This window comes from Rhipicephalus sanguineus, chromosome 8 (genome assembly GCF_013339695.2).
Source record: "Rhipicephalus sanguineus isolate Rsan-2018 chromosome 8, BIME_Rsan_1.4, whole genome shotgun sequence".
In the NCBI taxonomy this organism is placed as follows: Eukaryota; Metazoa; Arthropoda; class Arachnida; order Ixodida; family Ixodidae; genus Rhipicephalus; species Rhipicephalus sanguineus.
Genome location: NC_051183.1, coordinates 29,514,951 through 29,587,039, shown reverse-complemented (window position 1 = coordinate 29,587,039; position 72,089 = coordinate 29,514,951). Strand labels below are relative to the sequence as shown.

Sequence of the window (72,089 nt, the reverse complement as noted above, 5' to 3'; positions counted from 1 at the left end):
TCTCGTTTCGATCCTCTTTTTCGGATGATCGTCAACTGCGGCATCCGTTTCGTCTGCACAGTTCGACCTACCTAGTTACCGGAGCTCCCCAGTGCAGCTGCGGACACTGTGAGTCCATCTCTAATTGATTCGCAAGCCTTCAACATCCCGAGGTGGCGAACGCCCCATTAAGCCTAACGGAGCCGGCGTCTGTACCACCGAGGCGCGGCGACGTCGGTACATGCCGCTCGAGGTGGGCAGCGTTGCATCTCATGCCGTTCTTGACGACAACAACCACGATCCCCAGCGAAGGCAGCGTCTAGGTTCATTGCCGCTATTATGCACCGTTTCTAATAGCGAGAACCAGCAAACGACGCCGACGATGTTAAGCGACACCGAGGAGACGCTCACAGCAACCGACAAGGCAGCCACTATTGGGTCATCGACCGACCACAACACTGCCAGTATTCCTACCGCAGAACGCACGAATGACCCGCAACTTGGGGAAGGCATGGACGAAGATTCCGCGGCTTTCAACACCGTCACAGACGCGACAGAAGACGACGCGTACAATGGTGCCTGCTGGAAGGTAGTCCGCAATAAGCGACGCGCACGCAACGCCGCTGCTCTCGAAGCAGCCTCGCTCCTCAAAACTGACTCGGAAAACCCTCTCACCAAGCCCAGGCCGAGCGGGACAACGCGCCTGCCTCCTCTTCCATTCCAAGATGAAAAGGTTGTCCTGCGTCCACTCGGAGGACTCCGATTGGATAAATGGCCCAAACCAACCTTGGCCACCGCGCTTTGGGCCGCCGCCGGAGTGAGCCCAAGTGACCGAAAAAACGTCATCCTAAGAACCCGGCCAGAGCAAAACCTGGCCGTAATAAGCACTCCGTCGTCACACGTCGCAGACGCCCTGCTGCAGGTCCAAGAGCTGTCACTCGGCCAACGCACCTACCCGGTATCCTCATATCTGGCAGCCCCCGACGATTCGTGCAAAGGCATTGTCCCGGGACTGGAACCAGGTACCACCTCGCATACGCTGGTAGAGGAAATGCAAGCGACTGGCATCCAGATACTACAGGCTCGGATGATGGGTCACACGAACATTGCACTGGTCACCTTCGAAGGGCTTCGCGTGCCACGCTTCGTCCGCTTTCTAGGAGCAGAGCTACGCTGCTACCCCCACCGCCCCAGACATCCGGTCTGCAAAACGTGCCTCAAATTGGGACACCGAGCCGACCACTGCCCCACACCGGACCTCATCATTTGTGAGCAGTGCGGCATCGATAATCCCATGCCGTCGCATCCATGCTCTCCACGGTGCAAATCCTGTGGTGGAGATCATGCCACCACTGACCCAAAGTGCCCGCGACGCCAGCGACAATCCTTCAACAGATCCTGGGTTAAAAAAGCCATCGACGATGAACGGCGGCAAATGACGGCATCCACCGATGCGGCTCCTTCATCAGCGACCACTCATGCTCCTGAAACATCGAAGAAGAGTGGGCGATCTCGTTCGAAGACACGGTCCAGAGCCCGCTCCAAGACACGGACAAAATCCAAGTCCCGTTCCCGATCCCGCTCCCAGTCGACTTCAGCGCGCATCCAGGAGAAGCGCCCTACTACCCCGGCATCACAAGCATCCCCATCGCCGTACAAGAAGGCACTACTAAGCAAACCGGCAACTTCAACAGCTACCCCGGAGCATCAGCAGCCACGGGCCTCGGATAACAGCAATGCCATGGCGGCACCTCGGGAGGTAAGTTTTGAGCAGGGTCCCGCACAGCTCACTCCCCCCCATCCTCCACACCATAACACATTTCGCCCCTCTCCTCCACCGAACACCAGCACCGATCCTTTCCCCGAAATTGCGCGGCTACGCCGTGACATGGAGGCGCGTCACGCTCAGATGCATGCGCAGCTGGACGCTGCAATAGAGAGTACAAACGCTAGAATTCAGGCAGCTATAGACAATGTGCGGCAGGAATCTCTAGCGCTTCGGAAGGAGATCATCGCTGTAATACAGGCATCAGAAGAGCGCACACACTCCCTCTTCGCTGAGTTAGTCTCCCGTTTTGACTCCGTCGCTCCCCTACCCAATACCCAAGCCATGCGGCCCCAGCCGCCACTAACGGGTGCAAGAAGGACGCACCCATACTCACGCCCAACCACTTCCTCTCACGATGATGATGGCGTCCCTTAGCCAGAACAGATCGTGGTCTGGCAATGGAACTGCCGGGGATACCGTCAAAAAGGGGATCTCTGCAACAGTACGTTGCTATGACCACGAGCCCTCCAGATGTTATCCTCCTACAGGAGCCGAACTGCTCGCCTACTTTATCCGGCTTCAACACTTTTACGGGTAACTCTCCACTCGTGGGAGCCCTAGTATCAAAAAACATCACATGCAACACTCACACTACAAGCATCGATATCCCGCATCAAATTCTCGAAATAATTACTCAGGGCAATAAAAGTCATAGCCTATACATACTAAACGTTTACAGTTCTCCCCGCTCGCGCACAGACTCATTTCATCGCCTCCTAATTGAATTTGGGCGTCTTGGGCGCACCCTTTTCGTGTGCGGAGACTTCAACGCTCCGCACACAGTGTGGGGGTACCGCAAATCTGCAGCCAAGGGAACTCGGCTCTGGGATGATATATGCAACTTGCGATACACCTTACATACAAACCCAGGACACCCCACGCGTTTAGGGAACAGTGTCTCACGAGACACGTGCCCCGACCTTACTTTTTCCAGAAACACAGGACCAGTAATTGCGCATGGTCCTCTCGACGAACATCTAGGCAGTGACCACTATATCGTGGCCACTACTCTAACACTACACAATGCACGTTGCCCCGAGCGGAGGGTACGTATCACGGACTGGGTGCGGTTCAGGGAGCGTCGACAGAACCCTACCGAAGTATCAGTGTACGAGCAATGGCTAGAGTCTTTTACAGATGACCTAGATGCGTGTACGCGCACAATCGTTACCACAACTGCAAACCCGGACGTGGACCCGCATCTTTTGCATCTGTGGGAGGCGCGCAGAGGGCTCACGCGGCGTTGGAAGCGCCAACGCCTCAATCGCAGGCTTCGCCGGCGTATCGACCAACTTTCGCAGGAGGCACAAGAATACGCGCAGACCCTCGTCCGGAACAACTGGCGGCGTTTCTGCGAGCGTCTTTCAGGCACCCTGGGCACAGCGAAAACATGGTCGATACTTCGCGCCCTCATAGATCCATCCGGAACCAAGACACAAACATTTCACCAACTACAGAGACTAACACATATGTACAAAGACGATCCATCCGGCCTTCTCAAAGAGCTTGAACAACGTTTCATCCCTACCGGGCCCCTTCCAAAGTATCCCGACTACCCACACGAGGAAGAATCTAACGAGGAACTCGACGCGGACATCACAGTCGACGAGGTTCGCGTAGTACTTCAAGACCTCCGTCGAAACACGGCACCAGGCGCAGATCACATTAGATTCTCCGCACTGCGAAACCTCAGTGACTCGGATCTAAATCATCTCACGAACCTGTTCAATGACTATTGGCATAAGGGTACACTACCACAGGCATGGCGTCATGCCGACATTTCCCTAATACCTAAACCAGGCAAGCCCATAGCCATAGCAAATTTACGGCCGATATCTCTTACCTCATGCGTCGGAAAATTAATGGAGCACGTGCTTTTACGGCGTCTGCAACCTTTCCTTGAGCGACAGTCATTCTTCTCCCACTCACAGTTCGGATTTCGGGCACATCTCTCTACGCAGGACGTGCTTCTACAACTCAAGGAGGAGGTTATGGGCCCTCCGTCGCGTGCCCAGACGAGGGCCATCCTCGCCCTTGATCTAAAAGGGGCATTTGATAATGTGGCACACGATTTGATCCTGCAGAATCTCGCGGAATCGCATTGCGGCGGCCGCATGTATAACTACATCCGTTCTTTTCTGCGCGACAGAACAGCCACCATCGGGATAGGGCCTCACCGTTCCGACACGATTCGCCTTACAGGTCGCGGCACACCTCAGGGATCAGTTCTGTCTCCCATCCTGTTTAATATTGCCCTTGCAAGACTACCTCAGCTGCTCGATCAGATCCCTGATGTCGCCCATGCGATTTACGCAGACGACATCACGATCTGGACGACGCGAGGGTCAGACGGGGCCATTCAGGATCGACTGCAGCAGGCAGCTGACATCGTTACCACATACGCACGACAGTGCAGCTTGACCTGTGCCCCTCAAAAGTCCGAGCTGGTTCTCATCCGGGCGCGTAGCATTACCCCTCCACCCAAGATCGTGGTGCACGTGGATGGCGTTCCCGTCCCTCATGTGGAGCGTGCTCGCATACTTGGGCTACACGTTCAAGCAAACGGGAAAGCAAACTACACTGTCTCTCTCCTGTCCCGACAAACCGAACAGATTCTCGCCATGATGCGACGGGTTTCAAACAGGCGCTCGGGACTGCAAGAGCGGGACCTGCTGCGATTGGTACAAGCCTGTGTGATCAGTCGCATCACCTACCATCTCCCCTTCCACAGACTTACCCAGTCCGAGCAGATGCGGATTGACGTAATGCTGCGAAAGGCGACCAAGCTCGCTCACGGACTCCCACACTACACCGCCACGACACGTTTGCTAGCCCTAGGGACGCATAACACGCTCAGTGAGCTACTGGAAGCTCAGTGGACCAGCCAAAGACAACGCCTTCTGCTCACACCCACTGGGCGGCACCTCCTCTCGAGACTGGGATATCCAGTCTTGCCCAATGACGTCGAGGACACCACCATCGCTCTCCCTCCCTGGGTCCGTAGAACTTTAAAGGTGCACCCGCTACCCCGGAACATGAGTCCTGAGCATGACGCGGGACGCCGGCGCGCTCGTGTTCGGTACCTGGTGCGCATGCTCGGTGACATCCCTGAAACAAATACGCTATACACCGATGCCGCACGTTGCTGCAACGGGTATTCTGCGGTAGTGTTGGACGGCGGTGAAACTTTACTTACGGCCGCCTCTCTGCGGAGTGCTACACCTACAGACGGCGAAGTCCTTGGTGTCGCGCTTGCTGTACAACAAGCTCTTCAGATTCCTGGAGAGGTGTACATATTAACCGATTCCCAGCAAGCATGCCGAGCCTTTTTGATGGGACGCGGAATCCCCAAGGCGGCTCACTACATCCTACACAAGTCGTCAAACATAAACATAGACACATCCAGCCCACAACGTATCCACTTGCTCTGGACTCCTGGCCATGCCTCATTGCCGGGTAATGACCACGCTCACGCGGTCGCTCGAGAAATTGCCCACCGAGCTGCCCGGCATGGCGAGGCCGAGAGTCCAGATCAAGTGGGTCCTCCACTCACATACCGAGACATATTAACATACTACACCAGAGCTAGACAAACCATGTCCCCGCCACCACCGTCGTTCTCGCGAGAGGAAGAGGTGGCACTCCGCCAACTTCAAACGAATACTTTCCCCAACCTCCTCTCCATGCATAAATTCTACCCTGACCGCTACGCAGACTCTTGCCCGGGCTGTGGCAGCTCCCCAACGGCGTTCCATGTCACGGTGGAGTGCACCGCAAAATTATTCCCTCCCCTTCCAGTCATCCTGTGCCCCTTCCGCACCAAAGAGCTGTGGGACGATGCCCTCTGCGACGGGCCTCCCGAGGTCCGCCAGGCATTGGTTGGACGGGCCCGTGTCGTCGCTGCGATCATCATAGGGACCCCGGACTAGGGTTCCCTCCCACATGCTTGGTTTATATATTTTAATAAAATGTTTTCTCTCTCTCTTTGCCTGGCGTCTTACTTCCACTGCTTCTTCAGTCACTTCGCTGTCATTGCGTAACCTCAGGACAAGCTGCTGATGTCGTGCACCGCGTTCACATGTACAGGCTACTGCGTCGAGTGTTTTATAAGCCCTCAAGCATGCCTTCGCATTAGACGCGGTCCTGTCCCTTCGATGAGAATGCGCCTATTTTCGTGCACACCGATGCTGTCGGTAATCGGAACGTCGTTGTCCTTACAGCGTCATGGCACTTCTCAAGAGATAGTCGTTTATTGTGGCATTCGTGCACAAACTGCTGGGGAACATTACTCGTTAACAGGGTAGGGACATGTCCCATTAGTTTGGGCCACAGTAAAATTTCTACACCTTCATGGACCCTACTTCAATGTAAATTAACGACCATCATGCCTTATGCTGGTTGTCTCATTGAAGAACTTATCTGGATGCATTCGGCGCTCGGGTGCTCCGTTTGCAATAATACATTTCAGCGTTGTTTACAACTCTGGTACAGCCACAAACAAGATGCGTGCTCTCTCTTGCCGCCTCTGCCGCCTTGATCCTCGAGCACGTTCACTGAATTCTCGTCAGGTGATCATGACAGCACATGGTCACTTACGTTATCACCACTTGCGGTTACTGACACTGCGTTGCAATCGACGCATTCTGTTCTCCTCGTGTCGACGTGATGATGTATACTGCAACAGTAGGTTACAACGCTTATGTGGAATTAATTGCCTAATGTCAGATTCAATGTCTCACTAAAGTAGTTTAGGCTAAAAAATGTTCTACACCACTATGTTTACGATACTTTGACGTGGGTGGGTTTCAGTTCTTCCGCTTTCGCTGCTTATGCAAGTCCTGGGAGCCCTTCACAGCCAGGCATTTGCTCGCCACTTGTTCTTTCACAAAACATACAACCACGCAAGAAGGCTTTTCTTCGGGCCTGGCCTCTCTAGCTTTGTGGCCGAGTACGTCGCTTCTTACACACCCTTACCTCCTTTGGGAACGTTACAGCCCACTAGATTTCCGGAGACATCTCTTAACTTCCTTGGTATTGACCTTGTCGGACCTCTGCTCATAACTCTAGCAGGTCATTGATGGTCTATGACAGGTGTCGTTCACATTGCACAATAAGCAGAGAGCGCTCCGCTATGTTCTAGGCTGCGTTAGACGCTGTCTTGTTTCTAGAAGCCATTGCATTGCGCCATGAAGCACCTCACGTACTGTTGTGATCACGTCCAAAAACTGTCCTCATCAAAATAATCATTAGGAACTTATGGCGCCGTTCATGGAACATCAACCTGCCACTCTCAAATGTACCTGCCACTCTCTCGTCGCGTACAAGCACAAACGAGAGTGAGAACTACGACACAGCAAAAATTCTTGACGTTTGCTCACAACAGCACTGTTAACGTAATTAGTATTCACCTTTCGACCCCGTTTACGGCCGTTCGCCGACGTGCGAGCATCGACGCTGTTCTTAATTGCCCCAGCCAACACCACGACAACTATATCGGAGCACTTATCTCAACTTGACAATTGTCGACAACGGGCTCGCCTCAGTACCGAAGTCATTCAACAATACCGCAAGAAGCGTTACGACAGCTCTCATGCCGACTTCACCTTTTGTCCTGGAGATGGAGGGGTCCTCTGGAAGACTTTTCATACTCGTGGATTGTTTTACAAGGTCTAATCGCACTTCCTTGGCATGTACATCATTACTGAGAACCTCGTCAGGGAATTATCTCACTCCCGTTAAGTTTTATTCTGACCGTCCCGCCGTGGGGCAGAGGTACTTGACGTTCAGCGCCTCAAACCACTCATGCGCTGTTCTTTCCAGTTTGTCAGGGCTAGGCCGACTGGTAATATTATTCAGCATTATTTGTATGCCTCACGTTCTCATCTGTACATACCCATAATCACCCCTTGAGGCCACGGTGATGGCACTCTCTGGCTGGACTTGGGGCCTGGACGCTGTTTTATGTTATATATTGAGCCAAGGTAAATCGCGGCATGTGGCGAAGAATGTAAAGGTGCTCGACATTGGCCTGGTGATTCTCCATAACCATTCTGCATTATAATCGCCCTAAGGGACGACACTAGAATGAAATTCGATTCGTTGTCAACACGCTTATACAAGGAAAAAATGGCAACGCATATTCGTACATCCAGAAGCAATGCACTCTCGTGTCCACACAATCATTGCACGTCAAGCTCTCGTCCGGTTTATTCTACACAAGAACGTGCAGAAACATATTCTCACACTCATTGCATTTTCACGCCTTTTCTGCTGTCCCTCTTTTTCGTCAGCTTTGTGTATGTCGGATCTCCACAATACGCCAACCATGGTGAGGAACTCCTCGGTTGATCCGGCAGCGCAACTTGACGGACAATTTTTTATTCTCTTCTTATTATTTTATTTACACCTGTCTTATTTTGTCAACTAGCGTTTCTTGTATGTAACTTTTAGACTTTATAGGCTATTTCACAAGATACTGCGCAGATGCGCACGCAGGTGTTGCTGGGCAGGAATATTGACCTTTCATTGTATACATCGCGCACGGTTTATCCGGTCCGCCGCGTGGACTGCGTAGTTCCGAGCTTCAGGAATCACATACCCTCATCTCATTGGGGTGAAATACAGGTTACTTAACTTACACACAGCATGATGAAAAAACGCTCGATGAAACAGAAAAGCGTGCGTCATGAATGAAGGCGATGCCTCTTACTGGCACATTGTGTATTTGTGCTACAATATAAATTGCTTAAACTTAGGAGTGAAAGAGGTCGGCGACTGATAAGCAAAGAGGGATACAGTAGGCAGTCTGACACATCGCTAATCCGCACCAGGTGACAAGCAAAATTGTGCCATCTTTTGGGAGACTATAGCTCGGTTCCATTCTGTGCGTCGGGGCAGGCCAAGATATTCCTTGTCAAATCAATTCGAGATCGACGAAACTTTAGCCAGTCAGGGGTTTACGCTCAATGACTGCCAACATGTGGTCGAGTGGAAGCGAAAGGCTTCAACAATTCAGTTGTTACATAATCATTTGGGGCATCAGATCCCTCGAGACGCTGATGGGTAATGATACATTCTTATTTTTCTAAATAAGGAAGGCAGCCCATATATTGAGATGCTTGAGCATGTTCTGCACTGTGTCATAAAGTTGTATTTAATAAAACAAATAGTTTAATAAAATCTCTCAAGCTACATCTCTGAGCGATGTTCTATGCACCGTACCGCTAAGCGAGGTGAGTGACCAGTGCCCCCTTTTATATATCACGCGACTCTTGGACACTTTAAGTCCGAGTCACATGAGCCCGTCAGCGTCACTCTCTCAACATACCATCCGACGCTTGGGAATCGTAAGGCTTCTTAGTGGCCATCCACTGTTGCCCGAAAAGCATTAGAAAAGGGCGCTCTTAAATACGTCCAAACACAGTTGTCACGGGTTCGTGACACGGACGAAGGCAGTATTCCGCTTGTCCAAGACAAAGCTTTTTATTTGGGTGAACTTGTGCCCGGTAATCAAGAAGGCAAACTACAAGCGATGCATGCTTACACTGATAGCGGCGAGCAGAGCGACGGCCGTCGATAATCTGAAAAGCGCTAAAACGCGTCGGCTTCTACACATGTGCTATGGAACATTCCAGCGTTGCTCGTGGCCGCATAAGCTCTCGAATACACTAAACGTTTCGCTTCCTGCGCCATATCTTCACGGAATGATCTTTAAAAATTGCGAAGCTTCTGAAAAATTGCGGCGCGGTCTGCGCTGAGCGTTGCGAACAGTCTTTCCGGATTTAATCCCAATACACCAATATAACATACGTGGCAACGCCCCCTCTGAAAAAAGCATCGCTCCGATGCCTAAAAAATAACATGGAATTGAAAACATGCATCCAATACGAAAACATTACACCGTCTCCCGCTAAAGGGGATCATGAGGCTATGCGAAGCAGCACAGGGGGTGCACACAGTGTTTGCATCGGTTTGCTCGACGCGCTTCGGCGCGCCGAGCCTTCCGCTGCTCGACCCGCTGCTCCGCGATCTCGGCAGGCGTTAAGGTATTACTGCAACTAACGCCGACGTTGACGTTGGAACTCATGACACCGGCGCAGTGACTGAGCGTGTGTACGACCTAATGCGATCCTTTTATCTAAACGAGGAGGGGGAGTGGAGAGGATGTGTGTAGAGAGGAGGCCGGAAGGTGCGGCGAAGGCCGACGTCGAGTCCGAGTGATCTGAGTCCGTACGTCGCTATTGACGAGGCGTTCGTAGCACGAAGTGACTGACCATGGTGACTTTAAACAATCACCCTTAGTCGGAGGCACAACGCTAATCTCTGCGCCCGAACCTATAAAGAACCTGGCGCCGGATAACTGGTCTATTAGCATGAAAAGTGGCTGGAGCGCCAAGCGAGACCACACGCCAGTGTCAGTGATCCCGGCGGGCGTTTCTATGCCACGAACAGGGAGGTGTGCACTTCGTGGCTCTGTGTCCGAAACGCCGGTGGTACCAGCAGAGAGGTGGACGGCTGGGACTCCGAGCTTGTCGTGTGCGTGGAAGAGCGTGATGACGAGCGCGAGCAAAACAGGTCTCCCCGAAGGGACTCCGTATGTGGAAATTGAGGCGGCGAGCTCGTCGATGCGGGCCTCAAGGCGCGAAATCGCCGTGTCTACAGGCAATAAGACAGCTGTTACGGATGAGCAGGCCGCTTCGTGAACTTGATCGGCGAGCTCCGCCAGGTGATCGAGGTTGTCGCCGCCGGCCGCCGCAAGGATGAGGTGGTTGGGCTGGGAAAGGCGTTGGAGGAAGAGCTCGCGAAGCAACGTCGAGTGGGTAGAGACGACGTGCTCACCGAGAAGTTATCGCATTCGGCGCAGCAGTTGAGAGGGGCGCCGGTCGCCCATGTCCCGCTCTGCAAGGAGCTGCTGGAGGCGGGCGCGTTCGGACGGCATGAATCGCTGCAGCGCCTTCGTCTGGAGGTGCTGATGCGGTGAAGTGTCCAAAGGGCTGTAGAGGACATCGCAGAGCTCGCTGGCAACATCAGGAGGAAAGCCTGAGACGACATGGCAGTAGCGTGTTGTTTCCGAGATAATGCGGTACGGAGAGAATTGCGCCTCGACCTGATGAAACCAAAATTTCGGGTTCTGCGGCCAGAAAGATGGGATACGCAGCTGCACCGTCGAGACGTCCTACAGACGTGAGGCTTGTTCAGTTGAGGGTGCGTTCAGATCGGTCATTGTCTTTGTCCTGGGTCTCCACTTGTAGGCTTTTGCCACAGGAGCGAAAGAGATGGCTAAACAATAATCGACGCCAGCAGGGAACACGAGCCGCGGCTTCACGTGCTATTTTTTGTTCTTGCGGTCGTGCGCTGTCCGATTTGCTCGCAGCCTAAAGGAGGGAGCTACAATAGTACCATTATACGCGAACTGCACTCCCTCGGAAGGTATGTAAGGAACTATGGCTCAACCTAACAACCACACGTGCGGCACTGTGCTTTTCACAAGCCTTCACGACACTGGCTCGTGCTAAGGCAGTTGTTGGACCAGACATGATCAATTCGAAGTAGCCTTCAAGTGCTTGCAGATTGCAGTGTGTGCTGCATATTGCTTCGTACTCTAAATCTCGGTGTACAAGACAGCGTTTCATGGGTGCCTCACGTCTGTGTGTGATTTGTGCTTACCCTTGGCAATAGTGTTTCGTGCACAAGGGGCTCCGGTATAGTGACGGAAGCAGATGCGCACCACCTAGTATGCGGATGTGAAGTCTTGTAGTCACAATGCTTTCTTACCCTTCTGCAAGCCGGCCTCCGCCGGAGGACCACGACTGTCGGTCGTTGTTGAATATGTGACAACAGGTACCGCAATACACTCCTTCAATTCCTACACAACACAAGCCTTTCAGCACATGCGCACCCAATATATTTGGCCTCATGGGAAGTCATCACAATGTCAGCTTGCATTCCGATCTTTCATTGTGGGCTTAAATCCACTGAAATTTCGCGCTAAATTTCAGCTTAAATTTTTCGACAGTCTCCTTAGGCTCGTCACGATGTAATTGCTGCAAAGCTGACTTACAACAAGAAGCATTTGCCGACAGCGAGAATTATTTCGCCGCACAAATACGAATTAAAAATTATTGTAGTAATTTACGTGGACGTGGATGACAACCGTCCAGCCAAACGGAACATGACACGTCGAGAGGAGTTATTTAGGAGACAGTTTTTACTGTCTGCGGTGCTTTGCACTCCAGCAATTGTTCAGGACCCGGGATCAAGTGAAACAAAAAAAAATATTTATTCAGAATGTTCTCGTAGAGACATACAGAAAACATGGAATTGAACATCCACAATTGTACCGAAGTGGAACTGTCGAATGGACGCAAATAACGGGCGCTCAATGTGCACAAATTTTCATGGTTTTCCAGTAAACCATTGTGCACATTTTAATCTGGTTTAGTTGAATTTTTATAGAGCGATCGTTTATAGACACTCTATAGAAAATTGTAGCAATCCCTATTCTCCAGGAAAATGACACCTCAACAACGCAATACTTCAGACATTGCTTGTCATCCACCTGTTGGACATTCATTTAAGTAGCTTGTACCACCCCCTATTTCTAATGAAGTCGTGGCATGACGTGCAAATCATTCACGGATTCCTAAAATATTCTTTTGTCTATAGTTATGCATATATGCTGAAATCTGCGTTCACTTTATCAAACTACACTGAGTTCTGACAGCAGCAAGCGCCTTGCAACCTGTCACTAATTATGCCGATACGCCTGGCCAGCACGTAATGGTCAACATTCAAATATTCCCTGGAGGGGTGATGAGCGTCCGCTAACTATGGCTGTTTGATTTCTAATATAGCTCTTCCTCTATACGTTATTTCACGTTTTGGTGCGATTTTATACGCATCTTTACTCACGTATACTGCTAGTGGCCCGTGTGCATGACTTTGGGCGCAGGTTAAACAACCCCAGATGGTCGAAATTGCGGAAGCGCTCCACTACGACGTCAGAGATGAGGGCTTTGGGACGTGAAACCCCAACAGATATATATTATACCAGCGTATACTTTGACCTGGGCATTCATCATCTGGCACGTAGTCTCTGTTTGGCGGAATGGAACATGCCAAGTATACGACGTACGATACTCCACCAAATAAACCCTACGCTGGAACTCCGACCTCCATCCGGACTTCGTCGATGTGAAGCTTCACTTCTTTGTCGGCTTTGGTTGGGAGTTGCCTTCACGAAGGCATACACAACATTAATTGGAATCACCGACAGTGCGGCATGCGAGGTCTGCAGTACTGAGGAAGACATTGATCATCTGCAATGCCGCTGTCCTCGATTTGCCTCCGAAAGACGAACTCTTTCTGATGCGATGCGACGATTGGACGATCGGCCGCTCTCCGTGCAGATGCTTCCGGAGCACCGTCACCATCGCTCGTCGGCCCACAATGCAGTTAAAGCACTTTTGTGCTTCTTAAGGACTACGGGCCTGTGTGAACGCTTGTGAGCGCTTGTGACAATTTTTACAGTGCCACCGCCACATACGTGTCAGTGCATCTATTGATGATTTCCTTTCTTTTCGCTCCCCCCTCTCTCTCTCCCATCTTTCCATTCCCCTTCCCTTTCCCCCGGCGTAGGGTAGCCAACTGGACTGCTGTCTGGTTAACCTCCCTGCCTTCTCCTTTTCGTATTCCTTCCTTCCTTCCATGTAAAATACATTCGAATGCCACAGCGCCTTCCCAGACCCAGTTTTTGTTACATTTATGTAATGTCATCTATTTTTACGATTTAGCGAAGTTGCTGCCTCGCTGCATTCCATTGACTTCAGCGGGATTCGCTTTGTCATTCGTCATTAGCCGACCAGCGAACGCTCAGTGAGCGCTTTTTATTCACCGAACACCGCAGCCACACGCAGCTCCACATTTCATCAAAATTACAGCGCAATTGGCAGTACAAAATTTCGTTTTCAGTGCGCTTCAGTGCTTTCGTAGCAGACGACGCTACCGCTTTTCCTGCCAAGCACGTCACGCCGACGGTGGCGCCAGCTCTTCCAGTGGTGGCCCTCGCGCCCATTAATTCAAGCATGAACGCAAGCTTGTAGCTTACGTGACGTAGCAGCTGCGGACAACAGCCTGCACAGCCATGTGCTCCACCGCTCTATATAAGGGTGATTCCGTTCGCACGCACGTTAAGTTACCAATTTAACGTGCTTACCCAAGGAACGCTAACGCTACCGACCCTATTCGAAACTTCCCTAACGTCACTTGTCTAGAATGTTCAAGCGGCCGGCTGCGGACTGCGCCTCGCAACGTGTTATAGCACATGTGCAGTAAACCACAAAAGTTTACTGACCACGCGAGCGTGTGCCAAACTAGTTAGTGCATATGCCACCTTTAGGTAGCAGTTGCGCATCTGTCTTCCAAACGCCGCTAGCAACCATGCATTGCGGAGAAGCTGACGTTCGGGCCAAGTTTTTTATTTCTCGACGCCGCCGCTGCAGCGAAGTGAATTAACACTAGTCACCGATAGTCAAGGTTTATTTCCGGTCTTCGGCACGCCAGCCATGTTAATCGGCGACACGGTAGGCATGTCACCTTCAAAAACGGAGCGCGACTTCACCGAATAGCTCGGGTTGCTAGCCAGACCTATGCGCAACCCTGCTACCTAAAGGTAGCATATACAGTGACTCTATGCCAAACCGTCTGACCGCGCCATCTAGAGGTGCGCCATATACCGCCGACCGCAGCTCTGGGCCGGAAACGGTTTTTATTGTTATTCACTGGTGTGTCAATTTACTACTGCAAGACGGAACATTGTTAGTTTGTTGCCTTCACGCAAAGTGCTTATCTGCGCTATGAGCGTCCCATTTCTACCTTGATAGCAGAATCAAAGCTACAACAGCGTGCTTCCAACGGCGTGCCGTTAGGCAGATATCACTTTGTGAGAAACTGCGACTGATAACTGTAATGCTGACAGACTGCTGTCGAGAAAGAACACGTAGCCGCAGCTGCCGTAGAGCGCGTTGCGTGTAAAAGTGAAAGGTGGAAAATAATCGTGAACAGCGAGAAAATTGCCAGGCCATCGATGAATGTGTCTTGGGCGTAGCGCTGCTGTCGATCACCACCTACGCAGCGGAAATGTCGCGAAGAGGCACGCGCTAGTGTGGTCCTAAATTTTTTGTGGTTCACTGCACCTAGCGTAGTATGACAATCAGTAGTGCATTACGGCATCGTTCTTCGCGTTTTTTTTTGCAAAGGCGGTGGCACATTGGCCTTCCTAAAGAAGTTATTCAACAGTGCCAACCGGTATCCGAAAAAATTACCACCACATTCTAGAACGTTCCTACACACAATGCTCTTTATAAAGGCGGCAGAGCCACTGCTTGTGAACGATAATTGGCAGCAACTCTTGAGAAGCGCTGCGTCATTTTCAGTCGAGCGTCGGTGCTCTACTAATCTGGGTCGAGTGGAGGACGCACTTAGTCCATGCTTGTTTGGGAGTGTGGGAGTTAGCCTTTTGCTAACGCGAAAGCACTGGCGTAGCTAGGGAGGGGGGAGCTCAAAACCCCGAAAATTTTCAATCTTGCATGTGCATGTGTACACGCACATAACGAACGCACATTTACAAACGCACACATACGAACATGCATGCTAACATAAAGTATGGTTGAACCCCAGCCTCTGAAATAAATTTCTGGCTACGCACCTACGAGGAGAGGTCAGAAAAAAATCTTTGCTCTGACAACACTCATTTATTACCTTCGACGTTCTCAGTCGATATCAGTGATAATTACCAGTACTTCTTCCCTTTCGGTCACCTAGACGCCCCCAGTTTTAAGTGCAAATTATTTCTTGGCGAACGAGCGCCACTTCCACTGTATCTTGTCAGCCAGCCACGTCGTTGCGCACTCGTGGTATCTCCGTCAACCGGATATATATATATACCAAAATTTGCGTGACATGACAGGAGCGTTTCAGGAACGCTAATACAAGGTCGTTATAAAAATGTCGTGACACGCATGTAATGCAAGTCATGATCTAACCACCTACATCATTGTGCTGTCGTGGTCTCCGATATGTTAATTCAAATAAGATTCACCTTTTCTCCACTATATTATCTAGTTCAATGTTACTTACGTTTCATTCACTTGTATAAACTAATTCACAAATAAAAATTTGATTCACCTTTGACATAATTTAGCATGTGATTCACCAGTCATTCACCTTAATTCACCCTTACAGCATTACATCTGCCACCCCCCTTTCCTGAAGTTTTCCGCACATCGCTAGGTATTTTAAACCTCCGAGATCGATCCACCTGACTTGTGGTATCATTTGCGTTCACACCACCGGATGCCGCATTTTAAATTTTTTTCTACTCGTGAGCCATATGAGGCGTTTACCTTAGGAAAGCTTTCGAGTTTCAGCGCAGCGGCGAGTTAGCGCCGCGAACGCGATGTTTCCGCCGAGCGACACTGAAGAGGAGCCACAGGACGGCTTGATCACTCAGGCAAGTATTTTTTTCTGTTTTCCCTACTTACCCGTGAAAAAAATCGGTTGGGGTAACGCGTGAACAGGGTTTGCGTTAAATATGTGCCTGTCTTTCTAGCTCTTGTCATGTCCTCACCCGCCATGGTAGTTTAGCAGGTAACGTGCCGCGCTGCTGAGCTCTAGGGCGCCGGTTCGGTTCCTGTTCATAGCGGCCACATTTCGGTAGGAACAAAGTGCCAGGAAACAGTGTCGTTGAAGTTACGTGCATGTTAAATCACCCCGAGTGGACAAAGATAATCTAGAGTCCCCCACTACGGACCACCTGATAATCGTGTCGCACATTTGCATGTAAATCCCCAGAATTGAATTTTTATTTATTGGTCTTCAGACGTGCCACAGCAGTCGTTAAGATTACTGAAAGGCGTACGCCCAAGGCTACCAGCGTGCTTGACCCCAAAACGAGACTTCGTGATAGATGCGGAAATTAAATTGCACTGCTGAGTTGACTTCACGCTAGTTCGCGGGGCCACATGAGGATTTGTCACTGCTTTCATACATAGGAACAATGAAGACATTGCCTGAGAGGCGTCGCCACAGTAAACGAATCCTTATAGCATAGAATGACGTTTCTTTCCTTGTCCTTTGCGTTGCTTATTCGTTATATAGAATGCTGGCTTAAACTTCTGTGTCGTTGTGCACATTTTCTTTCTTTGCAGGCTTTCGACACTAAGCTTGGGGTTGTACACGTCGATCCACAATTGCAAGGCATTCGCCAAGGGGCGTATGCAGGAAAAACCAACCTGCAGCCTCTTTGCCACTGATTCTTAGTCTACTTAACTCCTTTGCTTTTAACCGGGTCTTTTAGTCTGGGGTTATCAGCGCTGCTAGTTACCGATTGGTAAGCATAGGGACCGCAATTGCCTCCTAGAGCGTGAAAACGTTTCGGGCGCTAGGCAGGCGGGTAGGGAATGGATCAGGCCAGGAGACCAAAAGCCTACCGGACATCTGGGTGGAAGAGCTTCATCATGGTGCAACGATGACAAAATGGAATTGTAATACTGGAAGATGACGCAAAAACCACAGCGGGCACCCTCCGCTTTTACTAATGAATAGAAAACACAAGTGTACCCGTAGAGATCCTGAAGACGTGCCGACTTGCAGGATGGAGTGTTATTGCCGTGTATAGTTCAAATTGAGGTAGGAGACGAAGCTGCTACAGCCTCCCCCGTCGCTCCTCTCCCCTATATGTTGTGAAATAAAGGGAGAAGAAAGAGCTTAGCCAATGGGGACGTTAGTCGTGTGGACAGCTAACGCGTTTTCGTAGTGATGGTTCTGGTGCCGCCTTAAATGTACAGCTAATATTGCCATACCATAATGGTGAAAGCACTGTGTTCGATGTAAATTCGGCTCAGTGTTGAGTGCCGCAGCGCCATGACATGACCTCTGTCAACGGGCGTGCTCCAAGTGTTCCTACTCGGTGGAGAACAATAAATGCGCTGCCATAGCGGCGGGCGGCCGAATGCTTCCACAACGGACGACGCCGTTTCATGACATTGTCATGTCCTTGCGCACAAGGACTTCGGTGTAGATCGTGTCCGAGCAGGCACCAGCTGCATGTCTGCAAAAGCAGTTTGAACTGCCCCGCATAATCTTGGTGGTTAAGTGGTGCTGAATAGAGTTGGGGGGGAATTCATCGGGGTTGTCGCAGAGTCGTACTGTGAAGCATGTAAACCGCCATGTACCTGATGAGTTCCTTTAATGCGGAGGGGATGGCCAGGAGCACGAGGGGAAGTTGCTCGAATGAGCTCGCACTGGCATCACTGGCTGTTAAAGCAGCCTCGAGCTGACGATGCCAACGCTCCCGCACACTATAGTTTTATGGTTCACATAGGCAGTCTTCGTGGTGTACATCAAGGTTTGTCAGTTCGCGTAATAGTTGACATTCGAAACGATGATGCACTGATGACCACGGTAAATACAGCCGCCGACAAAGTGGACGCCAAATAAATGTAGCGTTGTCCTGTAGCTTTAACGCTTTTGGACGTGAGCGTGGAATGGTCCACCCAACCGAGAATGCATCGAGCACTATGGGTAGGGGGGGAGCATGTGGATACGAGGACAAGTGAACTCCGTATTCATGTGGTCAAAATTCGCGTCCGGAAGCCACATACATTGTACCAGTGAAACAATGAGACGGGAAATCTCCTCGCGTTGGTACAGGAAGCATTCACTTGCCCACTGGGAGACATAAAATTCATGCTGGGCAACGCGCCAAGAATTTGAAAGAAGCCAGGGTGACTCTCTTCATGAAATTTTTCGTTGAAGCGGCGACGGCAAACGTTGGCACGAATAAGCGTGAATTGTCAGTCGAAAGGTAAGACGATGGTGCCTGATGAGTAGGATAACGGCATTAGAGAGACGTTGTCGTGGTGTGTAGTTTAGCCAGCGCACACTGTTGCATCGCACGTTCTCCTCGTAGATTGCAAAATGCTTGTGCACATGGCGACTCTGCGGTGAAAGGCATCAATGGCAGTAGTGGCTGGACGTTCGATGTACTGAAGCCAACCGTGTCTTGTGGAGAATCTAACTCGTCGGTCGTGTGGTTTTCATGAAAAATGAGGAGCCTACGATGTGTAAGGGGGGGGGGGGGATTGTGCTTAATCGGAGTCATCTTAAACGCTCCCCTGAATGGTACAAAGCCAGAACTTCGTGACCGAATGCGTGGGGAACGTGTGTCCCAGGGGAGGAGCTCTGTGAAGATAACAGGAATTGGCACCTAGATCCGCGATGTCATTGTTTGGTAGGCGCCAACCGTAGAAGAGGAATCCTAAAAGACGATACGCTTCGGTGCTTGGGTTAGTCAGTTCGGCGAGAACTGGTTCAGCCAGGGCTTTCTTGGCAGCTGTGAATGTGCTGTCGGTAGTAAGTAGTAGGTGTAGTAGGTCTAATACAGCGAATCATCATGGTGCTGCACGCTCCAGAAGCCTACTTAAACGAAATGTGAGGTGTACAATCGTGAGCAAAAAAGGACGAAATTTCAAAGGCCACAAAGCTCCCGCAGCTTTTATGTAGACGTTGAGCATGAGAACCCTCCCAGAGCTTGTACTTCGACTGACAAATGAACTCGGTCATTAACCGGTGGTCGGGGAATTCGATGTCATGAAAACCTAAAATGTATCTCCCTACGTTGACGACGAGCCGTGCAAATGTCATGCGTAAGTGGGAACGCTGCTGGAGATAAAATTCCAATGAGCCGGTCAGCTACAATGTCAAGCACAAAACCGAACCTGCGAGAAGCATGCTGACAAATCCCTCAACCGTTCGAGCCATGCTTTTCAGCCCAAAATGACATGGACACCTCTACTGCTGACCCGAAAGTCGCGGGTTCGATAGTGGCCGCTGTGGTCGCATTTCCATGGAGGCGAAATACTAGACGCCCGTTTACTCTGCGATGTCAGTGCACGCTAACGAACACCAAATGGTCAAAATTTCCAAAGCCTTCCACGGGGGCGTGCCTCATAATCATATCGTGGTACGTAAACACCCAGGTATTGACATGGCATCGCACGTACCTGGAGAGGCAGAATGGTGACAGTTGAAGCCCTTGAAATATCAGTGGGCGCTTACAGGGTTTTATGATACGCATTATCAATATCATCTCTGTTGTTAGTGCCAGCGAGGGAGACCGACCTCTATATTTGTTTGGGCCTGTGGATAACTACGGGTGACAATACTGGTATTAAGTGCGGTAGTCAAAGCACGGACAATAGTCTCCATGACCGAGTTTTGTAACCAGTTGCAGACTAGATGACCAGTAGCTCAATGATGGACGAATTATTCCTAAGTGAAGCACTTTGTGAAATCTCTGCGACTGAGGCAAGTCTTTCACAAGCAGAGTCTTGAGGCCGGCAGAAAACTGGGAATGCCGTGATAGTCACGATGTTGCGGAGTCACGTTGTGGCCAATCCCGAGGACGAGATTAGGGCTCGAGTTCCAGGTTTTCAAGAAACTAAGATTCGGCTGCATGATTTCGTGGACCTCGACGAGAACTGAAGCGAAAGTCATCAGGCGGAAAACTACCAGCAATGGCAGTGCCGGCGGAGTCGGCACCAAGAGCTCGCAAAGGGCGCTGGCGTTCACATATGAGGTTGTTGACTTGGTTCCTTATTTTCCTATAGTGCAACTCGTCTTAGGTGACCTGACATGAGTCGACTGGTACATGGGTCTAGGTAGTGCCCCAGTCCTGCTTGCTTCTTCCTTGCACTGAATGATAGTAACTCGTGCCGGCATCTGGATGACCCTCTCCCTCGCCTTTCCTTTTCCTCTCTCTCTTTTCCGCTGCATAGTTCACCTTGTTTTTCTGTGGCGTCGTGTGCTGAAGTCCTTGGACGTCGAAAGGTGAACCTGGCACACACCTGCTTCGAGGACACTTATTAACCCTTTCAGCCCTGGATTTTTTATTTTGGTCGGGGACTTTTTTTCTGCGTGTTTTCCTAATAGTTATGGCCTCAGAAGACCACAAACGAAAAATTGAGCCAGTGGTGCAAGTAATAATGGATTTACAGGCATGACATCAAATTAGGTCATCAGGGCCCAGCGGTTGTGAAATGAGGAAAATAGCATCTTTTTTCCGGCTATTCACTAGAGTACACAAAATGTGAACCACGTCTCATTTTTCAGTGTGATACTCATTGAAACAGCTTCGGTACGTCGATCTGAAAATGGCGCTCAGCCGCCTCAGCTGACCCGCCTCGGCGTCACCCATGACTTCGGTCAAGCTTCTTCTTCTTTGCGGCTCCCAGCTCCGCAAGCATGTCACCATTTTGCTGTCATGGCAGTGGGGATCATTGAAGAAGTATTCCCACAAGAATGGGCAGTTTTGGTTTCATTCCCGAGGTGCCATGGGAAATGTTTTGTGATGGTGTCAATTGACACCGCCAGGGCCGAAAGGGTTAAGGTAAGTTTAGCAGACACAATCGGCGAAAGTGAATTTGCTTAGCCAAAATGTAAAAACACTGCGTTGCTTTGCATTCTTTGCTGATCCTAGATTACTGTGACTTACGTGTTGCAGGTCGATCCTCAACGTGACAAGAATGAAAACATGACAGAGAGAAGGGAAGCGAAGGACAAAGGTACAGCGTGTATGATTAAATAGGTAACAGTTCTGTTTTGAATGCAAAGAATTTCTTAGCGAACTCCAGGCACTTTAGAGTTCCCCTTGGCCTGGAGCAAACTCCAGGCCAAGGCGAAAGCCGACGACTTTCGTTAGAGCACTCCATGCGGCTGAAGCGACTCCCGCAACAAACAGCATGAACAGACAACTGTGCCACAGTGTCTGCGATGTGTAGACGCTGACACCGGAAGCGCTGAGGATGTTGTGGTGTCGCGGTGAGGCCGTGAGGTAGCCGCACGCGCTAACAAAGGCGGCTGGCACCCGGCAACCACGAAAAAGCCTCAGCCATAAGCGCGGAGCGAGACGTAACACTTATTGTGGAAGATTATAAAGAAAATAAATCTGTTTCTATGACAGCCACGAAATCTGGCTCATGTTGTCGTTAGGACCGGTGGCTACGTCAGAATGAGTTTCAAGCCCATGAGAAATATATATTTGTTCTTAGACTTGTAAGACATTTTAGAGTGCAAACATGATGCACGTAAGGTGTTCCGTTTAACTTCCCGCTGGGGTTTAGGGCGGCAATTCTTAGTTGAAAATTACGTAATTGGTTTCAGGACCTCTCTTTCCGCCTAATTTCATTCGACTGCTAGAAGAGTGAAGTGAATTCGCCAGTACCCGTTTTTCACAGGGTGGTAGCATCACAAAACAAATCGTGCACGTAGCATATGGACCAAACGTATCTGCCGCCGTTCCCGAAATTTCCTCGATGTTTAAAAAGTTGCGTTCATCTACAAATTCGCAAATGTCACGTCCAGTTTTCACTAAAGCGTGTCCAAGAAAGCTTCGCTTGTACGTATGTCATCGCATTTTTTTAGGTTCTCGGAGGACGTAAGACGAAGCTCCGGCGAGAAAGTTTATTCAGGAAAGTTCTGGAAGTTACGACATAGCGTACTTGGGAAGTCATAGAGAGTGAAAATGTTTTGCTTGTCTCTTTGCAGATTTAAGGTTGCTGCGGCATCTGTGCGCCAGGTGGCGCCAAAGGTCGACGACGAGGAAGGCGAGACAGCCTAGAAGGGCAGACTCACTAGGTGCAATGGCCGAAGATGCAGCGAATATGACGCCAGAATAAAGTATCGATGACGCGTTGATTTGTTGTTTTCTTTACAGTAGAGCGTCTGAATCCCAAAGGAGGGCTCAGAGTAAGACACAGCAAAATAATGTCCTGCTTTAATTCTCCCCCCTTCCCCAGACGGTAATGGTTTTACTTCATTTTGTTAACACCTCCTCCCTAATACGTACCGGAATACTACGTTCGATGTCGGTGGCATCGACTTTGTCTCAAAGAAACAAGCGAACAAAATATTGCTCGTCGCTATTTTTACTTACCAAAAAACAAACTGACGGTGCAGTCACTTAAGCTCAGCTATAAGCTTAGCTATAAGTGAACGTTAAGGAGCCGCAGATGCTCCAAGTTCAGCGTCTGTCTTCTCCTGTCTCGTGTGTTGCTTGGCATGAACCCCAACATGATCATTTAATCGAGGATGCCCCGCTCCCCCCCCCCCCCACACACACAGTGCAACGTGCCTCATAATCGTTGCTTTCGCACCAGTGCGGATGCATAAATAAAAACACATGCGTTTAATGAACCATAAGTAGTTCGAAGTCACCACTTTTCTTCTTCGCTGCCTTCGTCCTCGCCAATATCCTGACTGTTCTGAAAGCACGTCTCAAAACGACCTAAGGTCACACTCTAGAGAACACGTGCTTTCCTCTTCCGACAGCGATTGCACATATATAGTTTGGATACGCAGACATGGGCTGAAAAGGGTTACAGGAAATAGCACGCAAATCACTATGAAAAACACCCTCCCCACCTGGTACTTGTTTTACGCGACAGTTAGTGAACTGAAAGACACAGCTGTTTCCGCAGCAGCGAATACCTGAATCTCGCACCCACGTGCTCATCTATTCGTTCGCACTGTCATGCTTCATCCGGCGTGCAATAGGTTGCTTCCTGGAAGATATAACATCCGCGTACACAGCTTACTCAGTAGATGGTGAAGACCTATTCAAATTAAACCTCGTTTGTTTTTGAAAGATAATTCCTGCCCCTCCTTGAGTCTCATAGCATTTTCTTTTTCTGCTTCAAGGATATTCTTATATCACAGGGTTTGTTATTAGGTTCGTGTAAATATGACACAACGCCACAGTGAGAAACGAAAGCTGGCCATCAATCGTATTCCAATAGTAACTCTACACTCACTCGTTTGACGAGGGGATGAAAGTGGAAAAGTGAAGGTGTCAAGGAACTGCTGCTGTAAATTCTGGAACGTTTCACTGCTCTGTTACGGAGGGTTACAGGCACTTGCTTTCGATTAACGCGACGTGCAACCTCCACGCGATAAGTAACTTAGGCAATTGATCCGCCTTTTGGCTGTACCTTGAGCATTTGGGCGACGTTGTGACATGGATACTTTCACATGGCCGTCGCGTTGAAGAAGGCAGCAGTCGGCGTGTTCAAGACGAAGCTCTTTATACGGGCGAACTTTTGCCCAGAAAATGAAAATTTAAAGCACAAGAAATTCACGCTACACGCTCATAGTGACAAGCGCTGTCGTCGGTCGTAGTAATCTGATCTGCAGTAAAGCGCGTCGGCATTTGCTGCCTTCTAATGCTAGACTTCAGCTCAACATTTTGCGAGCCATTTTGCGATTTTCCGAGCGAGAACGTCTGTTTTAGGCCACCTTGTCAGTAAAGATGGTGTCCGCCCATCTCCCGATCAGATTGCTGTTGTGATTCGCTTTCTTCGCCCAGAAAATTGGAAACGCTTGCGAAGTTTTCTTCGCCTGGTGTCTTGCACTGCCTCATAGGTCTTTTGCTGCCATTGCGTCACCACTGCACAGGCTGCTGACGTCAGACACTGCTTCACTTGGACGGATGACTGCGAGTTTGCGTCGCAAGTCCCAAGCGTGCTTTAAATCAGACCCAGTGTCACCTCACTTTGTTTAGGGCGCACCGACCTTTTTCCACACCGTGCAGGTGACGATGGGATCGTCGTTGTCCTTTGCAGCGGGATATCACTTCTCAGGAGAGCAGCGTTGCTTATGCCAGTAGGGCCCGATAACAGCACAAATGTCTAACTTGTAGTGTCGGCTACGGAAATGTTTCGGCCACATCCTTATGATCGCCATTTCACGGTACTTACCAGACATCACGTCTTACGCTGCTTGTTGTCACTGAGACATTTGTCTGGCCGCCATGGTCGCTGGGTATTGCGGTTGCAAGAGCTCAGTTTTGACGCTATGTACAAGTCCCGCAAGAAAAAAACAAAGATGCATACTCTCTCTCTCTCTCTCTCTCGTTGCCCCCTTCACCTTATTCTTCGAGCCCGTCGTTTGCATTCTCGTCAGGGGATGATGACGGCACATATGCGCTTCCGTTATAACAACTCGTGGTTACTGGCACAGCCTTCCAATCGGCATATTCAGCTCTCCACATGCCAACGTGACGATCCAACCGTAGTTTACAACGCCTATATGGAACTACTTCTTTTAATGCCACTTAACATCGCCAACTAAGGCAGCTTAACCTCGAAAACAATGCGCTTCGCCGCTGTGTTTACGATAGCGATAGGCACTGGTGGGTGCAAATCCTCCACGTTCGCTGCGTACGCAAGTCTTCGAATCCCTTCACGACCACCCGTCTGTTGGCCACTTGCACATTGATAAAACATAAAACTCTCTAAGTAGGCGTTTATTCTGGCCTGTTGTCTCTAGCTTTGTGGCCAAGTACGTCGCTTCTTTCACAACTTTTCCTCCTTCTGGCTCGTTACAGCCCACCAAACGTCCCGAGACATACCTCGTTTGACCTCTGCTCATAACTCTAGCAGGTGGAGCTCTTTGGCCTTAGATGCCCTTGCGCCAATAAAACATAATAATAAATAACTCTAGCAGGTCGTTGATGGATGGTGAAGTCTGTCGATCATATCGCACGATGCGCAGAGAACGCTCGAATTATCTCCAGTCTGCATCAGACGTCACTGTCTGCTTTCTGGAAGCCATTGTGTTGCGTCATAGTGCACCTCCATCCAGTTGTACCCACGGGAAGTCTTTCCGGTTTAGGGTAATTACTGACAACCTGCCAATCTCAAATTACTGGCACGAGGGAGTGATTTCATCGCACACAAACACAAATGATATCAATGTACATCTGTCCCAAATACTGAAACTGGGAGGCAATTTTACACTTGTGACGTTTGCTCACAACGACGCTGTCCAACGTACTTGGTATTCACCTTCCTGCCTCGCTTACGGCCGTTCGTCGATGTTTACCACCGAAGGCTTTCTTAAATGCCCGAAAAAGCACCTCGACAAGTATATCGGAGCAGTTATCTAAACTTGACAACTGTCGACAATGGGCTTGACTTAGTACCGAAGACAGTCAACAATACCGCAAGCAGCATTACGACAGCTCTCATGCAAGAATGTTGGACAATGGCCTGGTGATTCTGAAGTTCCATCCTCTATTTTATTCGTGTGCAGGGGCAGAAGTAAATGAAATTGCTTTGAGCGTTTTTGAACACCTTCACAAAAACAGAAAGGTGGCAGCACATGTTTGTACAACAAAAAAGTGACCTTTATCGCATCCACACAATGATTCCATGTTAACTTTTAAACTAAAATACTTACTCGTTCTCGCACTCATTTTGTTCATTTTTTTTTGTCTCTCACTCTCGTCAATGTTCTGTATGTCAGATCTTCAGAATACGTCAACCATGGTATGCATTTGCGCTGAGAGATACAGAAGTGAAATAGGTTGTTGATCGATAAAATGATAAAAAGTATTGCAGTACAGCCTCTCATACATCGCTAATCCGCACCTCTTGGTGACCATCAAAATTGGGCAAACGTTTGGAGGACTTTGGCTCAGTTCTAATTTATTCGCAAGGTGTATTGCTGGCACATTAGCGCAGACCCAAAATACTCCTTGTCACATTCATTCTACGTTGAGGAGAGCTATAAGGTGGGCTAGTTGGTGTTGATTCATCTTCAAAGGTGCGCTTAGTGAACAGACACAAACGAAAAAGTACAGGACATAAGGCAACGAGCGCATTTCTACGTCGACGAAATTTTTCACGGGTTTAAGCTCCACAATTGCGAACATGTCTCCGAGAGGAAGCAAATTCTATCAACAAATGAGTCACTGCACAATTTGTTTTGCAATCATATCCCGTAGAGGCGTTGACTGGGATAAATATACCTTGTTATTTTGCTAAATAAAAAAAGCAGCCTTTATACTGAAATGCTGGAGCGTGTTCTACACTGACGCGCCGTAAAGTTGAATTATAGAACTGTTTCTTCAAAGCCCTAAAGCTACAAGGGTGAGTAATGTCCTATGATTCGTACCGCTAAGCGAGGAAAGCGTCCGATGTCCCCGGCAAGATCACGCCCGTCTTCGACACATGAAGACCGAGCCACCCGAGCCTATAAGCGTCGCCCACTCCACATGGTTTCCTGACGCGTAGCAACCATAGGGCATCTTTATGGCTGTCCGCATTTGCCTGTAAATCACCAGAGTGAGCGCCCAGAAAAACACGGAAGCACTATCAGTGCTTACACTGCGATGCGTACCAGGAATGAGGTACGACTTCTGGAAAGTGTCAGTCCAGCAGCCCATGAGCCCCGGCCGCCCGGCGCGCTCTCGCCACCATATCGAGTTGGCCCCGTGTGTTTACGCTAGAGAGCGAGTATTCCCACTGTTGTAGGATTTGGTGTGAGATGGGTGGGTTGGCGCTCATGAGCGGACCGGCCCAGGTGTCGTGGTAAAGCGTATCCGAACCGTTGCGGTCTGGCCACAGCTGCTACTGGTATGCACTGATAAGGTGTCCGTTTGTAGCTGCCGTCACGAAACTGTTTCAGCTTACCTGAGAGTCGCGCGGTGGGGTATGTCTCCTGCGCTGGAATCTGTAGTTTATATTACCCATTTGTCGTATTAATTAAACATGGATTGCGCCCATTTTTACGGTATTCAGGGAACTGCGGTTCATTCTAACCCCTTCAGGCACGAATTATGATGCACTGTCTGCGAATGTGTCAAATTTACATAATTCCGAGGAACTCGATATTACATTCCATAAAAAATGATGTGTTGTTTTGTGTGAGTTTCAGTAATTAACTGTAATTAGCATGTAAATAAATACTTCATTATTCTGTTGTCAGTCACGTTCCGTTTTGGCATAAAATAAATGAAATCATAAGCTCTAAATATGTGCGCAATTATGTTTTGGTTGCATTCATTTCGAGAAAAGAAAAGTGATACTTTTGACGTCAGCCCTGGCACGCGTCACATCGAACGACTCGTCGAACATTGCAGTGCATTCACCAAAATGATCGGCTACATTCATACGCAGCATGCCTAGGTTAAGTCAAGACATACCGACTATGGAGAAGGTTCAATTCGTCTATTGAGCAATGCAGCTTGCTCCTTTTCGGCCACAAGTTGACTCTACTAGCATAAACAAGTTGTATACACAAACGTAACCACCGCCGCTGACGGGGCCAAACAACCATTCTTGCTGCAGTGTGCACGCAACCATCCATTGGGACACCACCTCCTGCTTAAGTTTTTTTGGCACGAAAGTTGCTGGGCCAAATTTGGTGCGATGGTTTATTGATCCCCTTAAAGTGCTTGCAGATTGCGGTGTCTGCTGCATATTTTTTGGCGCTCTCAGAGGGTACAAAATTCAGGTGAGTCTTCACCTCTGTGTCGCTTGTTGAATTTAACCTTACCACTGAGTGTTTCGTGTCCAAACTGCTCCCTTACAGTGAAGGAGGCAGATACGTGCCACGTACTAGTTGCATGTGCAGGCTTTTATTCGCGCTGCTTTCGTATCCTACTGCAAGCCGGCCTCCCCGACAGGACCACGACTAGCTGTGATCATTGGGTACATCACAGCGCATACCATGAAACGCTGCTACAATTCATACGCAACACAGGCCTTTCAGCACGTACTTATACACCGAGAACTCTTGGCCTTATGAAGTCATCACAATGTCAACTTTCATTTCCATTGTGGGCTGAGATTCACTGAAATGTCTCCATCATTTCCAGCTCCTCAGGTTTTTAGACAGCGTTAGACACTTCCCAAGGAACACCACGATGCAATTGAGTGCGACATCAAGACATAACTTTCAGCACAGATCACTATTTAATAAACAAGATTGTGATTTATATGGATGTAGATGGCGCTAAGCCCTGCCGTCAAGCGGGTTTGACACATCGAGGGGAGGTGTCTAGGATGCGGTTGCTACGGTCTTCAATGCTTTCGATTTAGATGGGCAATTGTTCAGAATACAGAGACAAGTGAAACAAGGAAAATATTTATTCGAAACGTTATCGCACATACATAAAGGAAATACATACATTTGAACATTCACAACAGTTTCCAAGCGAAACTATCGAGTTCATGGAACTAACGGGTTTTCAGTGCGTAGAAAGCAGAATGGTTCTTCCGTAAAGCAATGAGCAGATTTTAATTTGATTTGAGTAAATTTCGGTGCCATCGTTGAAGAATGAGCACTACGGAAAATTTCAGTAATTTCTATTTTCTCGTTAAATGGTACCCCAACCACGCTGCACTGGTCAGGCACAATTTCTCAACTGCCTGTTGGGCTTTGGTTCAGGTAACTTGTGCTGCGCTTTTTTACCTATGAACATGGAGGAAAATGAAGAGGACACAGTAATAATGTGCCTTCATTGTGATGACTGCTTATTCTCAAAGTAAAAAAAATGATAGAACGGTAGCATAGCAAGTGCGACACACACATTGATCACGTGACTTCTAAATCTTTCTTGCATTTTCAAATATTCCTTCGTCTATAGGTATGCATTCAGGCTTAAAAATCACTGCGTTCACCTTATGAAACTGCGCTGAGTTCCGACAGTAGAAGGCACCTTACGACCTGTAACTAACGCTGATATGCCTGACCAGCACATGAAGGTCCTAATTTAAATATTCCCTGAAAGGGTGATGAACCTCCGCTTTTATGTAGCTGTTTCATTTCTAATATGGCTCTTTTTCTACACGTAATACCACGTTTCAACGCGATTTCTAAGGATCTTTATGAACGTGAACCTGAACATCGGCATTCAACTACTATATATTTAGCTGTCATAGTGCCTCCCCAGGCAGTTTTTGCGACATTCATGTAATGCCATCAGTGTACACGCTTTAGCGAAGCTGCTACCTCGCAGCGTTCCAATGACTTAAGAGGGATTCTCTTAGTTTCCCTGAATAAACATAACCAATCCATTCGAATTCTAAGACTTGCACTGTTAGTGCTACGTTATAGGGAAGGCAAGTGCTGCGGCGTTCAGCAGAAACAAAATACTAGCAACACATCTGGGCATGCTCTTCCTCCAGCCTGGGATAGACTTTGCATATATTCAATTCATAAACACTGTAAGCATGTAGGATCTGAGGCGAGCCCTGGTTCAAAAGCAATGGTTTGCACGAGGGGAATACCGGAATCCCGTTTTCGAGGATTCTCGCACAGTGAAGTCTTTAGGCAACATACAGCAATGCTACCTGCCAACCAGGCGAACTCGAAATTCGGGATAATCGTGAATAAGCCGGGGGGGGGGGGCAGCATCGTCAGAAACGAATGATTGTCAGCAAAGTTAGACGTTGGTACTTGTAATTATACAGCGCGTGCATGCGTGTGTAATTAATGGCCAAAATTTGCTGTTTCTAGTGACAGCGTGTAGCCCCTCGCCAATCTTAATGCGCTTTTTCGCACGACACCGTTGTACTGCAACGAAAATGACTTAGGCGTTCCGCACGCGATCGACAGTGGTGTTAGCGCTCTTTTCGGGAGATTTATGGCCGTGCACGTATAATCAGAAGGATCGCTCAAAATATACCGGGCTGATAGGGAGAGATGGAAGGTATGGCACAGCTCGAATTTCCAATGAATTTCTAATTATCGTTGGACATGTTGGATGATGTCTCTGGCATAGGGCATCTGTCATTTCCGTGTGGTAAAACAAGAAAACCACTACAACGCGTTGCCTCCGAAAATGAGTACGCCGCCAATGTATTAGCTAACTGCCTTGTGGGAAAGCAGCTTTTAAGGATATATACGAGGCTAAGTCAAATGAAAACCGAGAGTGTGCAATCGAAGAAGTGAAACATGGCGCCAGTAGTGTGTGTATTTACAGACATGTTCTTAACAGTGCACCGGATCTTCAGGTCGCAGCTTCACGAAGGTGCAGAAACACCGGCTCAGACACCGTGTAAAAAAAAGGCCTCCCCACTACAAACTTGCACGAAGGCAGCAGAAGAGTTGTCCGCCTCGGTGTTAGTGCTTACGGTGCTCGGTTCCTGACCTGAAAGCGTCGGGTGGGTTCGATTCAGGACGCGGAGGTCGCATTTCGAGGAAGGCAAAATGCTAGAGGCCCGTTTACTGCGCGATGTCTGTGCACGTTTAAAGAAAACCAGATGGTTGAAATTACCTGAGACCTCAACTGTGGCGTATCTCATATTCATATCGTGGGCACTATACTTTCCAAAGCGCTTGCGATTTTCATTTGAGTGGCCCTCGTAAAACAAATCCACAGACGTCTTCGCTGGAGCACTTTCTATTTCGCTGGGACCGGAATGTCCTCCATACTGAGGTCCCTGTAGCTTTCATAGGCGCCAATGGACTTCAATAACCAGGGAACGAGGGCTTCAAGGCGCGCGTACACCCCCGGCATGTCGTCCAGCGCGCACCCGATGCCGTAGGATACGATGCCGACTTGAAGGTAGCGGCCATCTTGGACTCGTGTCATCATCGGACCTCCCGAGTCTCCCTGCGATTGAAGGGACAAGTTAGGAAACGTGTAGTTTGAAAAGTTGTCGCAAATAAATGGATGTAATGAAAGAAATTCATATGGTTTCACCAACAAGCATCGCAGTTGAAAATTTGTCCTCGTAAGGATTTTAATTTAGAACCCCGGACCAATGCCTTACCCGGGCAATCGCTCTATCATCTTGGGTAATCAAGGAGGCTAACAGACTGCAGTGCGAGCGTGAATTAGCCGGCAAATCGAAGTAATATAAAAAGTGAGTTCTGCAGAGGTCTGCAAGGTAGTGGGAAGTTAAGGACATGGTTCCAACGTCTTTTGGCGTGCCGAATATTTGCTCGCAAGTGATGCGAGCACATCTCGCACATCCTTTTCCAGCGTAGAAAACACTCCTTATGCTCCTCCTGTCTGTGGAGCATCCAATTCCCAATTTCAGACTGTAAGGAAAGCATCGTTGCTTCAGTCATTGATTTTAGCGGCTTGCAGTCCGCTCAGTGTTGTGCAAAAGCTAGAAACGTTGTCGAACATGCTTTGCGGTTATGTGCGTTTCAGTGCTTTTGGACGGTTATCTTTGATTGTATAAAACACCCCATCCACGATTAGTTGGGCCATGATAGGAGAACCAAAGTGTACTCGATGTACCTTGTTTGAGTTTATAAAGCCGTTCTATAGTGACAAAGTGCAGCTCTATGCGAGCGCAAGGAGCTCAACAGTGCAGTCGGTTTCGTCTATGTGCAGGTTGCGGGTACTGAGATATTTCTAATCCTTGCATAGGAACCACACCTACCTGACAAGCATCGGTGTTAAGCCTGTACGCACAGTACATGAGGTCTTTCCGGTAGCCGGTGTGCTGGAACTTGTCGGCGCAACGTGCGTTAGGCACGACCTTGACGACCGTGTACCGAAGGTAATCCACAGCCTTGCCGTCTGCAGATTGAAGGGTGAGAAAGGCAAGATACCCTTGTTAGGTAACAGACCCAACTCTTTGCCAATTTGTGAAAATGGAATTTAAATTCGTTTTTATATGCCTTTATATACCCAGAAGCAGAACACATAATTGTAAACACGCCAATTTACGCCCCCCCCCCCCCCCACTGTGCAACGACCGTTGATTTTTATCGGCATAATGTAAACACGCCGCGGGTGGGAAGAAAACAAGTTGCATAAAAATAGTGGCTAATTTAAAAGTGCAGCATCCACAAAGCAAGTCAAAGGCTACATATACAACGAAGGCAACTGTGATAACTCCGTAAAATATGTTACGCCGTTTGATGTTGATAGTTTTCTAATGTATCAATGAATGAATAGGATGCATCTTTTACGAAATAATGCGTTTTACATTGCTTTAATTCTGTTACTTTGTAAGAGAATGCATGGAAGCGATCCAGCTGTTACCGTATTGCTGCTGTTCTGACTAATAATAATTCATGCTTGTAGTGCGCTGCCGGTGGACACGGACCAAGGAACAAGGAAAACAACACAAGATGATGATACATACCAACTAGCCCCTGTTGCCGCCCTACTAATAAGTAATAGTCTCCATGCAAGAGCTGTAGGTTTAAAACAGTACAAACGGACAGCTACATTGAAGCTTCTTGAGCACTGATACAATAATGATGTGGCAACAAGTTGGCGAGACATTTACTGTTCAGCCTAAGCTACACATTAGCAGCCACCAAGACCGTCGCGACGCTAGCCTGCTGAAACATAGAGATTCACATTGTTTCTGGTAGGAAACATCCCTGAAGTTTTTTGCGCCCAAATGTCGCACATGGCTATATTGATCAACAGGATGTGTAAACGCTGCGACACTACGCCTCCGTAAGGAAACACGCGATTCTACGCAGCTGCTCGCTTTTCTGATGCTGTGGCAGCTGGCGATGATTAAATATGTCTGGTCGGTTTGTAACGGGTGCGCTTCTAAAACACCCACACGGGGCGCAATTCACGTGTTTTGACGCCTGGTGCAATTCTACGCTTCTGCCACGCAATATTACATGCGTTAAGGAAACTCCTTCCACTACATGACATTCACAGCGTTTTTTTTTTCGAAGCAGCTTCAAGCAATAGCGTGCCTCTGGTAGAACACATGCTTGTCACGCAAACGGCCCGGATTCGATTCTCACTCGAACCTCAGATTTTTATTATTTATTTTATTTGCATCTTCCTCGATTTTTCGGTCACGGGCAAGGTCATGGTTTTTCCCTCACAACCAGAGACACCGACACCAATGCCGACGCCGGAATTTCTGCAAAGAGAGCTCTTTAGCGCTATCGCGATCAAATAGCTCTGCCTCGCATTGTTCTAACACCACGTTCCCCGCTTACGCTCTCCCCAAGAGAAGTTGCGGCCGGGCTAGAGGGGAGCCACGACGCGCGTTGCGTTTTCCTCTAGCCCAGACATGGTGTGACTTATTTTGTTGACTCTTTAACCTGCTGCGGGATGGCGACCTTGGTCCAAGTTCTGCGTCCAATAAGAGACGCTGTTCAGCCTGTCACACCGCTTTCTCTGATTACACTCTCACCGCTAACTACTACAGCTACCAGCCTACCACAAAAGTCTAATATCATTGATCATGGACGTTAGTCGTCGGGATGAGATACGCCACCAAGCATCGACACGAGTGCATCCACACTAAACGGTGCTATAGCTGCAAAACACCAATATACATTGTGCAAAACGTACCGTAAACATTCAGCTAGGTTTTTTTTTTTTTTTTTCGTTGAACTCACGGGCAACCTTCATTGAGATCGCGAGCGCGTGCGGAGGCACGTGGCGGCCTCCCGCGGCGGGCGCAGTAACTATGCAACCAACTATGCCCCTTAGCCACTGGCCGTGAATTTGGGTATATGGCGCGGTCATTTGAGTATATGACATCATTTGTAGGGAGAAGAGGGAGCTATTATCTGAACTTGAGAAGTAATTGTAAATTCCAGGCCACGTGCTGCGCTATAGTGATTGGCTCACGTGTTCTCAAGAGCCTCGACTACCGACCGGCAGCGTTTTCTAACCATGATGAAAAAATGTTGCAGAACCCCTTAAAGGCGTCAGTTAATAGAAGCAACGATGACGTCACCTTGGGAAAGGAAGCCCCAACCGGCAACGACGACGTCCGAGTTGAAGATATTCACGGGCGCAGACGGAACACATATTGGCCTTGCGTTGTTTCCATACTCGAATTCGTTATCTACCTGCACGAGAAAACATCATCATTTATAAACATAATCTAAAAGGCGAAGTCGGTCGGTATTTATTTCCACGTTGGCCTGTGTATGCATATGCAAGATATTTTCGAAAACATTTCGGAATACACAGCGTGATAATGCCGGTAATCGAAAGGTTGCCCATCGCATTCCGCAATCCATGTTGACCGACAAATGTATACGTGGTGTGGTCGGCTTGTTGATGAGTCGGCGTGTTTCGCCAATTAAGGTACGTTAGAGAGGACGCCTAAAGCGACGGTTGCATTTGAAGTAGGATATCCTCTACTCCCGTTACCTTGACTAAGTTGCAATGATTGCTAAAGACAGAATACAAAGCTAAGCTTTAACGGGACACTAAAGAGCAAAACAATTTTTCTCATATTAGTAAAGTAATCTTTCGCGATACCAAAAACACCACGCTTGCTGCGAGAAGACTCTTAGTAAGCGAGAAAACGCGCGAAAACAAAATGTGGGTGGCGACGTCACCTTGAAGTTTCCGCACCATTCGCGCTGACGTCACATGTTTCGACGGCGCCTACTGGGGACTACGTAGTTCCTAGTCGGTAAAAATGAAGCATGTTGACCTTTGACGGGGCCACAGACTTAACATACCAAATTTGGCGTTAATTTGTCAAGCCAATGGCGCCAAAACACAATAACTACACTTTGAAATCTGTGACGTCCCGCGGGGAGATTTCGGCGCAAAATTAAAAAATGAAACATTGAACTTGATTTTCTCTTCCATTAATAAACCTATAATGGCGAAATTAACGACATTAGAGTTCTCAGAGCACAATTTATCGACCTAGGCTGATTCGTCGTTTCTCTTTATTGTCCCTTTAATTAGCTATTGTATAGTGTCACTCTACATTTTGCGCGGTGCAAGGTCCTCTATTATGGGTCAACCTCCCCCCCCCCCCCCCCCCCCCCCCCGTTTATCGGGAAAAAATGAAAACGAAGCGATCACGCGCTGCTTACGCTGACCAGACTTTCGTCCCTGGCTTTCCGTGGGTAAGGGTGAGAAGTAAAATTTTCGGAATGAATCAGGGGTTCTGGACAGTCGTTATCGTCAAAAACCTGTGTGCCCATAATCCAGCACTTTAAAATTCTAATTCAATTCAAGGTATGGCGGCACACTTGGCGCCACCTGTAGATGACTATGGGACTGGGACAGTGCACACTCCTTTTGCCCTCCACTCCCCTACTCTTAGCTGTGCGCACCCCTGTAGTCTCAACTACAGTAGATCCATTATGGCGCGGACTGTTTCCATTATTCGTTTAATGGGACACTGTTGGTTAAACAGGAAATAAGTTCAGATGAATAATAAGCTTTGTATTCGTGCAAACACAATGCACCGTAAGGAAGTAATTGGAGAGCCAGAAAAAATGCAAAATCAACGCAAGTAATGCCTCCAGGGTTGTTCCGCAGCACCTTCCAATGATAGCACATGCATTTGCACTGTCATGCTGTGGGCTGGTTAATTACGTGGGTTACGAGATGAAGTACGTATCATTGTGAAAAAAAAAAGGGCAAAGCATGATGTTCACAAAGTACGAGAACTACGTGACGGTTTAGTACTTTCGGATTAATAATAATAATATCTGGGGTTTAACGTCGTACTCGAGCGGACATAAATGCAGAGGCTATCCATGTAGCACATATTTCTCTTCAAACGCGCTTGCTTTTTGTGTCAGAATGTAAGCCAAGAAACTAGAAGCACTCCAGATGGTGGTGCAGTATTAAGCAGTGCGGTGAATTGAGTGAGGAAGTTTGCAGCCAATAGGTGGATCTGCTCTGGGAAGACCTGTGTCACTTGATATTGTTAGTAGAAGCTTTTAGCCGCAGTTAACATAAATATGCTGTTATTGTTCATTATAACGTTGCGTTTTTTCAAACGTTGACTACCCTTCGCCTGTGTTCGTCGTAGTCTTTTCGCGCGTTTTCGAAGGCTATCTCAACAGATTTAAAAAAAAAAACGTAGATTTTGTTGTTTCAACATTCACATGTCTAACACCCTGTATTTGGCGTAGCATAGCCTAAGTCGCGTTTGCGCCAATACAACTGAACATCATTGTGAAAGACATCAGTCGGTAAGAATTGTCCGAAAGACCAAGAGGTGCAATCAGATGACCGTCTTCTTATCCACTGAGTGAATGAAAAAGCGTGGAGCGCCTCTTCGTTGGGCTTCTCCCGAATACGATACGTACAGCTAACGCGTAATCGGGAATTCAGTACCAGAAGTATGGCTATGTCGTGGAGAAACTTGGCGGCGTCAAATTCGGGATGACGAATCATCTTCATGGCTTTCAGGGTCGTCCCCTTGTGAATGTCATTGCTGCCGTAGATGACGTCAATCTTCACAGCCTCTTCGTCATTCCTGCGAACGTTACAAAAGTGAAGCGCTGGTATGTGTGAAGATATCGCAGACGCAACAATGTCACTCGTTATCTTTTGAGAGTGCAAACCACTTTCACGTGGTATAATAGCAAGCACTGAGAGGTGTCTCTACATTAGAGCATGTCCAATGTCATCGTGAGCCGGACTGCGCCAACGTTTCGCCAATCAACCCGGCCCTCTGCTTTCTGCAGCCACATAATCCCCGTAAACTTCTTAATGTCATCTGCCCGCCTAACTTCCAGCCCTACTCTCACGCGCTTGCCTTCTCTTTGAATCTAGTCTGTTACACTTAATTACCAGCGGGTCCCTTGCCTACGCGCTACATACCTTGAATATTTCTTCTTGATTTCGAGTAAGATGCCCTTAACATCGGTTCATTGCGTGGCTCACTCTGCTCTCTTGTTGTCCCTGAAGGTTACACCTATAATTTTCCCTTCCATCACTCGCTGCGTCGTCTTAAATTTAAGTTGGACACTCGGTGTAAGCCTCCAGGTTTCTGCTCCGTAGGTGAGTACCGCTAAGAATGTCCAAAATGAGATGCCCCAAATCTCACACGCATGCGTTCGGAAAAGTGCGGCTCACTGATTTCATGTGTCATTTAAGGATTCGCTGTCTTCGCAACGGGAATCTCCATATTAGCACATACATTTCAATTAAAAGTACTGTGACCCCCGTATCAAAGATAATTTGAAAAATGACTCTCAGCCAGCATAGAAATTATTGGAAGCGCATAGATTCATTTAAACCGCACTCGCAGCTTCACAGGGCGTTAAAACAATGAAACTTTGTCATTCATGAAACAATAATGCGTTATAAGTGGCACAACTTGCAATCATAATAATGAGCAAACGTTCGCTACTTTAGTTTGCGAAGAAACCCGTCAGTGCTTCGAAACTCAAAAATGAGCAACAAATAACGTGAAACGAGCTTTTAAAGCCGCAAGAACCTAATTTCGGAAAGCACATTGGCAAACTGTTATTCTCGTTGTAGAATGCACAGCACCGCGCCGGACATACACTTGACATTTGCTGGATTCTCTCTGACAGACCGTATTCGGCAATTGCCTGAATATGCCAATGCCTGCCCAGAGTCACTAAACGCATCAAGTGGGCGCAGGCCTTTTTTTTTAACACTGAAGCTGCATGTCTAAACAGGCAAACAACGGCTGGAAATGCGATTTCCGCCCACTTACGCAGTTACTATAGAAGAAAGAAAGCTCAAGGCATACAAACTCCGATTTATAAGATGCCAACGCATTCAAGTAATGAAGGCACAATCACCTGTCATAATGAACAATGATGCCATCCGAGGCAGCGCTGGTCCATCTAAAATTTTATTGATTTCTTTAAGCGGTTCGAATGCAGCGCTGTCGTTCATTTCAATTGCGTTGTTGAGCATTCACGTTAAGAATGATGTTATACACTGATGTTCAAACGAAACTCACAGCAGCGTACAATGTCCAGCCGTCAGCACGTGCCGCTTTGTTATGATGGTCCCTCCGCATCTCGTAGCCTGACCAGGGAAGAACACCCTCAGGAATACCTAATACGACACAAAACGTCAAAATATTAGACATGCACGCAGGGCTTAACGCAACCTTCCCGCCCTGCTGGTGTCACTTGACACGAGTAATGAAATTGTCCTGGCCTTTCGACAACGCTCACAGAACTGTTTTTACAGCGAAAGCTGTTATAAGATCATTTCACCGGCCGTTTTTGGCACCGTAGTTGTCCGTTGCCGCCGCCGCCGCCGCCGCCGCCACCGCCGGTGTCCGTAACCAGTATCGCTCGAAATAAGAAAAAAATTCCAGGATGGAACGAGGTTCGAACCTGGGCACTCTGCGTGGGAGCCCAGTATTCAACCTCTGTGCCATGCCGGTGCTTGAAACTGCTTTGCAAAAAGGTCCTATACAGGCTTCATGTCGGGAAGGAACCACATTAGCGTATGCAATATAGCGTGGTAGAAGAGTAAAATAAGCACCAAGCGTCGCACAACGCGAATACTGTAACCAGGCGTCACACAATGCGAATTGCGCAACGACGAGGTTGTTGAATGCCTCCAACCCATTACAAAGGGCTCCGCCATAATTCTTCATCGTCATCAGGCACAGCATCAACAAAGTGCGCATAATGCCTTACATGCGTTTAGCAGATATCCAACGCTCTCCGTAGAATGACGAAAAATTGCATAGTAGCTGCTTCTCTACTTCATAAAAATTACAATGATTTATAGCATAGTGGGCTCCTCGCAAGTGCACTTGTATTGCTTGCCAAGGAAGCCCATAAGCGCATGATCCATTTCCTCGGGGTCTCAGTAAAGTTAATTACCTTTCTCTATCTCTTTCTCACGTTGGCGTATGTTATAAAGCGTGGTGGCAGAATGAAATAACGACCGGGCGTCACACAATGCGAATTACGTAACTAGTGGGTCATTTGAAGCACCCAACCGATTACAAAAGGCTCAGTCATAATTCTTCATCGTCATCAACCGTCGCATCAAGAAACTGCACGTAATGCCCTAAAGATGGTCTCGCTTCTCCGCAGAATGACGAGTAATGTCCTTTTGGGTGCTTCCAACTTCTCAAAAACTGTTTGTGACGTAGTGGGTACGTTGCTAGTGTAGCTGTATTACTAGCCACAAGAAAGTTTATAACGGGCTCTAGAAATGCCGCTCTTCGAGCTTTCGTTGTGACTGTGCTGCGCTTTCCGCGCAGGCCTGGCGAGTTTTTTTTTTTTTTTTTTCGAGCCACCAGAGGGGAACCAGATGCTATCCGCAACAGTGGTACTCACGCGCAGTTTTCATTTCGACCGCAAGAAAACACCCTCAAGGAAAGTCGAGGCACGGTACGCGCCAGGTGAGTTATCATTTTGAATTGTTTAACTATATTCTTTGTGAGTTTGCGTTCCGATTTAGGTGTGCTGCTTTTAATGCTTACATTAGTGCACGAATACTTGAAATGGTGTCATCTCATGGGTATCCCTTTATTAGGCCTTTATTTCTTTAAGTAGGGCTTCGACGTCACCTGTCATTGGAGGTCGCAAGTGGCGCCATTTGTGTTACTAGGAATAAGGTGTTTCAAATTTCTTCTTTTCTGCATTTATGGCAGGTGTCTCCCTACTTTCGGCGTTTCAAGCGTGACATCGATGCCTATCCAGAAGGCTAGAAGCAGCTGTGGTCGGTTACAGGCTAAGTATAAAGACAAGCTCCACCCACTGCCATCACTGTCCCGCCCAGAGATAATGTACATAGGCGTTCCATCCAATCAGATCTGCTCCTTTCCGTGACGCGGTGAAGTTTTTGCGTGTTTTAGATAGTTTGCGTACCCACACACACAGGTTTATGTCACTGGTTTTAATGGCGCGCACTTTCCGGTGGGACCTCGCTGATGAGGGTTTATCGGATTTAAGTGGTGAATGCGACGGAAGCGATGGGTCTGTGCAGCTTCATGTGACCGACCCCGTGCCATGGACTGATAGGAGTGAGATCTGTCATGAGCCCTCTTCCTGAAGGTAAAGTGAATGAAAGAAAAGACTGTCCAAGTAACCACATGTGACAGTTGAAGAAAACGTGCATGTTGTGCCCGAAGATGAAAAAAAAAATACCATCACCGTTTGAGTATTTCACGAAGTACGTTGCGGAAGGTGTTTCGTTACTCCCATGTAAAGTCAACCAGCAATCAATGCTTCCGGAGCGAGGGTCGGTAAGAATTTATGAAAATTCGCCACAGCTAGGATGGATCGTGGTGTTCTTCACAGGAAAAAAATCGTGCGATACGAGAACACTGCAACATCAGCTTTTGCCTTCCTAGTGAAGGGAAGTATTGCGATATGTTTCTTACGCTCAGTCAAAGCTGAAGAAGATTGAACGGAGTTCGTGCAACATGGTGTATCATACATGAACGCTCGATCAAAATTAAATAGTGAAGTGCGCTGATGCATGATCGTGCAGCAATGCACTGGGAAATCTCGGTCGGAGCTGGTGATAATTGAAAGGAGCTGATACATTTGTACTGCACTGGAACAAACGCTCACAAAAAAAGAGAAAGGGAGGAAGGTTCAAGACGGATTGTGCAAGACAGCGCACTGCATTCGAGAAGCACTCGGGCGAAACTGAAGAAGTTGCTAGAAAGATCACGCAAAATGGGTTATTGCACAAGAGGAATACCTTGTCGGAAATAATGATCGTAGAGAGGTGACGTAAGATCATGGACAGCGTGGGCAAAATGCTTGGGAAAAGTTGATGAGTATTTTAGAAAGCTGATTCGGGACTGTTTACTGCAGCGAAAGAAAACGCTCACTAGAAACTGCAGATTCAAGACAGCCTATGCAGGATAAAGAGCATTGCACTCGCAGAAATCGCATCTGTGAGAAGAGCATGGTGCGCTTGTGCCTCTCATTGTCAATGATCCAGTTCGAAGTGTTTCACAAGCTGAAGTAGGTTGATTTGTGCTTTTTTAGGTCTTCGACGAAACTTGTAAATATACCGTCATAAATCTCAATTTGCAATGCTTGAGCGATGGTGTCTCATTTCTGCAGCATGTCCAAAGTTTGTTTAACAGCTTTACTACAGTGTTTACGTGTTTAGGAGGGTGTCCCTCATCAGCTTTTGGAAATGTACATTTACATATTGTGCACAGGTAGCGTGCTCATCGCCATACCGAAATTATCGAAAATAAAATCTGCTTCTATAAATATAGCAGGCTATATTTTATTGAATGTTATTGGTTGCAGAATTTTTACGTAGGACCCCACATTTGTCATGGTCATGAAAAATCCAAGTTAGCAAATAATACTGCGAATATTACGACTGAATATTGATTTCAGAGGACCGCCAATAAGTGAACGAAGGCACGTTTTCATACTTCGAACTTCGCCTAGACGTTGAAATGGTCTCTGTCTAAATTCTTTTGCAATAATGGGCTGTCATATGCCGCCTTTAAAATGGCATCGGCACAGGTCTGGTCTAGCCTTGCAACAAGTGGCCCGGCAACACATTTCCAAGTAATCATCAAATGAGTTCTCTAGAAAAGCGTATTGCCCCAAGAACGACTTCAGCAAAAAAAAAAATGTTACAACCTGTCCAGTACGTGCGGAGCTAGAGTTGTCGCACGCTGTAATTGTTTTTTTTTTTTTGTTCTCTCGTACCGCCGAGCGCGCTGAAAGCTTAGCAGGGAGAGGTGGCACGGGGAGAAAAGTTACGTCATGCCCGCGTCACGACCTTGAGCATTCTTTTTTCTTAGAACGCGTGGCTTACTGTCGGTGCAATCGCGGGCGCGGGCACGTGGCGACCTCCCGTGGTGGTCGCAGTAAAGATGCAGCCCACGGTGCTGAAGTCAGCCAGTGGCTGTGAATTTGGGTATAAGGCGCGGTCATATGGCTGTATGGCATCATTAGTAGAAAGAAGACAGAACGATTTCTAGCTGACTTGGAGACTTAATTGTCCATTCCAGGCCCCGTGATTCGCTATATTGTTTCGCTCGCGTGTTCTTAGGAGCCTCGACTATCGATCGGCAGCGTTTTCTGACCGTGCCAAAATTGTTTCAGGGCCCTTACTTTGGTAACGTGCTTCAATTTGTTCAGCATACCTTTCTCTCTCGCGGTCAACTAAAGATGCAAAGAAGACTCTCAGAAAATTTCTCACCAGATTGGCTGTTCAAGAAACTCTCCCCGGTAGTCTTGGGGTTATGGTGCTCGACTGCTAACCCGAAGGTCGTGGAATCGAATTCCGGCCGCGACAGCCGCATTTTTGATGGAGGCAGAAATACTAGAGCCCCAGTGCTGGGCGATGTCAGTGCGCGTTAAAGAACCCCAGGTGGTCAAAATTTACAGAGCCCTCCACTACAGCGTCCCTCATTACCATATCGTGGTTTTAGGGCGTGAAGCCCCAAGAATTATATTATTGCCTGCTGAAGATACGTATTATTCCAACTTCTGACTTGTGCTGCATTTGCAGAGAGTCAGTAGAGATCTTACTGCAGTTTGCAACATTAATATTCTTAGGAATGTTACCTCAGTATGTTCAAAAGTTACGTCGATTTTTATCACTGACATTTTCATTAAAAGATAATATATAATTGCCTTCAGATTTTTCGATCGTAACTTCACAAGGATACTAAAACAAATTAAAATGGTGTATTGAAAGGCGCACTGATAGGCCAATGGATCGCAGGAAGGCTAGCAGTGCTTGTAAAGCCTTCTTCTGCGATGTTATGTCCGGATGATGGCGTAGTAGTCTTTCTTCTGATAGAGGCTGGTCGTCCAACTTGTTGAAAGGATGGCATAGAGATTGTCTCTGTGTGCTATACTCCGGACAGTCACACAGAACATGTCCAATTGTTTCTTCGTCGCCGCAGTGTTCACAGGCGGTGGTTTCGGCCATCCCTATGCGGAATGTATACGCATGGGTAAACTCGACGCCCAGCCATAGTCTACACAGAACGGTCACCTCGGCGAAGTCTTGATGGGAAGTTGAAGGCTTAACGTGGGATCAAAGGAGTGTAGTCGTGCATGCATGAAATGTGGCTCATTCCAATTTGACGTGGCGCATTGGCGAGCGAGGATGCGGAGCTTCCGAGCAGCGTCTGTCCTAGAAAGAGGTATCTACAACAGATGAGAAAGAATACGTTTCATGATTGAACCAGTTTTCGTAGGCGACAAAACAAAATTGCATTATCGTATGCAACACTGAGCTCCGAGGTAAAGTCCTTTCTTAGACGATGTATGAGTTGCCTCCTGAGCTACTGTGTAGATAGGTCGCTGCAGAAAAAGGCCTTATGCCACAGGAGCGAAGAAACGAGGCGGCTGGACCAGAATCGACTTTAGCAGGGAACACGAGCCGTGGCTTCACGTGCCACTGCGAAGCGCCGTCTTTAATTTCTTCTCTTGAGGTCGCGCGCTCCCCGGTTTTGTTCGCCGCCCAAAGGAGGGCGCTACAACGAACTTGTGACGTCATGATGACCTCACAAACTTTCGCTATCATTGACGTCCTGAAGACGTCATATGGCGACGTCATGAAGTGATTATGATTTATCGCACCACTCGACCCCGATGCCACAGGACGCGAGACGCCGCCGACGACACGGGACGCCGACGCCGAAGGTCAAATTTCGTGTTTAGCGAAGCCTATAAGGATTTCGCCTTAAAAATTGATGTTCTTGGCCAATCCGTCATAGTGGCTAGGAACCAATTCTCAAGAACAAGCAAGCAAACCCTCACGAGCCCAGACAGTTTTCGCGTGAGGTTTAAGCGAAGACGACGGTGTACCTGAGGCAAGGTAATACAAAAACTATTTTTTTTAGTTTCTGTTATATATACGTTTGATGGAGCACCAAACCTTCGTATAAAATTTTAATGTTTCTATTATGTAAGCTCCCTTATTCTAAATTACTATAACATTTTATAAAACCACTCAATTCTTGGCCGATCACCCACAGTGACTGTGAGCCATAGTTGAAGGTGAACAAGAACAAGGCTTGAAAAATAATACTCAAAATACCTTGAAAATAAAAAGATAAGATCAATTATTATTATTATTATTATTATTATTATTATTATTATTATTATTATTATTATTATTATTTATTACGCATTCTTGAAGTTCTCAGAAGATTCGACACGGAGTCTTGGCCAAAACCCAGAGTGGGTAAGTGCCATAATTTTGAGGAAACGAAACGAAACCAGTTCTTGACCAATCCCCCAGAGTGGGTATCAGCCACGTGGCAGAGGTTAAAACAACTTCACTGCAATGGCTACAGACACCCCTGATCACGATTTGTCTTCTGAATCGTCGTCCGAGGGTGGCCTCCCGGACAACGGTTTACCACCGAGACGCCGCCACGTGGTAGTGGAGGGCGCTCCTTCAAATCATGTGTCTTCGCCACCCACCAGGCCCAGGCTCCTCGCCGTAGCTGCGCCAGGTAGGGAAGACCTCATCGTCCTAGTCGACACTTCCCCGTTACGCTTGCCCGTCACTGCGCCACCCTGTTCCCCCCTTGACATGACGACGTCGCCAGAACGTCGATTCCTCGACCGCGACGATGCGACGCCCCCAGAAGAGCGTATCTGCGCACAGCTGTGGGCGTTGGCAGCCGCCTTGATGCTCCCACTCTTGCTGTCGTCCTGGCTGCTCTTCATACCCTTCCTTATTTGGAGCAAGAACACCGTAGTGACGGAAGCGCCCGTAACACCTTTGGCGAAAACACGTAGTGTGTCAATCACCACTCTCACGTCATCACCTACAACAGCCCATACAACCGCAGCGTTCTCCTGGCAGGGAATGCCGGCTCATTGCCTTTTGCCCGTCTTCCCACCTACCGAGCCTTCATCCTACAATATCGGCCCCTATCCAACCAGAGGTGCTGACCACGATCGCAGTCAGAGGCCCATATTTTGCCTCTTTGATAACGCCAAAGTCACCATCGCTGGAGCGTCCCAACAAACGTCTGACTACATGTTCGAAACGCTGCCGTTCGCTCTCTGCCCAAACGTCGTGTATGCGTCCGTGGGAATCGCAGACGGGCACCTTGTCACACGACTGCCGCGCTTCGAACAGAACCACGGCCTACCGCAGCTGAGGCAAATAGTGAACACTCGGGGATTCCGCGACACACGAATCCTGCTGGTGCTCGGTGGTCGCGAGGAGGACGCCCCACACTTCTGGAGGCTTGGTAGAGACCGATCGACTTTGGAACTCCTCATGAGGAACGTCGTGGACGGCATGCGAAACTATGAACTGGACGGAGTCACTGTGCACTGGAAGGCGCCCACGTCCGACTGCAGCGGCACCGACCACGACATGGTGTTGTCTATCCTGTTGCGCCGGCTGCACGAGACTTTCGCCAAATATGGCCTGACGCAGCACATCGTCTCCGTCATGCTGGAGATGAACGCCAGCAATGAGTATTTCCTAAACAGCGTAGCCAACGTGGTGAATTACTTCTTCATCGGCACAAACGCCTTGCGCTACACGGGGCCTGCTCCTTATCAAGACATCTGCGCCAATTTAAGCCGCGCTGTGCGCCTGGTGATTGGCAGCTACGCCACTGTCGGAAGGCAAGTCAGGATGGACCAGCTCTGCATCGTGGAGGAGCTGGCACCATGGACAGCACTCGGGTTCGAGCGGCCGAATGGTTTTTGGCTGTCAGGCGGTACCGGTCTTAGCAGGGTACCGTTGTACAGCGCTTGTAGCGGGACGGATTTTTGCAGGAAGGACGCTGGTGGGGCATCGTGCATCGCTCATCTGAAGTACCCGGGACTAGAAACCTCGGCAACCCGAACCGCAGCCATTTTCCTAGTGCCTAACACTAACACCATCCGGCAACTTAACTTCAGTGGCATCAACAGTTCTGCGCCAAGTACTACCGTACACGCTTGTGTGCTCGTCCTCGACTTGCACAGAGACAACTACGCGAGACAGTGCGGGCAGTACCTGCAGTACGTGCTCATGGAACACTTTTACAACGGACTGATCGGACAGCGGCGCAGGAGCCACTCCATAATCGACGCAGCACCTCTTTGTCGGGTCCCACAATTTGGCTGAGCGCCACACCACTTACGCGTTATTCATTCTTTGTAACAAAGCCTCGTCATACGTGGTGTTTTCTTTAGAAACAGCGACATCGAAAGTTAAGTGCATGCCTTTAGCCCTTTCGCTACCGTTGACGAGTGTAGCCTTCATGCTATTTTATATAAAAAAAATGACCGGTGACGATTATGCTCGTCATGCACAAGAAATGCGGCAGATTCCACGCCTTGTGGGAATCGGTATCGTGCGAAGCAGCCAGCGAGAAGTACTGTGCTGCATTTTTTTTTTACTTTGAACCAAGCGTTACGAGGTGGATTGACGTCTTTTTGTAATTGTAGTAGTTGTGTGCGCATCGTGGGCCTACCAGGCACGTCGAGAGCACTGGCTTTTATAGCGTAATTTGCCCGCCTCACACCGTAGCAATATGTTAACGCGATGCCTTGCCCGACATGACGCCTCTATAGGGTCATTTTGTGACGGAGCTTTCCTTCCCTGTATTATTGAGAAACGAAAGCAATGGCGTGGCTCTATGGTAAAATACTCGGCTGCCGCTCAGAAGGCCTACGCCAAATACCATCCGATACTTGGATATTTTTTGCTATTCTTTCTCATTTTGCGTGATAGCGGTTACGGACACCCGAGGCGCTGGTGGACAACTACGGCACCAAGAGCAGCTGTTGTTGTGATCTCATAACTGCTTTCGCTGTAATAAAAGAACATTATTGAATTTAAATGGTACCTTTTTATTGGGAACAAAAAAGCTCTACAAGTTCAGCGAAAAATTTTTTCCGTAATTTTGGCATGTTAACACGAAAATCTTTTATGCCGGGGTTCACCAAAGCTTTCGTGACTTATTTCTGTCACGAAAATACGTCGTGAATCCTGGCGTATTTTGGTGCTGACGTATTTTCGTTACGGAAATACGTCAGCAAAATACACACGATTAGACGGCAAGGAAAAAGACGAAGGACTACGGGAATCCGACCCTCGACCTCTCGGTCCGCGACTGTAGGTGACGCACACTCTAACCACTGCGCCCCGGTCACTTTTTTTTTTATTGCAGCATGCAACGTTCAAACAAAAGCACATACATCCCTACTAAGCTTCTTAAGCTTAATGTGATGGCTTCAAGAACAGTACGCCACGCGCCGTACGCACTTATACTGGTTTAAGATGACACAGGTAGTCTGTAACATTCAGCAGTTCATCGTAGCAAATACTTGCAAAGACTTCTCGCAACTTGCACATTTGTAGAATAAAATAAATACGGACTGGCCGAGCATCTAAATCACAATGCCTAACTGCCGTGCGCCTTTGCCATATATTTTATAACGTCAGAGCGACTGCGCAACGAAAAAACGCGGATGCCCAAAATGCTGTACCTTGGCTACTAAGTGTTGGTAAGGAATGTACAGTGTCGTCCACTCTTAGGGTGAACACGGATCAGCATGGCCGCGCTCTGCGCATCGAAACGAAATGGCGCAGACGCTTGGGAACGTGCTCCTCTTGCTGTACTACAGGGAAGCGATCACGGGCGTGCCAGCACCGGCGTTGGCTGGATGCACTGGCGCTCCGCAGGGCGCGGCCACGCTGAGCCGTGTTCACCCTAAGAGTGGACGGCACTGTACAAATTTTCTTTCAAAACCTTTTTCTTTAGGCATACGGTTAGAAAATATTTCGCGATAGTATTGAGTAAATGCATTCTGTATGTGTGCGGTTCACTAATCAACTTGCCGTAATATTCGATTTCTGTGATGTATTTAGCACGCGCATACTTCTTTATTGTAGCCAGAAATTGCTGACGAGGCATTTCATTTGTGCCATGGTCACACATGCAGGAGGCTTGAAGAACGCGCCTTTTACCTCTAGCTTTTCTTTCACAGTGCTTTTGGTTCGCGGGGTGGTCTCGCCATCTGGGAGTGGCAGACTGAAATAATGCATGGCCTCTGTGATTAGCTCCGGCTACGCACCGTTCCACCGTTGCTACGGCCGTTCTCTTCGGCGCGTTTCCAAAAGAAGTGTAATTTTGGGAACACCTTACCCCGCGAGGTGGTGGCTTTAGCCCAAGCCTCGATCATAGCATCCATTCGTGTTAAAAAATAGCTCTGCGACGGTCGCCTGCCACCATACCTGACCTCACTGTAACCTGGTTCGCTGTTACCTGGTTGTCACACCACGTTCCCCGCTCGAACCGTGAGAAATCGCGGCCAGACTAGAGGGGAGACACGACGCGCGTCGCGTTTATCGTTGCGTTTCTAGACCGGCCGTAGTGTGATGTCTCTGTTAGCTCTTTAACATTCCACGTGATCGCGACCTTAGCCCAAGATAAGGTCGCCATCACGCCTTTCGCGTCAGCATGTGACGCTTTTTCGCCAGCGTAAGGCCGCTTCCAAATGGGCTAACGGTGTTTTTCTGCCGCCTACAGCTTCGAGTACCCTTGCAACGATTACTAGGGAGCACACACCTCGCCGTTTCCCTCCTCAAATGACAACGCTTTGAAAGCGTCCATGTCAAGTTAGTGTTTATTGTGTGCATGTTGAAACCATCTTTGCGTGGTATTCACCATTAGCTTAGGTGTGTGTTAACTACTACAGCTACCATACAGCTTTAATGATGTTCATGAACGTTAGTCGTGGGGATGGAGATGTGCAACCAGGCGTCAACGTGGGTGCGCCCACGTCAAGCTGAGTTATAGCTGCCGAACGCCAACACACATTGCGCAAGCTCTCATATATCAATGTATAATAGACATCGAGCTACTTCTGCGCGGACACGTTTCACTTTCGTGTTATACCGTTTCCTTTGAAGGAGGGATGAACCATGTTTTTTATGATAGATATCCTTCTTTGAGTCCCATTGGTGATTCATTGGTAGGTGTTTGCTGATATTTTCTGATGTGTGAAGTTAGCGACGCGATTTGATGTTGCTTCAGTTGTGGTCGCCGGTTACGCAGCAAATATTAATTTTGTGAATATGTGCAACAATATACATTACATTTTAGCCAGTAAACTTTACGTATCGCATAGGTGCGCAGCTGCACCAGTAATACCGTGAGATAACAGTGAGGGTTCAAATTGATAAAATTAGCTGACTTGGGCAGCCACCTTTTGTTGGTGCTGCACGATTTTTTCTTTGCGTGCAGGAACTTTCAAGCCACAGAATGAAGATGACATAGAGATATTGAATCTTCTTACTTCTTTTTACAGAACTCAGTAGCGACAACGATGAGGAATTGACCGATATTCGAATTCATAGTTCAAGGCTACTGCACTTCCTCCTGCTAGTTGATTGTATTTCATATTATTGGTCTATTCCTATTTTTATTGGCACATGAACTAATAATTCTTCCATTTTTCTGCATACCCTAGACGACCTATAAGTTCCTTTTCCTTCGTCTGAATTCGAAATCTCCCCACTTATATTAACCTCCAGTTTCATGGCCAAACCACCGTAGTGGGTAAGAGCCAAAAATCAAGGGTCAAGCAAGCAAGCAAATTGTGTGATGAAAACTGCAGGGACCGGGGGAACACGTTGAGCAGTCTGCCTCCGTACTACCTCGGTCATGTGACCACTAGCCACATACTTCCGGCCACATAAATGTGGTGAATTTTAAATACATATTTTCCTACAAAGCTCAACGTTCTTGGATTCTAGGAGATGGCCGTTCTGGTTGATGTCATGAGTGTTCTGCGGTATTTTTCAGACTAATTAAGCGCAAAAATTTTCGCATGATTTGCTGAAAAAAAAGTTTGTAATGCCCAAGCATGTAACAGCTTTGCGAGAAAACCCGCAAAAGAGCAAGCAGCTTTTAGGTATGCACCTGATCAAGGGCAGTGTACGACGGTTGAGGCACATTGACCATCACCGAAGTGCATTATCATCCAAAGCAAAAGAAGAGAAATGCACCACAAAGTTATTCTGCAGGGTCACCTCCTGGAGATGCAACAATACCCAGTATAGACAAGCAATACGACACGGATTACCACTGGCCATCAATATACAGCTTGACACGGGCACGTTGCTGCAAGCTTCCCGGCAGAAGCGTAGCCGGAAATTTTTTTCGGGGGGGGGGGGGGGAGGGGTTCAACCATCCTTTTTGTATGTTCGTGCGTGCGCTTGTAGTGTGCGTGTATATATGCACATGCATAATCGAGAAATTTCGGGGAGGGCTTCAACCCCCCCCCAACCCCCCTCCCCCCTCTGGCTACGCTCCTTCTTCCCGGTTACCCTTTCTGCACTCAGACGTGTTGTAAGAAGTGCAACTTCCAAACCGTGCCACTCGAGCGGCAAACAGTGCTTTGAAGCGCTCCGTACGCAGCCCTAATAAGGTATTTTTTGCTGTGTGTAAGCCGTTCTGAGTGCATCGTTCGCCGCACTCGATCACGTCAACATAAACCCAGCCCACACACGTGCGCGTGTGTTTTGTGTAATTATCCGATTTTTGCAATTGAACTATTCAAATGCCTATTCGAATAGAGTATCAAATTATAGTCTTCGAAGAAATTAGCAATCTTTTTATAAATTTTTCTTTGGCAGGATAGGACTATTGCGCCTGTGAAATTTTACGTCTGATCTTACTTTACTAATTTAGTCTGCGTTAGCATACCTCAGTTTCCTGAACATCTCTTTCGCGATCACCTTCAGAAGCAAATTGGACTTTTAGGGGATTTCTTTCACCAGCTTGGGACGAAACTAACTTCAACTACCATTTCCTGACTTTCCGTGCTTTCACAAAGAGTCATTGGGGACGTCATTGTAGTTCGAAGCATTAGCGATAAATTGTTGCCTTGCAAAATTTAGAAAAAATGCATGTTAAAAATATTGAACAATACTTTTTCAGATATCGTGGATTTATTATTCTTTCGATTTCTTTGTTCTCGTTAGCTGCGCTATCATATAAAATTTATTTGTATTATTAATTCAAGCCAATTGTAAAACACACTGGTTCTGCGTTATCCCTTCGTAGTGGGTATGAGACACTGGTGAGGAAAAAGACGTATTTCTAATATTGTAAAAAACACTGTGCGCTCCGCAATCGTTGTATTTCATAGACTATGTGATCGTTTCTCTGTTAGCCCATTTGTAACATGAGAGCTCCAGCAGAAGGCGGAGAGAAAGCTGAGTATGGGCTGATTTCACACCTCACGTTTCCAGGCAGCTTCCGCGTGAGCTTCTTGCGAAGAAGACGGTGTACCAGTGGCAGGATTTCAAAGGTGCTCTTGGCCAATCTCACAGCGTAGGTGTCCGCTACGAGTTAAAGGTTCTACTCTACTGAAAGGTGTACGCCACAGTTTCAAGAGTGGCGTACACTCTACTTTTGGTGCAATGGCTTGCAACGCCCATGATTACAACACGTCTACTGAGTCTTCGTCGGAGGGCGGCGATCTGCCGGACAGCGGGGCCCCACCGGGGCACCGGAATGTGCCAAGTAGCGGCTCTCTCTCAAGGCAGCCCGCCACGGACTCTACTGCACCCAGGTTCCTTGCCGTCGCTGCTCCAGGTAGGAAAGACCTTGTCGTCCTGGTCGACACATCGGCGATGCGCGTGCCCATCATTGCGCCGCCCTCTTCCCCCCTCGACCCGGCGACTTCGCCAGAACGTCGATTTGTCGACCGCGATGAAGCTACGCCCCCAGACGAACGTATCTGCGCACAGCTGTGGGCATTGTGGGCCGCTTCGACGTTCCCCCTCCTTCTGTCGTCCTGGCTGCTCCTCATACCCTTCATTATTTGGAGCAAGGACACCGTAGTGACGGAAGCGCCCATATTTCCGTTGGCGAAAACACCTAGGGTGCCAATCACTACGCTCAGTCCACCACCTACCGTGGCAACCACGACCAATGCAACGCCGGCGAGCACCACGTTCTCGTGGCTAGGAATACCGTCCAGGTGCCTTTCGCAATTTCCACCTCCTCCCGAGCCTTTAGCGTACAACGTCGGTCCATATCCAACCGGCCCTGTGGCACGCAATCGCATGCAGAGGCCCATATTTTGCCACTTCGATAATGCCGAAGTAATGCGCGCTCACTCGTTACAACAACCATTTGACTACATGTTCGAAACACTGCCGTTCGCTCTCTGCCCAAACGTCGTGTACGCGTCCGTGGGCATCGCAGACGGACAGCTGACAAGCCGACTGCCACGCTTCGAACAGAACCACGGCCTACCACGGCTGAGGCAAATAGTGAATGCTCGGGGATTCAATGACACACGGATCCTGCTGGTGCTCGGTGGTCGCGAAGAGGACGCCCCGCACTTCTGGAGGCTTGGTAGGGACCCACCTACTTTCGGACCTACTCATGAGAAACGTGGCGGACTGGCGTACGGAAATATGCGCTCGACGGGGTCACCGTTCACTGGGCGGCGCCCACATCTGACTGTAGCGGCTCCGACCACGACATGGTGTTGTCCATCCTGCTGCGCCGGCTGAACGAGACCTTTGCCAACTATGGCATGACACAGCACATCGTCTCCGTGATACTGGACATAGGAGTCGCCAACGAGTACCTGGTAGACAGCGTAGCCAACGTGGTCAACTATTTTTTCATCGGCACATATGCCCTTACTTATACTGGGCAGGGTCCTTACCAAGACATGTGCCGCAACTTTAGTCGCGATGCGCACGAGGTGATTGCCAACTACACCAGTATCGCAAGGAGAGTCAGGGTGGACCAGCTCTGCATCATGGAGGATGTGGCACCATGGGTGGCTCTCGGCGTAGAGCACCCGAGTGGTGACTGAACCAAAATGGTTGGCAGCGATCTTTTCAAAGCACCGATCTATGTATACGACGAATGCAACAGCGCAGACTTTTGCCTCAAGGACCCCGGTCAGGCGTCGTGCATTTCTCATTTGGCGTACGTGAAACCACGGATCCCGGTAGGCAAAACGGCGGCCATTTTCCTTGTGCCTAGTGTCGGCACCCTGTTACGACTACTCAACTTCAGCGCCATCTTCAGTTCTGCGCCAAGTACATCCATTCACGGTTGTGCAATGGTACTAAACTTGCACGGCGACAACTACGCAGGGCAGTGTCGACAGTTCTTGCAGTACGTGCTTATGGAACACTTTTACTACGGCGTAATCGGACAGGCTGTTCGCAGGAAGAATATAATAGACGGATCGCCTCTTTGTCAGATTCCAAACTTCGGCTGAACGCCGCACCAACTGTGTATAATTCTTGAACAAAACCTCGTCATATTCCGTTCATGTTATCAAATTATTGAGTCTCAATGATATACTGCATGGATTATCTTCTCTGCCTATGTGATTTTTTTGTTCGCAATACGCGCCAAGTAACTGCTGCCTACCATGGAAATTTCTCCGAGTACTTTTGGTACCTATTGACATGTTCGAGTAAAGGAGTGCGTGGACCTATATTTGGTTCTGTCGACGCATGTCAATTCGAATATTGCATGTTTTGACATACTGCCGTCTGTGTGACAAGAGGGTAGAATTCCAATGAGGCAAAATGTCGATCGTAAACTATGGCGCAAGAGGCGCCGGTTCTGGAATCGACACCTACATTGCATGCCATTCTGTTTGCAATGACGCGAGATGTTCTTGGTGTTTCCAGTGGGATCATTTCATTGGTCACCAGACTTGTGTGTCAACACGTGTATTCATCTTTATGAAGACCATGAGTCCCGCTCGTGTTGAAGAATTCTGTTCCCTACAACTAATTGCCACAAAAGTTTTATTGCCTGACCGTACAGTCAAACTTTTTTGCCGCGGTGGTGTGGCTCTTACACCTCAGCACCAACCTCAAGCCCTTGGGGCCTGCGAGAGACCTTGTCTCGTCGGATTGCCCAGATATGTTCCTCCAAAACTGTCCTGAGGAGCGTGGTGTCCCATTGCTCATCACTGATTTCGCGAGCCGGTCGAACTGCCTTTGGGCAGGCCCACAGGATGTGACATAGGTCCACTCTTGCATAGTCTAAACCTGTCGGAGTACTGATCTCCTCTTGACCCCAATAGGGGCATCTCTGCTGCTCGGCGTGTAAGCCCTCGAGCCGCGGTATGAGCCGCCTTGTTGCCAGGAAGACAGCAGTGCGCAGGCGCCGAAATGGATTTTTCTTTGGCCTCGAAAGTCAATCAATAACATTTGTGCTTCCGGCGGCATTCGCCCTCTGGCGAAACTTCTTACTTCGGCCTTGGAGTCGCTGATTACATTTTTCGCTTTCGTGGAAGTTATTGCCAACGCGATAGCTGATTCTTCCACAGCTTCCATGCTGCCTGTTCTAATCGAACCGATAGCATTTAGGCTACCGTCGTTGCCTACGACCGCAATCGCTAGTGCACAAGAGTACGTTTACTACGCTGCGTCTACGTAGACAGCGTCCGTCGATTGAAGCAATCGCATTGCATTATGGTAAAGAGGTGGGCTAGTTGTAAACAATGCATGCTTGTAAAAATTGGCGCGAATAGGACGGAGCACAAGACGAACACAGCGCTCGTACTGTGTACTTCTCGTCTTGTTCTCCGTTCTGTTCGCGCTGATCTTTACAAACATGCATTGTAGGAATCAGTTTTATTTGCTTTCGAGCGTTCTAGCCCCTGTCTGTTATACTCGCAGTGCATGTTCTTCGGTAGTCGTGTTACGTGAAGACGTTGATGTGCTTCGTGTGGTAGGTTTGATTCACCACAGCTTTGCGGTTGCGTAGTTTATGACGAGATGACTGAGTATTTGATTCCCCGTTGGGCTTTGAGTAATATGTTCGCGTCGTCTTGTACTAGTAAGGTGATAACAAAGGGGTTGGGTAGGTGAAGTTTAGCACACTATGACAATCGGCTCCAGTCATGGCGAGTACTCTCTGCTGATACTCCTATTGAAAGCACAAATCAAGCCCTTACGATTATGTATAAATGCAGTGCTCTCCCACTAAAATGCAATCTCAAATCTTCGAGTATAACAAATCTGTGTGTGCTATCCCAGATTAAAAAGTACAACACAATGCGAGAAAATTGTGATCTCCTGTGGTATTTTGCGTCATGACATGCTGTGGGTACTCTGAGGTCTGTCGCGATTCTCTGTTGGGAGATGCTCTATAAGCTTACCTAAGCTTACCTTAGGTAAGCTAAGGTAAGCTTATATGAGCCTAGGTAAGTATAGTCGAACCTATTTAAACCTAGTTGAGCATGTTATCGTCTATTTAAGCCGAGCATAATTAAGCCTAAATAAGCCAACCTCATCGTGGCTAATGAATGTAAGCCGAATTCTTTATGAGCAGTGATAATCCAAACTGATACTAATTACTCCTGACAGAGTCGATCCTAATCAAGCTCAGTAAAGTGACATTAGTGTTGATTAAGACTGAGTCTAATTATTACTAAGTAGTGTGAGATCGAACCAAATACATCTGAGATGTGCGAGCTTCCGGTGGCATGATTATACAAATTACGCCTAATTAGGCTAACTAGGTGGCGCCAAGGGTATAGATAAATCTTACTAAACTAGTGAGTATATCTCCTAATTAATCCGGGCACAAGTACATATAAGTAAGCCAAACTTAATTAATGTCTATTAATGCAAGCCTTCCAGGTCGAATTATTCAATAAGTCCAGAGAAGCAAGCTCAGGACAATACTAATTACTCCTGACCAAGTCGAGTCTAAGTAAGCTCTATTAGGCTGAATTGGTGTTAATTAGAAATATCCTTATTTTGACTATGTACTGTGACATCGAACCAAACACAACCGAGATACAGGAGTTTCATGCGACATAATTATGCTAGTTATGTCTAATTAAGGAAAATTAAGCCGAGCGAAGTTAAGTATAAATGAAAATATGCGCAGCTTGGACTGTAGGCGCAAAGCTGTATCACAGCGGAGCTGGTGGTGTCCTTGCAAGTGTGGCCTTAGCACAATCTCAATCAGGATTAATTAGGCCTAATGAGGCGTAGTTAGCATAATTATGCTACATGAAACAAGTATCTCGAGTGGGTTTGGTTCGATGTCACACTACTTAATTAGTCATAAGGATTAGTCTTAACACGAATTGGTCTTAATGGAGTTTATAGGCTCGAATTAGTCAGAAGTGCTTAGTGTCTTCCTGAGTTGCGGTTCTCTCTGCTCATGGGGAATACGACTTGGATCGCTTGGATTAATGACGTTTTGTTCAATGGATTAACTACGTTTGGTTCAATCAGATCCAATTAGGCATGGATTAATTTGATGGTACCATGCTCAACTGCGCTTATGCGAACTTACCCATACTTAGCATGGCTCCGCTTAGCCTAATTAGGCATAGTTAGCATAACTATGCCACCTGAAACTTGAGTATCTTGGGTGTATTTGGTTCTATCTCACACTACTTAATCAGTCATAAGTAGGGTTAGTCTTCACACCAATTACACTTAATTGAGCTTGATTAGTATCGACTCGGTCAGGAGTAATTAATATCTTCCTGAGTTTGCGTTCTCTGTGCTCATGGGGAATTTCGCTTAAATTATTGGACACCATGAGGTTTGCTTATTTAGGCTTAATTTTCCTCGGCTTAATTAGAATATACATGACCAACTAGGTTTCATTAGTTTCACATCTGCTTAGTTTGGCCTAACTAGGCTCAAGTAAGCTTAACTTGGCTTAACCAGGGAAACGCAAGCTGAGCTGAGGTTTGCGCCACCAGGAAACTTAGTGAATTATGTTTCGCTTTCTTATGTTTGGTCAGGCTAATTAAGCAATTTAAAAAGCTATGCGCGCCCCGTGCTCTAGCTGGCCCCATCGCAGCCGATACTCAAAACAAGGGCACAGTTGCAATGTAACAAAGAAAGCGACACCGAGTTGACCTTTTGTCTACGAGCGCTATAACCACGTCAGACAAAGTGACATGAGAGGCCACCCGATATGACGAGAAGCGTAGGCGCTAGTGATGCAGAACTATCGATGGTACTATCGATATTATCGATAGCTGTGTCACTATCGAACTATCGATGGCAAAAAATACTGTCGATAGCGCTATCGATAGTAAAAAATTCGATGGTACTATCGATAGTATACCTTCTACAGAAAACGGACTACTCGTAAGTGGACGTGGAGGAGTCCTAATAGCGAAACTAAAAATGTAATAGACTTCATAATGTGCGACCACCCGGGCATTATACAGGACGTGGAAGTAGTTAACAAGATCCGATGCAGTGACCATAGAATGGTAAGATCCAGAATTCAACTAGACGTGAGGAAGGAACGGCAGAAACTGATACGCAAGAAGCCGATTAATGAAGTAGCTCTGCGAGGGAAAGTACAGGAATTCAGAGTTTCACTTCAGAATAGGTACGCGGCTTTAACCGAGGAAGCCGACCTTAGCGTTGACGCAATGAATGATAACCTGACTAGTATCATTAAGGAGTGTGCAGTGGAAGTCGGGGGTACAGTCGTTAGACAGGACACTGGTAAGCTATCCCAAGAGACGAAAAACCTCATTAAGAAACGTCAAGCTATGAAAGCCTCAAATGCAACAGACAAAATAGAGCTGGCGGAGCTTTCGAAGTTGATCAATAGGCGTAAAGTAGCCGACATAAGAAAGTATAATACGGAGAGAATTGAGCATGCTCTAAAGAACGGAAGAAGCCTCAAAGCTACGAAGACAAAACTGTGCATAGGCAAAAATCAGATGTATGCATTAAGGGACAAGGATGGCAAGGTCACAACCAATATGGATAGAATAGTTGAGGTAGCGGAGGAGTTCTACAGAGATCTGTACAGCAGCCGAGACAGTCAGGATGATAACGTAAGAAGCAGTAATATCCCAGAGGAATCTGACATCCCACCAGTATTAACAGGAGAAGTAAAGAAAGCCCTAAAGGGAATGCAAAGAGGCAAAGCCGCTGGTGAGGATCAGGTAACATCAGACCTGTTGAAAGACGGTGGAGAGATTATGTTAGAGAAACTGGCCACCCTGTATACGAAGTGTCTCTCGACAGGGAGGATACCAGAATCTTGGAAGAATGCCAACATCATCTTGATCCATAAGAAAGGGGACGTCAAGGACCTGAAAAATTACAGGCCCATCAGCTTACTGTCCGTTGTCTACAAGCTATTCACAAAAGTAATTGCTAACAGAATTAATACGACATTGGAGTTCAATCAACCAAGGGACCAGGCAGGATTTCGTACAGGATTCTCAACAATAGACCATATTCATACTATCAATCAGGTGATAGAGAAATGCGCGGAATACAACCAACCCCTATACATAGCCTTCATAGATTAGAGAAGACATTTAATTCGGTGGAGACATCAGCAGTCATGCAAGCACTGCGGAATCAGGGCATCGACGAAGCCTATATAAACATAATGGAAGAAATCTACAGCGCATCCACAGCCACTATAGTCCTTCATAAAGAAAGCGACAGAATCCCAATAAAGAAGGGCGTACGACAGGGAGACACGATCTCTCCAATGCTATATATTCACCGCGTGTTTACAGGAGGTTCTCAGGGCCCTAGATTGGGAAGAATTAGGGATAAGAGTTAATGGAGAGTATCTCAGTAACCTGCGATTCGCTGATGACATTGCATTCATGAGTAACGCGGGAGACGAATTACAGCTCATGATTACTGAACTGGATACGGAAAGTAGAAGAGTAGGTCTGAAAATTAATATGCATAAAACTAAAGTAATGTGGAACAACCTTGGCAGAGAACAGCGCTTTGCGATAGGTGGCGAGACGCTGGAAGTTGTAAAGGAGTACGTCTACTTAGGACAGGTAGTAACCGCGGAGCCGAACCATGAGAGTGAAATAACTAGAAGAATAAGGATGGGATGGGGCTCATTCGGCAAGCATTATCAAATCATGAATGGTAGTGCACCACTATCCCTCAAGAGGAAGATATATAACAGCTGCATCTTACCGGTACTTACCTACGGAGCAGAAACCTGGAGACTTACAAAGAGGGTTCAACTTAAATTGAGGACGACGCAGCGAGCGATGGAAAGGAAAATGATAGGTGTAACTTTAAGAGACAGGAAGAGAGCAGAGTGGGTCAGGGAACAAACGGGGGTTAAGGATATCATAGTTGAAATTAAGAAGAAGAAATGGATATGGGCCGGCCACGTAGCACGTCGGCAGGATAACCGGTGGTCATTAAGGGTAACTGACTGGATTCCAGGAGAGGGCAAACGCGTGAGGGGAAGACAGAAAATTAGGTGGGTAGATGAGATTAAGAAATTTGTAGGTATAACGTGGCAACAGAAAGCACAGGACCGGGTTGATTGGCGGAACATGGGAGAGGCCTTTGCCCTGCAGTGGGCGTAGACAGGCTGATGATGATGATGATGATGATCGATAGTATAAAATCAACAGCACGAACTCATTGCAGAATAAACTTGGTTCCCCGCCCGCGTAGTACATAGTGCAGCCGGAGGAGCAGGCTGAAGAGCAAGAAAGCTGACATACTTGTGTCCTTCACCTGAGTGCTTTGCTGACACATGCATCATAAACTAAAACTACTCAGCTGTAGCGGAAAGGAAAGCGTTGCATGTAGTGGAACTGCGCGGCTTCAAATTTATATTGCATTTTATGATTTCAAAATACAAAAAATATCAACTAAGTTTGTAAATTGTAACGTGTAACTGGTTGCTTTTGGATGTGAATTTATTAATTTATTGATGGACATGTTCCGCCATTTTCAATCCGGAAATAATTTACTTCATTTGCCAAGAATTGCTCATAAATTAAACGAAGCTGATAGTAGACTACTCGTATCACAAATATTTTGGCAATATGGCCGGCCCGCAACAGCATCATTATTCACACCACTATCGATAGTATTGTCACGTGGTTGTGACGGTGAAGAATGCTGCAACAAGACTGGGAAATACGGAGCTCTTTATTTGGGCAATCTTGTGCCCAGAAAATCAAGACTCAAAATACAAGCGATACAGGCTGCGCACTGATAGCGGCGAGAACAGTCGTCGGCCGTCGAGTAATCTGATCATCGATGGAAAGCGTCGTCTTTTATACACAAGTCATCGAACCTTCCAGCGTTATCGCTGGTGGTCGCGTAAGCTCTCGAATAAACTTCACTATTCGCGTCCGGCCCGTAATCTTAACAGAATGATCTAAAACAATCGTGAAGCTTCTCAAACATTACGGCGTGGTCTGCGTCAAACGTTGCTAACAGTCTTTGTGGATGAAACCCAAACACATCAAAACAAAGCAATAAACACGCGTGGCAGTAATGTCGCTAGTAATATTAACCATGGTACTACCGATTGCACTATCGATAGTTTGTCGATAGTAGTACTATCGATAGTTTGTCTACACTATCGATAGTTTCAATGAAACTATCGATGCTATCGATAGTCAATTTACCGATAGTTCTGCATCACTAGTAGGCGCACCGCTGCTTCAGTGGTGCTCTTGACAACAGGCGCCGCGTCGGTAGATGGCGCGTCGATGCATTCTGCCGCGCGATCCCACGGTCTGTATACTTTTGCTCACGCCTGTACAAGTTACATTTGGTGGCGCTAGGTATCTATTTATTTATTATGGAAGTAATTGTTCTTTACGACACCTGTTATTAGTGAGCGACACTACACATTATTAGTGGTAAAACTTGCCTTGCTATGTGTTTGAAAAATCGTATTTCTGATTTATTGCTAAGAATGTTTTCAAAAATAGTACACCTAATAGCCCTTCCAATTTTTCACTCGTAAGAGAACAATGATATAAATTCTAATCTGATTAAAAATTCTGCAGATCCCACGCATTGTGGGAATCGATTTCATGGGAAGTAGAGAGTGAGTAGCTACCTATGCTGTATTTTCTTGGCATTTAGTCATAGTTACGAGGTGGATCGACGTGTTTTTGTAAATTGAGTAGCTGTGTGCGCATCGTGCGTTTACCACGCACGCCGACTACACTGACGTTTAAAGGGTAACTGATGGTATGACGTAACGTCCACTCTTATGTTAGAGCACAGACGTCAGTTTTACGGAAACGGAGCGCACGCTACGATGCGATTCACATTTCGTGTGCGATGCTGTGAATACAACATGCAGAAATCGTTTGTGTATTGCGCCGAAGTCGAGCAGCGCTTGAATATAGCTTTCTGAGTCGTAGAAGTGCATCTGTAATGCTTATTCGACTGTTATGAAAGCAGAACCAATACTGGAACCAAAACTGACGTCAAGCCCACATGACGCCTGTATCATAGGAGTGCATATGAGTATTGTTTAATACCTTGCTATAAAATTAGATAGCCAGCACTGGAACCACAATTGACGTTGCACCGTCATGCAGTTTCAAGACCTGGCGTGTCTGTGTGGTAGAATACGTGACCGCCAGAAGAATGTCTGGGTTCGATTGCTGCTGCAATCCTCAAGTTCATTCTTTGCATTCGTCGTGTCAACAAGCGGATGCCGCGTTTTTCTGACGCTCTCTTGTTGCCATTACCAATGTTTGTTCTCGGCGTTCCTGAGTAGATATAAACTGTGAATCACCTGTGTCGCCTACTCGCATCTTGAGTCGCGTGGTATACGGGTATATGCCTCACTGTAACTCGAGGAAAGGGCTTCATGACGTGCAAGCCAGGATTTTCGCGTTATTGAAGTCATGGCGAGACAGTCTGGTTCATCACTCCCTCATATCCTGCTCTGCCTATTTCGGTCAATACAAAGTTAATTAGGCGACCAGGAAAGCGCCCGGACGTAGGCGGCTAGATAGACAGGTAGATAGATACGTAGATAGACACACTGAAAGTGCCTTTGGTTTGCTTAAGAAATGCTTAGCATTTACTAAATGAAGCCTAATTGCGAAACAACTTACTTCTGGTTTAGCCCTCAAGCAGTGCGTATGAGTCGTCAGGGAGGAAAAAGAACAGATGTATTTTTAAAGAAATGTGAGAGGACGCTTGAGCTCAGGAGTAGAATGCTGTAGATTAATGGGACGCCGTTAGCGTCCCCTTGCTCGTGTTTTTCTGAGGGCATTTTCTGCTGTAAATTGCAACTGCTATTGCGGAAGACTACCCCGTCATGGTTGCTCACGACTTTCGCCACTAAAGGTACTGTTGGCCCTGATGTGAGTGCTCGAGGCGAATATCAGAACAATTCTGTAAATTGACGCGTCTGTATCCATGAGTATTGTACACCGCTGTGGTTGAGCGTAAAGGTTTGTCGTTATCGCTTATGTCAATATGCTCACATTGTACAATGTTCGATATACGAAGAATACGATGAGAGCTACGAAGGTCTTTTAAGCTTGATTACTTATAAGGTAACATGCTGTGGAGCCGGTTTTTAAGCGTGGTGTTCGCAGTACAACATACTCTAAATTTAATCACTCCGGTGTATTCACTGTAAACCTAAAAAACTAACGAGTGTCTTCGAGTGTTCATCGTTTCATGCGAAACTGGAGTGGGCACTGACACTCCAGTTTCGTGCCCACTTGCCGCGCCGCCATCTTGCGGAGCTGCTTAGTACCTAGGGGACTGCTCTGTCAAGATCGAAGTCACACATCCAGTTTCCAGCCAAGACATCTGAATTATGATTATGGTGAAATCGGAAACACCTGTGTACTTTGATTTAGATCCATGTTAAAAAATCTCACAGGGTCCTTTATGCACTCGCCTAAGACGACTGGATGGCGAACGCCATCTTTCTTTTTCTTCTGAGTCGATATATTGATCCTGTCCCGCCACCCTTCGAAAGCTTTCTGCACCTGACGCGGTTTTGCACTGCCTCCAGAATCGGAGGCACCTCCCCTAGTTTTGTACTGCCTTCGTGATCGGACCACTTTTGACCAAGCTACGATGCCATGCGATGATGTCATTATGTAATGGTACGTCACATTCCATTGCTGTGACATCGTGACGTCATAATGACATGCAAATTTTTACGATCTGTGCCATCATGAGGACGTCATACAGTGACATCATCACGTTATGATTTTTTTTCCACCACTCGTGTTGGCTCCGCCGACGAGAGACGCAGACGCGGGACGCCGGTCAATTTTAGCGATTTATGGGACATCTAAGGCTTTCACGTTAAACAACCCAGCTGGCGAAGGTTAATTCGCGTTCCACCAGTACCACGTGCCTCGTAACCATATCTTGGTTTCGCATGCGCATTTATAGCAGCAGAGCAGCAGTGTTTACGTTGCTCGGCTGCTGACCCTAAAGGCGCGGATTCAATCCCGGCCGCGGCAGTCGCACTTCAATGGGGCCAAATGCTAGAGGCCCGTGCGTTGTGTGATGGCAGTGTAAGTTAGGGAACCTCCAGGTTTTGTAGATTATCCAGAGCCGTCCACTACCGGCGTCTCTCATAGACTGAGCTGCTTTTTTGGAAGTTAAACCCCACGAACCATCTTTACTACGAAACATCACAAATTAGGTTGTGCAGCTTTACATTCAGCAAGACCAATTTCTACATCTTCTTCCTGTATCTGAGGCACCTTGGAGGCTGAATACCACCAGTTACAATTTGCATGCACTGTCATTGGTACAGTTCAGGCACATGTCCTATTGGTATGGCAAGTATTGAGAAAGAAAAAGGATATGACTAAATTAAGTAGTTATGTTCTCATGTCCTCGTCAATTTTTTTTTTTCCTATCTTCCTTCCTTTTCCCTCCTCCCGAAAGAGTAGGCAGGCGTTGTGCCCCTCTAGGTGGCAGTTGCCAGCTTGCTCTCTCCCTTTTTTCTCTGTGTCCTTGTGTATCTATATGTATGCAAATCAAATAAATAAATAAGTAAATAAGTAAATAATCGAGCGAGTGAAAGTGCTGTCTCTTAAAAAAATGTTGTGATTAACCGTGACCATTTCATTATTGAACAGTGCTCACTTGTTCTGAGCGACACTCTTGTTTTTTTCGAGTAGCACAGGAATGTGAAATCTTGACATCTTACCATCCACGGGAACTGGTCCTCCAGCGCTGCTTTGCCGTTCACGATCCTTTTTGAAGGTGCTGATAAACCACATTCTTTGCGGAATGAAAGCAGGACAGAGTTTTAATGAGCAGGGAAGTGAAAGTAGCCCGTACAAAAAAAAAACAAGGAAGTCAGCACCACAAAGTTGCACCCAAACACACACTTTTCCAATGTAGCATTGGCTTTGCAACGCGTGCACGGTCTCCTTTTACCTTCACCATAAACAATGAACTGAAATAGAAGCTAACCGCAAACGCATTTTCCAATGCCGCTGCCGCAGCATCATCCACTCCATGCTTCAGTCTTCATTGGCAGAGACCCTCTCTTCAAAAATGAATGAGGGATTGCATCTTTCTGTCTTGTAGGTAGCTTTTGTTATTTACCCAGGCACTCGGTAGCACGGCCTCTTAAGAGAATCTACTTCTGCGCTTGTTTCATTGAAAGAAAACACTTCGTTCCAGGCGCTTGACTTAATCGCCATGACGAAGCATTGTGCTATTTGCATATTCTGGACGTTTTGGTAATACGGTCACTTGTCATGCATTCAGCTCCCATAGACCACGTGTCACTTCCATAGTTTTATACAATATATCTCCTTATAGACATGAATTTTAGGCCACTTTAAACCCACGTTACATGCAATCATGGCAACTCTTTGGTCTGCGCTAACATGAAATTATCATTTATGGCGTTCTTTGGGCACACCTCACCCTGACGTCACTACAAAAATACACATCATACCTTCGAAAGCGAAGCACCTTTAGCGGTACGTAGATTTTTCTCGATCTTTTAGGAAATCATGCCGAGATATCCCATCTACGCGCTGCGAGCACACTTGTACAGGCGGTGATAGTGCGCCGGGCGTAAATTAATGGAGCATCACGGTTTCCAGGTGCTGCCCTGCTTGACCTGTTCACTCCATATTCCTTAACGGGAGTGTGTTTTTGACCAAATATATGGACCGATACCGAAGGTGGTTCAGCCTAAAAAGGCGTCTCATCTAAATTGAGTGATTTCAACCACCGTGCTTAGTTGCACACTAGCAGCATTCCTTCGCACTACCAGGAACGGTGGTCCAGTGGTTATGGTACTCGACTGCTGACTCGAAAGTCCCGGCATTGCATCCCGGCCACAGCGGCCGTATTACGATTCAGGCGAAATGCTAGAGGCTCGTGTACTTAGATTTATGTGCGCGCTAAAAAAACTCACGTGCTCGAAATTTCCGGAGACCTCCACTACGGCGTCCACATAATGATATTGTCGTTCTGGGGCGCAAAACCCAAAATTATATTTATATTATTCTTTCGCACTGGCTACTGCGGTGTTACAGTTTCCTGAATATACCCTTGCCTTGGCAATAGCGCGGATTTCATATTTTGCAGAACGACCGAAAGAGTTATGGCTTGAACTTGGTGACTATTGAATGTAGTCGCGTAAAGATTTCATTTACGTTGCATTGTCACCGAGTGTCATAAATGCATCAGAATACTCACCTGGACCATTTATTTGCAACTCTTCGGCTGACATCTGAAATTTGAGGAACTGTTAAAACTCCCAGGCGCGTGAAGGTTTCGCAAGATTGTAAAACAAATTTGTTATTTCGAAAATATTAGATAATTTCACGATTTCTTTACTAACTGTACAAAAAGCGTCGTGCTCGTATCTCCTCGTTAAAAAAAAAAAACTTTAGCAACAGCTGGCGATTTTTTGTTTCGCAGTTCATCGGGTATTTCAGAAACTCCTTATTATCTTAATTGCATCATCAATTACAATTTCTCTTCAGTGAGCATCATTCAACGCTAAAGTTACTTCATTTGTGCTAATTGTAGCGGCGGACATTTACCGGTGGTGAAGCAAGTTTATTTTAGTCTACTGACGTATATTAGTGGTCTTTCACATTAGTCCCGACGTCGCCGATGGCAGTGAATAAGCGCAGACCCTGAGAAGAGACATCGTAATATCGGCGTCACACGGTCATTTTTGGTCGTGATCTGGGCTCATCGGGATCGAATATCTTTATAGTAATTGGGTCCTTGAAGCAAACTGTAAAATGGAGCCAATCCCGTTTGAGAAATTTGACCCTTCTCGGGCTTAATCGCGGTCAGTAGTGTGCTGTGTGACATGAGCGTAAGCTTTGAGTACAATTCTCACAAACCAGGCGCCAGCGTTATCTTTGAGTGGCTGCTACTATTCAATACTTCGTAGACAAGCTTAATTTTTCGTGAGCTGTAGAGTTTAAAGTAAGTGATACCTGTGGCTCGCTATTTGCATGGTCGCGCAATTGGTACAGCATGATATGCAATAACTGATCGGCAACTCACCAACCGGAACGTGCCGAGTAGTAGGTTCACCCCAATGGCGACATGAACCATGGTGCTGGGCGAGTTTTCCTCGCCAGCCTGGAAAATCGAGTAAAAACAAATTCTTCAGCTTCAGTAAGCATGTTATAAAGCAATCTGAAGTTCATATGGCAAACAGTTGCGAGAGTTTGTGGGGGTGCTATTACACCCCTGTAAGTTCGTTTTGTTCACATGGCGCCCGTGTGTCGTAGTTAGCTTAAACGCCGCAGAGCGAGAGGTGGGGCCGTGCTCCCGTGGCGCCACCTGATGGGAGCCAGGTTATGCAAGGTCATCCGGTGGGTAGTCCTTTCTCTTTTGGGTTTTGGCGCAGCCGTGGAAGGCAGACTCTCGAGGGAGATCCGTGAATACGATACCGCCGCTCGTCCCTCAGAACTCCCGCGCTGCATCGAACGTCGGCGACGCCACATTCGTGGTACATTTTATGCGTTTAGCTGTTTGTGTGTTGTATTAGCCTTCTATTGGGTTATTAACTTTAGTTGCACCTTGAAACGACGCCATGAGAGACTCTGTCCAAGAGACAGAAAACTCAGTCTGTTCTTTTTATTTATTTTGTATTCTATCTTAACATTTTATATAACTTTTTTTCTCTCTCTCTTTTCCTGTGTCTTTCAGTCCCCAATTCCCTTCACCGCGCGCAGTATCAAGTCAGCGATTTGCATACGCCGGCTAAATTCCCTGCTTTTCAATAAAGAGTTCTCTCTCTCTATCTCGCTCTCTTTGGCATGTTACTTATCATTTATTAGATTCGGCTGGCGAGCTCGCCGTTATGTAAAAGTTGTTAATAACTGCCAAAATGCTCCTTACACTACGGCGTTCACTGTACCCATTTGTTCCATGAGCGCGGTTCTTTCGTCCCCCCCACGCCCAAGTTGTACGTGCGTAGCTTATGTGGTCATGAGTGTCCAATCGACCCGTTAAGTCTCTGCATTCTTTTCACAACATACCTCCGCATTTCTGACACACGCTTTCGTAGTAATGTCATGTTTGTGTAGATATTTTCCGCGCAGCCAGCGATGTGCATCTTCGGAGGAGCGAAATATTTTTCTGGCGGAATAGGTTGCTGAGAAAAAAAAAAGTGTAAGATTGGGCACGTATTTAGGTTTTGGTACCAATAGCAGCAGTGTAAGCCTTTGTCCATGCACGCAGGCTGTCCACCTGTTTTGAAATACACAAATCTCATTTAGATGGAAAGAACGAAAGTAATGTTGACTGCTGCTGATTAGAGCAAGTCAGTGTATTTTTCCTAAATGAATAGCACACAATTTTTAATCAACTTTTGAAATATTGTAATTAACCCATAAGTGTAACTGAGAGCATTGTAGAAAGCTGGATCAGTCGTTTTCGGGCCGCTCTACAATTTTGCTATTAACGTTTTTGCTTCAATTTCAGTAAATGACAAGACGGTAAGTTAATGATAGGTATGTAACTAGGTTGGATGTAGAACATGTTCAACTTCCGCACAAGCTACATAGGAACCCTCTGTAATGTAGCAACCATCGTCGGGCCTACACAGGACCAGTTAGCGCTGCTTTGGAAGCTTTTTTCTTTCACTTATCATATGCAAACGACAGGGTTTGAGCGAATTTAACACTCCTATTATGTGCTACTACCAAATATCTGCCAAAAGGCGTTTAGTGGACAGCGTAATACCCGTCCTAGCGTCTGATGAAGAGAGCGAGGAACGGACTGAATTTACATTGTACCGAAACTAAATTTCTACCAACACGGGTCTGCTCGGGTCCCTTCTCCACTATGCTCGTTCTGTTGTGAACTAGAAACAATAGATCATTTATTTTTTCCGTGCAGGTGATTCAATATAGCATGAACAGCCTTGTTAGAAACACCTTTACGTGCTATTGCAATGCATTTACCTGTGCCTGCCATTTTGTCTTTTGGAGCCTCGATTTCTGGGTCCTCCAATGCGAAGGTATGCGTGGCTATACGAAATTATCTGAATGAAACCAATCTGTTAATTAGCTAAACGTTATTCTTATCTTTCTGTGTACACACACACACACACACACACACACACACACACACACACACACACACACACACACACACACACACACACACACTATATATATATATATATATATATATATATATATATATATATGTGTGTGTGTTGTGTGAGGACAAAGGATTTCTTTTTTTTCTGAACTTCGTCGAGCACCAAAATTTTCACTATATTTTTGTAACTGTTCTGTTCTATAAACTGCCTTATTAAGTTTTATAACATTACACGAAAGCACTTGATTCTTGGCCAATCCACCGCAGTGGGCGTTAGCCACAATTAATAGGTGAACAACAACACTTTACATGATGATTCATTAGTCGTAGAATTCATATGTGACCACTTTTACCTATATTATTCGTTTCTTGGCCAATCCCCCAGAGTGGGTGTGAGCCATTCATAAAGGCGATCATCATCATCTTCACCGAGCACTCGGTGTGGCTGTTGTACTTCTCTTGGTTTGGCGCACCCATCATAATACCCGTCACGTCACGTTATGACCTAATTATGTGTATCCCATCTGGCTCTGCCTTTAGGAATCATGTGTGAGCAAGCATTGTCGCAATGATGCGCATGAAATTTGAAAGTGTGTAGGTATGGAGATGAAATAGGCTGAACTGAGATAGTAGTAGATCGTTGGGAGATGCCTCCAGGTGGCGGCGACACGCGTACTAATTATGGCGATAATTACGATCATGCTAAGGATGATTGTGATTGTTGTCTCTCGCTCTGATTCGCTTTCCTTTCAGTCGCCTTGCGGCGTGCTGTACTGAGTGCCTCATTATCTCTAGAAACATTTGTCGTAAGCTTCGAGGCGTGAGTTAGTGAGTTATGCCCTGACACGTCGGGAAGGTTATGCACATTCAAGCTTTGGTGCGTGGCCCGCGCGAGCTGTGGCTTTTGTCTCAATTGGTCGCTTTTCAACCGCGAAGACAATAGCAGCTCGTTTTATGTAAGGAGGCACTAGATCATCGGTCGTCCTCAATCAATGAAACACTCATGTTGACACACAAAGGCACAGAGAAGTGAAGGTTAACGATGAAGAAAGCGGTAAGGGATCACGCTGCTGGTGCCGGTGATTCCCGTAAGCATTAACTGGCACAACGCGAAAGCAGCTCTACGTCTTTTCTCAAAGCTTTTGAAACTGCATGACCAAATTGCATTGCCTCGCGTCAAGCGAGACAGTGCCTGCATGATGGGTGCTTGGTTCAATCTCAAAAAGGCTATAGGTTGAAGGCCTAAAGCTAACGTTAATCGCGCCGAAGGTCGCAGGATCGAATTCCGGCCGCGGCGGCCGCATTTTCGTTGGAGGCGAAAATGCATGAGGCCCGTGTACCTAGAGGTGGCGCTCTTTAAAGAACCACAGGTAGTCTAAATTTCCGGACCCCTCCACTACGGCGTCCCTCATAATCATACTGTGGTCTTGGGACGTTAAACCGCAACAGTTATTCACGTTAACTGCACCGCAGAGCAGCAAACCATGAATCAAGTAAATGGTACTACCGCGTGGAAGCTCTTAATGACACTTTTTAGCCGCAAAAGAGCACATACACAGAGCAAAGAAACACACAACGACAGGACAGGTGGAAGCTCTTCCCTGGTATATAAGATGGACATAATTGAGAAGTACTGTACGCCCACATTTAGCTGTAAGCCTCGATATTTATCATCAACTCAATAAAGGTGGGACGCAGGGCTTCCGGCGACAGATTTTTGTCTTTGCGACACAGAAATGTATTGTACGAATATAGCCAGTTGTACTGCTGGGCCCTCGCGACCTATTTAAATGATAAGAATTCTTGCCCGACAGCAAAGTGACAGGAAGGCTGGACGTGCTACTTCGAGAGGCCCGAGCCCTGCCTAAATGAACTTACTCTTTTGATTCAAGAAAGCGCAGATTTAATGAACGCTTCCAGGACTGTATCAAATATCTAAGATTAGTAAAACAAGAAAAGTATCCCCAATAAATATCAGTTACATTACAAAAATTCATCGTAAAAACGAAGTAGCTTGTTTCAAACGAGTTTACCAGTGTATTCATAGATCGAAGTTGAAATTCTAAGTAATATTCATTTCTGACGTGGTTTCTCATTAGTTTTTTTCTAAGCATAATAGTTCAGTATGGTTGAACTGTTTTTCTTACAAAGAAAGCCCCGACCGATGGGCTTCCTGTTTGTGTGTGTGTGTGTGTTTTGTTGTTTTTTACGATTGGCACACCCGCATGCTTCAACGGGTTTACTTAGACTGGGAGGTAAACCGGGCCATGAGTTTGTTCGTCAGAAGAGATTGCTTCGGAGCGTGTAGGTTGAATGAATATTGCGACTGCGGGAGGCAAAGGCGTCTTTGTTATTAAGGAAGCTGTACTGCCCAGCATAAACAATTCTCTTACGCCTGTCGTTCAGCATCGCAAGGCTCATTATATGGAAAGCTCCGGGTAAGCCACTTCGAGTCTCTGCTAGAGTGGAAAGGCCAGGTAAGGTGAAGCGGATGTCGCCATAAACATTCCTACCAGCAAGCCGTGTCTGTACACGGGGAGAGACGTTAGGCCAGGACCGACAACGTCGCCAATGAGTGAATTACGTGCCTTCGAATATACGAAGCGGTTTCCGAACGCCGTTACCCACCACATGCGAAAAAAAATGTGTATCATATTTTGGCATCCCACGCAGAGGCTGTCCAGGTTTTTTTTCCCGCAATATTCTGTTTTCAGTTCGGTAGATTGCGGATTGTTTATCGACCGAGAGCTGTCAGAAATAAGTGTGGATATCGAAGTCCCTTCGGTTCCCTAAACATACGACGTTCTTTAAAAGTTTCATTAGTCTCCCTCGAAGATACATATCATCTGTTCCATATGTTCTCAACCTGTTTATTTTGCAATGTTCGAGACGTAGCAGCGGTAGAAAATATTTCGTAGTTCCTCTGACAGTAAGAGTTACGTGTTGACACAATTGTTTTTTTTTCTTCTTGCCTTGGCGAAAAGTACCTGCTCTCGGATGCCGAGTTGCCGTGACTCTTTAGATGTCAGGAAACCATTAACGATGTTGAAACATCTCAGAGGAGCACCGAAATAATGTTAGAGAAAGTTCAGTCATGTTACAGATGATAATTGAAATTCGCCTGCAGCAAAAGCAGGAGCCAGCAGTCTTATTCTAGCATGATCACACGTATTGATTCATTCGTTTTTATATATCTGCATATCTCTATTTCCATCTCTATTAGGATAGTTGTAGAGAATAAGAAATTCACCGCATCAAGGAATTGTCTACTGCACTTTGGGAGCGGCAGAAAGATATGCACTTGTAATTGTAAAGAGGTAACCCAAAACCCGTCCCTTGTGATAATTTATTTTGCTCGGCATCTTTTTATAGCGACAGTTTCAAAGGAGCAACAATCAAAGTATTGGATTTCTTATTTTGCTACGTGCGTAGTTCGCCTAAACCACACGGTCCAAATATTATGCGACGTTA

General features: G+C 47.2%; 1 protein-coding gene across 1 annotated transcript; it reads right to left on the bottom strand.

Annotated features, from left to right (window-relative positions):
* Positions 1-31,052: 31,052 nt before the first annotated feature.
* LOC125759421 (trypsin-3-like) lies at positions 31,053-44,992 on the bottom strand. Its single transcript, XM_049418177.1, has 7 exons — positions 44,744-44,992; positions 42,114-42,203; positions 38,305-38,402; positions 36,699-36,840; positions 34,336-34,450; positions 32,047-32,186; positions 31,053-31,265 (listed from the first exon to the last, which is right to left on the bottom strand). The coding sequence occupies exons 1-7, from the start codon at positions 44,990-44,992 to the stop codon at positions 31,053-31,055; spliced, it is 1,047 nt and encodes a 348-aa protein (XP_049274134.1).
* Positions 44,993-72,089: the final 27,097 nt, after the last annotated feature.

What these genes read in the sequence shown, in the direction of transcription:
- LOC125759421 (XM_049418177.1), bottom strand. Translation starts at nt 44,992, where the DNA reads ATGAAGAGCAGCCAGGACGACAGCAAGAGTGGGAGCATCAAGGCGGCT. An exon ending in GCTGGACATTGTACGCTGCT is followed by an intron (nt 36,841 to 38,304) that starts GTGAGTTTCGTT and finishes TAACGTTCGCAG; the next exon opens with GAATGACGAAGAGGCTGTGA. An exon ending in ACGACATAGCCATACTTCTG is followed by an intron (nt 34,451 to 36,698) that starts GTACTGAATTCC and finishes TTTCTCGTGCAG; the next exon opens with GTAGATAACGAATTCGAGTA.